Raw genomic sequence first — 62,362 nt, forward strand, 5'->3', positions numbered from 1 at the left:
ATGGGCAGATATTATATACTTGCATCGTTTGCAAGCGTAGTTATGTAACACTGTCTAGCCTTCGAAGGCATGCAAATGTGCACTCGTGGAGAAGAACATATCCTTGTCACTACTGCAATAAAGTGTTCGCGTTAGCTGAGTATCGCACCAGACATGAGATCTGGCACACTGGAGAAAGACGGTATCAGTGCATTTTCTGTCTGGAGACTTTTATGACTTACTACATACTAAAAAATCACCAGAAGTCTTTCCACGCAATTGACCATCGCCTCTCAGTAAACAAAAAGACAGCCAACGGAGGCTTAAAACCAAGTATGTACCCGTACAAACTTTATCGACTCCTACCTATGAAATGCAGGCGACTACCTTATAAGTCCTACCGAAATTCTTCCTATGAAAATGTTCAAACAAGCAGCCAGGTTAATGAAGCTCCTTCTACTAACTGTTTCATTCCGAGTTCTCTTAGCTCTGAGCTACCACCACTGAATTTTCAAAGTAATATAATAGCAAACAACAGAACGCTTCCCTTGGATACATCTTCGTGTAATGAAACAGCATCTTCCACAAATACTCAGAATTCTTCCTCTTGGGGAGTGAGTGTCTTAAATTCTGACCTGCGAAAAGACTTTTACACAGCTGAAAAAAGAGTTTCCGCTGCTGCAAATGACTCTGCTTCTCAGGAGTGTGATTCCTCAGTTCCATCTTTACCTAATGTGAATGAAAATTCAACCTCTGTCATCAGTTACAGCAGTTCTGCGCCCTCTGTTATAATGCACAGTAGCAGAATTTCATCAGTAATAATGCACGGTAAAACAGTAACTTCTTTAGAAAACAGTAAATCGGAATCTTCAAATAATCTACCTAGCCAGTCTGTAAGGGATGACTGTAAATACGGCTCAGATAATTATGGGAAGTGCATTACAAAATCAAAAACTATCAAGGAGAAAAAGAAAACACTGCTGTGCAACAGAGCAGAAGCAACTGAGGATACTCAGCACGTCACAGGATCTGGAGGTTCATCTAGCAAAACAACAACTACTGCACAAGAATCGAGTAAAACTGAAACATACATTGCAAAGCCTGCCTTACCTGGAACATCTACTGACAGCAATGTTGCGCCTCTTTGTCAAATAACAGTAAAAATTGGTAATGAGGCTATTGTAAAAAGACATATATTGGGATCTAAGCTGTTTTGTAAAAGGGGCAGAAAATCTAAACATGAGTCCAAACAGGACAATCTAATTGAGGAATCAGAAATGGAGATGAAGGAAAGAAGCCCGTCTAGGCTCTATAGCTCAGAATGCCTGGAACTGACAGAAATGTGTGATGACGTAAGCGACCAGGACTCGAGTGATAAACCCTGGAGACCCTATTATAATTACAAACCAAAAAAGAAATCCAAACAGCTGAGAAAGATGAAAAAGACCAAGTGGAGGAGAAAGCACGGAAGCAAGAACACCATTACGGAGAGCCACAACGCGAGCAGTCGGGAGTATGTGCTCAGGAATGCTCCTGAGGAAAAGGTGATGAGTCAAGAAGAGAACACAGAAATGCCCAATCTGCATTGCGAGCTCTGCGAAAGAGATCAGTCTTCCACTGCAGAAATTCAAGAACACGTACACTGGCATGTAGCTGCTTCAAAGCCTTACATTTGTGAATTATGCCAAAAACAATTTCAAAGTCCATCCACTTTAAAAATGCATATGAGGTGTCACACTGGGGAAAAGCCCCACACTTGTAAAACCTGTGGTAAATGTTTCTCAGTTCCTGGAAACCTACAGAAACATGAACGTATTCACCTGGGTGTCAAAGACTTTGTCTGCAAATACTGTAATAAGGCGTTCACTTTAAATGAAACACTCAAAATACATGAAAGAATTCATACTGGAGAAAAACGCTACCACTGTCAGTTCTGCTTTCAGAGCTTCTTGTACCTTTCTACCAAAAGGAATCATGAGCAAAGGCATGTACGTGAGCATAATGGAAAAGGGTACGCTTGTTTTCAGTGCCCTAAAATTTGCAAGACAGCAGCTGCTCTGGGAATGCACCAGAAAAAACATCTGTTCAAAAGTCCAGGTCCAAAAGATAGAAAAGAACAGTTTTGCAATGAAAGCACTAAACTTCTGGAAAATCCACATTTCCTTGGCTCAGAAGGAAGTGAAGTAAAAAATATACAAAATGTAACTCCAGAAGTTATACTTTGAGTGACAGTTGTGCAAAAGAGAAGAAAAATCCGAAACCATGTTGGAGAAAACAGAGATGCATTGAACGAGGAGAAGTCTCCATTCAAATGACTATCATTTACTAAGATCAAATTTATTCCAAATAACACAGAAAGGAAAAATTAGCATTTGCAATAATACAAACTTCATGTGAAAGACCCAAAATACTTTTGCCACAATAGACTTCTAACATGTAGAGAGAGAAACAGAAAAAAGGAAAAAAAAAAAGTGACCAACCAAAACCCTTCTACTAAGCATTACAGGAAACTACTCACTGAACTATTTTACAGTGCTGGTTTTGAGTCAGAGTCATTCTGGGTAAAGTAAATATGTAGGTTTACAGTGTACTCTGCAGAAGGAATTTTTGCTGCAGAAACCATATATTGCATTTTTTAACAAAAAGTAATGTGTCTATAAACAAAGTAATTGTAATCTAATGTATTCTAAAGTCAAGGTGGGAAATGTTTCATGAGCTTGGGTATGCTGAAGTACAGTTGAGTTCTGGCGTGCTTTTCTGTAACTCAACATTTACAAAACATATTTAGGGGCTTAAACCTCTTTTCCTTTCCATATTCTATTTTGCAGTTACCATAATAACCATTAAGTCTGAGTGCTTGTATGGAAAGTATTCCAGATTTATGATATCTCTGAGACATTTAATAAAGATTCAGTGTAACTCACACTAGCCAGTCTTCCAAACTGCATAAATCCCAATGTCAGTGGCCTGGTAGAGCTGTTCAGGTGCATTTGTCTAAAGAAAACTGTTCTCATGAAACAGCCCAGCTTAAAGAAATCCTGTATGTAAGTGTCCACCTCCTGGTGGGTCTGCAGCTCCTGTATTTTAGAAATACCATTCTCAGCAGCAGAAAAGGAGGTTTAGCCACAGTCTTCCTCCTTATTCTGGAATAATGTCTGGACAGAAGTGACACAGCAACTCCTCATAAATACTTTGATTTTGGGAGGAGTAGGTAAATACTCAGATTCTTGCTTTCATATATGTCCTTGAGGCAGCCCCTCTGTATAAACAGGGACAGGGCCAGTTTGGGGGGTTCCCTGCCATCCCCATGCCTTAAATACAACATCTAACCATCCATCCCTTCTCGGTGATCCCCGGCACAGCGGGGCTGCAGCTGAGATGCCTGGAAGGGGTTGCTGGAGGAAGAAGAGTCAGCCCTTCGGCCTCCCTCACCTGCCACACTGGAGGGTCGCGGTGAGCCTTGCGGCTTCACAGTTTGCGAAGAATCAGGAGAACAGGCTTCTGAAAGACGTCACCAAAATATTACAGTTGAAATTATTTCATGAAGATGTGATTCATTTTAAGAAATTTTTAAAAAGTCAAAGAGTGTTTGTGTACAGGTTGCAGTTTATATGGTAGGGCTCTGTTGTACTGTATCTGCATTTCCAATTAGTCATGTATGTTCATCTCTATGAAGTGTTAAAAAATTAAGTCAGGACAAAGGTTAGTGATCCTGAACTTCATTGTCTGTGCAAATATGGTACACAGTTTGTTTACTTTGTCCTCTTGAATATTTTAAAAGAAACTATAGCTTGGGTAGAATAAAACTACAATTGAAATGATAGTACAGTATTGATTGAAGTAATAATATAGTCCACTTATTTATTCTATCATTGGTGATTGCTATGAACCCCTTGAGAAATGTTGGTTTCATGGCAGCTTTGGTTCCATTTAAATAAAGATAACAGAAGAATAAACACAAGAAAGTACAATGATGTTTCAAAGGAAGTACACAAAGATATCTTCTAAGTGGACTTGTATGATGATAATTATAGACCAAAGCAAATAAGGTAGAATATTTATAAATATAAAGATAATTTTACAAATATTTTATATAACTGTATAATTCATAAGAAAAAATATCGATAGCTTGTGTTAGGCTGGGGGAGGGCTTTGTATATTTTGATAAAAACACGACTTTGTAACTCTGTATATTCTCTACAGTTTATAGCAAAGCAGTTTTAAGATGGCAATGTCATGTTTATAATTCAATTGTGGCACTTTTACTACAAGTAACATGTTGCAGTAATGAGTCAAGTATTAATGACCAAATTAGAATTAAAGTAAGTGTAAGAGAAGGTAAATACTATACGTTGTCAAAGACTGTAATTTGCTACATAATCACATCTGTATTTTTGTTTAGAAGAAAATATTAAATGCAGATGTTAAGGATTGATAAAGAGTCTAATTTTATTTTTAGAAAGAGTGATTATAACTCTGTTTTTCCTTAATTAAAATAACATCTTCCTATTTTTCTGTAAGTCTCTCAATTTTTTAAATTATGTTAATACTCATAATCTATACGATCCAGAGATACGTATCTTCTAATAGCTATTTTGTTAGAAGATTAAGCAATGCAGTTACCAAATGTTAAAGCAGGGAATTGAGAACACACCAGAGCTCAAGGGCAGTGATGGTACCTCCTGGCATCCTACCATTCAGTGTGAGCACAGCACTGAGGTGAACAAAACTGCCTGCTCTGGATCTTAAAGGACTGGGAAGATAGGTGAACTGCATTTAGTATTTTGCAACATCCTAAACGTGTTTGCACGAGGACCTGAAACTGACACTTCAAAAATCTTTTCAATTCTGATAGTAACCTTGTGAGTATAGATTGTGTATTTTACACACTGTACTCCAAATCTTTTGGGACTACTGTCAAGAAACATAGTTCAGAATGCAAATATAATTGCATAAGGAAATAGGAAGAAACATACAAAATAGATTACATATATTCAAAGTACTTCCCACTTCAGCTAGGTGTCACTAGCCTGTCACTTACATTAAAAATTAAATGTAAGCTAAATTATGCTGGTCATTTTGGGATGATCCTCACGAGAGATGTGTAACTAAACAAAACCATGAAAGTTTGCCACATAAATACATTTTTCTCTATTTCAAATGATAATTAAAAAGACAGGTGGCTCATCCCACGTCTGTGCATCTAAACAAGATATTAGTTAATCCTCATTTATGACATATCCAAAATTAGAACAAATACACTGAACGATACTGCTGTCTTCTGTGAAAGGAGCTAACATGACAGCTGAACTACGGGCAGAAGCATATGAAGTAAGCCACTAAAGGTCACCATCATTTTTATTTCTTCTAAACTTCCTTAATATAGCAACTATCACTGACAATTCAACATCTGGGCAGGCACAAAAGGCTATTGCAGAAGATCTCCTACTTACATCCTCATGGTTAAACAGGAAACCTTTCCCCTAAGTTTGAGAGTTAGCACACCAGTGTTTGTCTTAACTATATCCTTAGCTGAACAGACTTACCTGTCATGGAGATGCTCCTAAAATGTAACTTTAAGAGAGGCCGAAAATGAAAATAATGCAATTGAAACAGTATTCTGAATATAGCATGTTGGATTAAAACAAAATGGAGTGCCAGGGACATTGGCAAAACTATAAGTTGCATTGATAATGTCAATAGGAGGCCTGTGCTTTGGAGGAAGCTGATGCTAAGTTAAACAGTAAACTCCAACTGTAATCATACCTTTCGAGAGAGTAGGGAAGAACTAGTCACACAATCTAACCTCTGGATTGTTGCAACCCACAGTTTAAGCCTATGTCTTCATTCTCAGAGTGCCACCCTGTTTCTGAGACCGAAGCGCTGACACTGCCTGGTTTACCACTGCCTCAGTTCACCAGGGCAGCCGGGCTGGAGAGCCAGCTGCAGAAAATAGCAACCTCCACTTGGGCTGTAGAAGAATCTCTCATTTCTAACAGGTTAACATTCAGCTTATGCGAATTCGCGCCTTTGTGTGGATTTGGGGTTTGCATGCACACAAATACACCCATTACTGCTGTGATAAAGCAGCTTATTCCGCATCAACCCCTTTCCCGCCACCTTTAAACGTGTCCCTGTGCTCCCCAGCCATGATGTGGAGCATGGGATTGAGGAAAGAACTTCACCGCTGCCAAAGGGCTATAGGAAAAGCCACCAAGGAATGAGGCCTAGCAGTGCCTGACGATCAGATTACAAGGCTTGATGCTCTATCTTAATAATAATAGCAAGATTTTTGCAGGAGAAATAAAACAGTCAGAGCATCACAGCAGGGGATTTCAATTAGAAACAAATGACAGATGCTGACCTGACAGTTTCCAAGCTTCCCTTTGCTTTAATAGAAGGACAGACTGAAGAGGGCTTCCTAGGCCTCTACTGCTTCCTCAAACAGTTTTTTAGCCTGCTGCTTTAGGGTATGTCGGTCACTAAAGGCTGCCACCAGGCTCGGCCTACAGGGCCTGGATGCTGATGTGACACCTGAGTGTCACCGAACTGGCCAGGCCCCCGCTGCTGGCAGCTGGTGGGTCCTGGAGCTCAGACAGGACCCACCGCCCGCGTGGGACCGGGGCCAGCTCCACATGCAACATCCCGGAGTTCCACCTCAGGATCTGTGTCTTCAATAAATGTCGGTTTAAAATATGAGGCAATTCTTGCTGGAGGCGAGCTGCTCTATGAGCGGCTAAGGCCTTCAGCTGTCTGCGGGCTCCAGTGGGCGAAGCGTCGCCCGTTCCAGCCACAGCACGGGCTTTCTGGGCAGCACTGGAAGCCGAACCATTTCCTCCTCGTTTTATGGCATTTCTGCCATGGCCGAGCCGGCCAACGCGAACAAGAGACAGCAGGAGAAGATTCGACCAAAGCCGCCGCAGCTTCGCAGTGAAGCGGGCACCCGCGGACCGCAAATCAACGCGACCGGCTCCGTCACTCGTTTCTGCCGTTTAATGCGCTGACACGGTAATACAGGCACCTAACGCGCCCTGATCTCAGTGCCTCCGCCCCCGCGCGGGGCACACAAAGGCAGGGAGCGGTGAAGCTGCAGGAGCAGCCGGCACCACCGAGCACCGCGGGAGGCGGGAACACAACAGCAAGACCCCTCGGGCCGGGCCGGTCGGCAGGAGCTGCCCGGGCCGGTCCCCGCGCATAGCGAGGGCGGAGCCGCCGCGCAAAGGCCTGCTGGGAGGCGGGAGCCAGCGCGCATGCGCCCCACCGCCCCCCGCCGCTCTTCGGAGTCTGGTGCCCCCGAGGGCGGCGGCCAGCGGGGGCGGGGCGGCAGCGCGGGGCGGGGCGGCAGCGCGGGGCGGCTCGCGGGTGTGCGGCGGGGCCGCGCCGCTCCCTTCCCCCTGCGGCGCACCGCACTGCGCAGGCGGCGGCGCTGGCGCGATGGCGGCCGGGGACGGCGGCGACGAGGTGCGGGTGTTGCAGAACCTCCGCGGGAAGATCTGTAAGTGCGGCGCGGTGCCCGGCGCGGGCTGCGGCGGGTCGGGCAGGGCCAGGCCGGGCCGGGCGGGCGCCCGGGGCCGCCGCGCTCAGGTGGCCGTTCCCTCTCCCGCCCCGCGGCGGGACGGGCGGACGCTCGCGCGACGGCCGTTGGGGCCGCGGGGCGGGGGGCGCTGAGGGCCGGCTGCTCCTCGCGGCGTTGTCCCCGGGCCGGGCGGGAGGAGATGGAGCCTGCGGGGCCGGGGCCGCGCTGAGGCGGCGCCGGGAAGGGCTTGTGCGGCGGGCGCGGCCGGCACGTGCTGGCGGGGCCGGGAGGGCCGGGGTCGGCGCGGCCCCGGGGCCGGGCGGGAGGGCGGGATGCGGCGGGGCCGTTGGGGCCCCGGAGGCGCTGGGGAGCGCTCGGTGCTCCGAGGGCTTCCTTGAGGCGGCGGGCGGGCAAAAATGCCCCCCTCCCGTCCAGACCTCGGGTATCGGAGTCTGTTTGTCAAGCAGAAATTGCGAAATTATTGATGTGCAGGAAGTTGGTGGTAGAGTGCTGTTCTGGAAACGGTCATTAATGCTTCTGTTTCTTTGTGTAGCGTGTGTGCGAGTGAGAGGGAGGCAGAGAGAGGCTGGTGACTTTATTTTGGTGGTTAGGAAGTGCTGACTAAAAATACCTGTACACTCAGTAACGTGGGAAACCGAGGGATGAGGGGGGAGGGGGGGCCGGGAGGGCGGCGCGGCGTGGGGCCGGGGAGCGCCCCGCAGCACGGCAGAAACAGGATGTGCCGCGGCTTCCTCAGAGGTATCGAAACACATTCATACCATTCAGATGCAACCCGTTTATTTCCTTTCTCACGCAGCCGATCGACTTTTTTGAGAATGAAGCAAAACAAGTTGAATTGGGCATGGCGCTGGGACTGAGAACCGGTTGTGAAAACCTTTTGAAGGACTAGATTTGGTGGAGGAATGGAGTCGTGTTTACTTAGATATTGTAAGGCAGTATAGACTTGAATGTGTCTTCAGTAAATAGAAGACTAGGTCATGAAAACAGGAGGCTGCATAGAGTATAGCTGGAGCTGCAACTGTTCCAGCGTTAACAATAAAGAGTGATTGCCTGCTGAGTAGGCAAGGCTGAACACACACTTACTGAGATCTTGTGTTGGTAGCACTTACCACAGAAATAATACATACCAGCTTGCCTTTAAAGAGAAAAAGCTGTTAATTTTGAAACTAAGGCAGTTATGACTGAAGCTAACTTATTTGTTGACACAACTCTGCTTCCTAACTTATATCATAAAGTTTTTGTCAGTACTGGAGAGCACAACATTCAAAGAATTTTACATGTTGTGATACTTGAACCTGATAAAGCTCTTCCATTAAGCGTTAAAAGACAAAACCCAAAATGTCTTGAGGCTTACATCGAAACTAATCTTAGTGTCCCATTTATGTGTTCTGGATTGAGCCTGCAGTTGTATTGTAACTTGAGAATGTCTGTTTACCTGGCAAAAGTGATGGTAAACCAACAACTATGACCTGCTTCCTAGGAAATACATGAGAAGTTGGTTGCCGAAGATGGACCCTGTAAGAACTGTAGGAGCCCATTTGTAAAATGAGTGGAAGTAATAGCTGCAATAGGAGACGTGTCTTAAAACAGTGTCAAAACCTCTTCATAAACCAACTTGTTTATTCTAACAAAACAAACCCATTGTTTTTTTTTTTTTTAAAAAAAAGATGAGGTAGTTATACTGTGGAAACGTGTAAACCATCGGATCCCTAGATGCACTCTTGGCTTCTTTGCGCAGCACATACTGCTTTATTTTCACTTCTTGCTAGTATTTTACTAATGTGTTTTTTTAGGGGAAAACACTCTGAATGAACAGTAATAGCCAAATGTAATTATGTCATTCTTCTGGATCTGGAGGGTTTAGCAACAGCAGACCTCACTTCGGGAAGTTAATGTGCATAGTCTGTAAGAATTCCTTGTAACATGTTTCTTAGAAGTGGAATACATTTCTGCGTCTAAGCTTTGTTGGCATTTAAGCTGCTACAAGACTTAACACTGACTTATTTTATGTGTGTTGTGCGAGAGAGTGCGGTAGTTTTAATGAGGTAGTGTCAGTTCTGTGTAATTCTACAGTATAGAAAACACCATCTGTAGTAAGCTCTTATTTAGATTGTTGTTTTACAATACACAAATAGATGGTAAAATTTAAAGTTAGTGATGTTATACAAATCATCACTACAGGTTTAGCATTGGGGTATATACTTGAAGGTGGCTTAAGTTGCTGTTACATACCTAGCAGTGAAGAAACGGAGGAGGAAAACATGTGCAGTCCCTGGTACTCTGTTTTTTGGTTTACCAGTGTTTACAGCCAGTCTCCTGCCTCCTATTCTCAAGAGGCAAGGTGAATTGGTCTTACCAGCTTAAGATCCCATAATATTTTTTTGAAAATATGGCATTACACTTTAGCAGATTTCCACCAGAAACTCACTGAAGGCCTCTCTTTTCTTTATGACAACTCTTTTATATTGGTGGCTCTATTTTCTGTGTCATAGTAATGACAAAAGCACTTTACAATGGTACGTGAATATGATGTCGATTTAGGCATATCTCATAGTGTAGTGTTTTAAGCTGTATATCTAGCTTCTCTTTTCCCTTTATGACATACAGTAGTATGTTTTAAGGTGGTAAGTGATTTTATTTGTTTTGGTTTTTAGTGAGTTTCCTGAAACCTGTGTTGGTGGAGCACTTGGAAGATGTCTGTGTGGTCTCCTAGAGCTCCTTTGACAAAGTTCTTTTCCAGACTTGTTGCACTGAGTTGTTAGCACTGTGTGGTTATCTCAGATTGTGCCGTGCTCCTGGAGTGAATCTCATTGTTGCTATATGATATGTTCAGTCCTGTGAAGTGAATACTTAGGAGTTTTTGTGCCTTAATGTCTTCTAAATTTCTTCGTTTGCAGTCCCTGTTGGAGGGTGTACGCTGATTGCGTACTTTGACTGAACAGAGGATATAGCTAATAGCATTAATGTATCCCACTTCTGGCTTTTGCTCAGTTTCTGATAAACTGTTAACAATGAACAAGCTTTAACTTGATATTTTCATGTGGTATCTACATTTAATAAATGCTGTGCAGACAAAGGAGTTTGACAGAACCACTGAATTTGATAGGTTGCTCCACTGCTATTATTATTAGCTCTGTTATTACTAACTCATAAATTAAAATAATATGGAGAGTTTGAATTCGTTAAAAGTTGTACACCTGAATTCCTATTGCTCTAACACTTGAGTTTTTATTATCATTGCAGATTTTCGCTTTTGTTTGATCTAATCTTATCTTGAAGTGAGGTTTTACTAGGTATTTATATAGAGAACCTAAACAATATTTTCTAAATATTTAAAAGCCAAACTAATATGCATCATTGGCCAAAGGATGGTGTTTTCTTTTGTTTTTTAAATTACTGATGTTATTTTTTTGCTATTTTCCCAAAGTGGCTGAGTGGCAATAAAGTTAGTGAGTTTACAAGTCAGGTAACTAATTGCAATTGTGAACTTCTGTATTTTCAAAATAAAAAGGTTGATGTTTATTATTTCAGTGATGCATTTCATGGTTTCCCTATTGAATTAGGCTACTAACTGTGTAATTTGAAAATAATTTCTGGTCTATGTTAGTCTGGTGACCAAAACTGGTGAATTGATGTGGTTGATACAAAATAAATAAGTTATTCCTGCTGTTTCATCAGTTGCACATTTCACCATTTATAGGGCAAGTTTAAGTATCACACTATGTAGTTTTAAATGGCAGCCTCTGTGAAGAGTCTTGAAATGTAGTTCCACAGTTAGATCTAAAATGTGTTTAATTTTTCTCCCCAAAACAACTTCATTTAGTGCTTCTGACTAACCATTCATACTACCTCCACTTCCTAAACAAACTCTTGGAAAACACTGGTGTGTATTTCCTCAATATGCTTCTCTCACTTCTTAACTTTTTTCCTTTGCATCCTTTGAACAGTGAAATATGTGTGGTCTTCGGAATTCAGAATTGCATACTTGATGAATGCACTGAAAATCTAAACTTTTGAGCAGGTGTCTGGTGTTGTTCATACTTGATTTTTATGCAACCATTATAGCCTTAGGTTTTTGAGGGAAAAGTAAGGCAGTGTAATCAGTCAGAGACTTGTACATTTTTGTTGCTTAAGAAGCTGCTTAGAATTCTAAATTGGATCACTACATAGCTGAAGAGTCCCCCACAGTCACAGATATTAAGAGGTGTTTGGAAAGATATGAAATCTCGTGTACTTCACCTGACAAGTTCTCTGAGGTTATTTTTAACTCAGAACTGAGAATCATCCCCGCTTCCTCCCAAAAACTCAATAGATTTGTGTGTGCTTTAAAGCTAAACACTTGGGCTACACAATAAAGTTTTTAATCTCATTAGAAAATCAAAACTTGTATTTCTTCTATTCCCTTGGGTGTAAATTTTCTATTAATACTGAAAGTCTGCAGTATAATAGAAATAAAAATTGTGACTTATGTAGAAATATTTCATTTTTACTCTAAGAAAACACAAAGCTATAGTAATTGTGATTTACTTTCAAAGTACACTATACAGTGCCTTTACAGTGCCATTTAAATAATGTTATATCTTAAATACTTTAGCTTCACCATCCTATTTTTACCTATAGAGTATTAACTAAAAACCAAATTTTCTTATCAGGAACAACTGATGTATTCAGTTCTTGACAAACTACAGTATCAGAAGTCTCTGGGAACTACTAACCTCTTTATTTTTGTAATTTTTTTTTTGTATGTTTTATTAAAATAGATTTTTTTTAAAAGTAATGTTCCGTCTCAATCTGTCAACATTGTGTGGTGTTTAAAAATAATATGTAGACTTCCTCCTCTCCCACACCCAAACTGATGAAAAGCTCATAGACGCTTCTGAGAGCACAAGTTTTAACTGTGGAAGTTACTTAAGCATCTGTTCATTCTTTCCATCCATGTACGTTCCCAGACTCAGAAAATGCACGAAGTTCAGTCTCTGTCCCCGTTAAACTGTCACTGTTCAGACACAGTTGTGGTAGCCTTTCCAGCACCAGACATTACTTACTTAACTTCCAAGACTGTAATTATCTATTTAACCTGAAAAAAATGGAGGGGGGCTGGGGAAAAGAGAGAGAGAAAACAAAATTCTGATTTTACATCTTAACAGCTTAGACAATAAAGCTTATTCCACTCTCCTTCATAGATGCAGTTTTTTAAAAAAAGGAACATATGTATGACACTTCAAATACAGTTTCAAGCTGTGTTCTTTGAAAGTGGAGGTGTTATGTTATACAGACGTAATTAAAACTCAGTACTTTGATGTAGTTTTCGTCCTATTACTTTTTAATACCTTAGAAAAAGTTTAGATAATGTTGATTCCAAGTTTCTTTGGGAGGGGAATTTCCAGTAGTGGGTAATGATGAACGCTACTGTAAAAGGTCCTGGTTAAGACATAATGCAGAGTATAGTTCTGGTTTCCTGTGTTTAATATTATACAACAATTAAAGTGGAACAGGGACAGACAGTGGCTACTTACTGATTAGGAGCCTCTCGTGAGAGTATCAGAAAAGCTTGTCTTGTTTCTTTTAGCAGAATGAAAGGTGAAAAGTGTCTGTGGTCTTCAAAAACATCAAGGGGGGAAGGAAATATCCAGTGGGAAATAACTGTTTAAGCTAAAGGACAGTGTTGCTGTAAATAAATGTAGATATCTTTGGTGTTCAGATTTTGGAAGAGCTTTCCCATTTGAACATTGGGACTTGGGGTTTTTTAGCTGTAACTACTTAAAAGTAACCATTTTCTAATGGGCTGTCTGGTGTCCAGCCTGTGTTATTGCAGCGGCTTACACTCAATATGCAGCAAATCTTTGTGTTTCTGTGTTGGCAATCATCGTGTCTCATTAGAAACTTCCTTTTCTACTTGTTCTTATGCATGTTGCATCTAGTCAGTAGGTGATTTTCTGTTTTCTACTAGACTGGACAGTTAGAAAGAAATAGACAGTGCTTATAGCTGAACCTTTGAGAATATATCAGCCAACTTAAAATCAGCTGTTCATTGTGGGAAATGAAAGAAAGATTTGATCAGTAAGTTCTTATTAATCAGCTTCCTTTAGCCAAAACATTTGCGGAGAAAGTACGAAGTGAACAATAGCTCAACCAGATTATGTCTTGGTCTTATGACCTCGTGCTGTATCACCTCAGGCTGTGAGCTTCTCAGATTTAGCAAGCTGCTCGGGGTCAAGCCCAAGAGGAGCCCTCTCTAGGGAAAGTGCAGGTGCTGCAGGAAGCAGTGGCCATGAGTCAGCGCCGTCCTGCTCCTGTTGGCTCTCATTTCTGGTGGAGCAGGATGGAGCAATTCCTGCTCGCTGTTGGATCTTGTGAATTGAAAACAAATGTGGAAATGTGTGCTAACTGAATGGAAAAGTAAATTTTGGACATGCGTTAAAACTGTAAAATTCTTACGCCTAATACTTTGTGGGTTTCTCCCCCTCAATATTTACGGTCTTTTTTTTTTATTTATTTACAGATGACGCCAAACACTTAGTACCCAACAAAATGAGAGACTTTTTCTGTACCATAAACTTGGACCAAGAAGAAGTTTTCCGTACACAAGTAGTTGAAAAATCTTTAAGGTAAGCTTAATTTTTCAATGGAGATGATAGGCAGGACTGCCTCAGTTCAGATTAAAAACAAGATATGTATCAATGTGCATGTGGTTTTGCTTATACCTCTTTCAATTGAAAGCTGACTTGTGGCAACTACTCAGAAATGTTACAGCAAAGTGTAAATCATGAGAGTAGTTGAAATAGGACAAAATCAAGGCTGGTGAGTAGAACAGTGGTTTTAAAAATGAAGCTAAAACGTATTTCACTATTACTTTATTCTGTACCATCGGGCAGCGTAACATTCTTTTTCTTGCCAGGTTGTTTTCAAGGGAAAGCAATCTGCTTGGTAGTTGTTCTCCATGTTATTTCCTACTTCTGACATGTTGGTCTGTATTAGTGGAATTTTGCTTTTAGTGTCGGTCTTGTAAAACCTGTTTCTAGAATGAAGGAACTGGAACTTTTCCATGTATGAGTTTTGTGCACTGTTGCGTGTCCCCCTGAACAGGCCTCCTTCTCTCCTGAAATTCTTGTTTTGGGCACTATAAGCTGTACTGGCACAGCATGACTTGCTTTGCCTGCCTAAGCAGTGCTTAGTGGTAGATTGTGCTTCTGTCGTAGAGCCTTAAAACAATCGAACAAAAGAGTCATGATAACATAGATGCAGCAGTGTAGGTCCTTTTATGTCTCAAAGCTTTAAATTCACTAGTGACCCACAATGTAGCATTGTTGCAGCTGCATTGTTCAGTGACTGAGTGACAGTTTGTTACCTGGAGGAGGCATTAAACCACCTTCTTAAAACCCAGAAAGCCTGTTGAAACTTTTGAAAATTTTCCTGATTCTTCTTGTTTCCAGTGGTTTTATTATTAGTGTCTGATCTTTGAGCCATCTCTGGATGCTTCCAGGTAAAGAACAAGATACTTCTCATATGACAAATTTAAATAGGGAATTTTACATTTTCAAAACATCATTTTATAGCCTCCTTATGCTTTTGTATGAAAAGCAGACATGATATACATGCAATCAGGAAGAAATATATTGCTCATCCTCCTGATCTGTAACTGCTATAGTGAGATCCAGAAGACTTTTAGAATTTAACTGGCTGAAATTGAGATCAATTACCAAAACAAACTCTGCTGAATAATCCTTTAGAGAAGGATCTTGAACAGACTCTATTTGAATAATCCTTTAGAGAAGAATGTTGAACAGACTCTGTTAATAAAGCAGAAACTGAAAATTTCGCCTTCAAATAGACAGGAGTTTGATGAGTGAAGGGGAGCCCAACAGACTTTGCTGTCTGATATTTGACATGTTAATAATTGAAACCCTGAAAGTTGCTACTATATTTAGAAACACGACCTGTTATATTTAATGTTTACGCAGATGTTTTTATTATATTCAGTTTAAAAATGATTGAATTTGTCTACTTTTACCACCTGATAATAAGTATTAACTGCATAGTAAAACATTTGATAAAATACATCACCTTAGATAGATCAAAATTGTTTTAAATAGTACTGAAGTTTTATCTGAAACTTGTTTAAATGGAAACGATGCCATTAGTACTTTAGAGAGGAAAGGAAGAAAAGTATCACTGTAACAAAACAACAGTTGGGGGATGGGTCTTAAGTGACACACATGCACCTCCTTCCCCTCAAATTGAGAATTTTCAGGTGATATGAAGCTGAGAACATTTTATTAGGAGTTAAAAGTCAGTGTTCTGGATCACTCTTTGCCTGTAGGTGCCATTGTCTCCACTCACTACATAGGGAACTCCTTCATCCTCTGCATTATGGCTGTGTTAAATTAGATTCGAAGCATAAGTAGGGTTCTGTACAAACTGATGAGATGTAATGAAATAAGTCATCCTGTATAAGCAGCAACTGGAGTTGCATGCTTATACTTGATTACTAGCGTGTATGCAGTTAGGAAGGCTGGCACTTGTTCCAGAAACTTGATTATACCATCTTGCTGCTTATTACTGTGTTGAGCTAGAATACTGTACTAACCTAGAGGTACTGGAAGGGAGGATGAAAGCTCTGATCTCTTATTAGTCTGAAAACTTTATAATTTGCTTTTCAGTAAGGTGTAGCACAGGATAATTGTAGTCATAAATATAACTTAGAATTTAATTGTTTTCTTTTATTTGCTTGCTTTTTCTTATACATGTAATTCACAGTTTCTTTTTGTCACCATATTGAGTTGCAAATTTATACTAGCTGTAATCTAAATTGTATTCTATGAATATCAGCTAGTCAAATATCTGTGGAAGTAGTTAGCACTAGAATTAAAATGATCTTTGACTACAGTGACTGAAAACTAATGAAGAAATGTATTTTTTAAATGTGCAGATAGGTTTGAGCTTCCACTGGTACTGGGGTTATTGTTAGAGTGCAAATGTGAAACAAATGATTTTTTCAAAGTTATAAAGCCATGAATTAATACTGAAGTGAAAGAAGGGTATTTTGAATATGACTCAATAAATATTTTTTGGCATGATGTGGGTTTTCTGTGGCTTCTGAAGAAAGAAATTTTTTTCCCTTGGAAAGCTGAAAGAAAATCCACGGGCCTCCTCAGATATCTGTGGTCAAATGTAAAGAATTGGGTTGTGGAGGGGTTGCAGTATGTGTGTGTTGCGTTATTTTATTTGAACTAAATTAAGTTTATTTTTTTCAAACTGAACCTCATGTGAATGCAAGGTTATAGCAAAAATTAATTATTTGTTGCTGTAACCGTTGCTTTTATCAAATGATAGCTCTAGGTGCATTGGTCAGTGGACGTTGTAGAACTGCCAGTTAAATGTAACAAGGAAGGGAAGAACAAAGGAATATGTCACTCATTTAAATTTAATCTCCTGTATTACTGTAATCCAGTTCTTCCTGTATAACAGTCTGGTCTTCCTTTGAATTAGCACCATCTTCTAATTTTGTATCCACCACAGTCTTAAAGTTGTTTCATCAAAGTCACAAATGAAAGTACTAAACTGACTGAATCCCTGAGGAACAGGTTGAGTAAGTTCTACATTTTAATTTTTCCTCATTGGTATAACATATTTTACTCCTTCAGCCAGTTCTATATCCACTTAAGAATTTATTTACTGATCCTTTGTATTCTTCCCCTTAAATATTCTCTCTGTGCCTTATACTTTGCTGAAGAATAATCAACAACTGGTTTATAAGGCAGTAGTGTTAATCCAGGTAAAGAAATACTTATCAACATGAATAAAACAATGCATTACCTTCTATTTATGCTCATACTATTGACCTGTTTTTTCTTGCCAAATCTGGGATGTCATGTACTGTTGCGGTCAAAATAATGATTGTTAGTGGCTGAGTTCTTGTGAAGTTTGCTCTCTTTAGCCATTGGATGTGGCTGCTAAATAGGTTTTTGGGAGTCTCTGCTTATAGTCTCTGTCACAGACTAATTATCTGATTGTAAGTGGATACATAGAGTTACATAGATCCAGCAAGAATAGGTACTTAACACTTAGCGATCTGCAGTTGTTGATGTATATTGTCTGACTGATGCTGAGTTAGTAGCAGAATTTCCCTTGATACCAGTGCCCGGCTATTAATATCTCTTTGTTTGTACTGGTGCAGCTATTATTATATAGCTGTTAGGGCACCTATATAATGAAATTGACTCAAGTGTAAAATAAATCTTTGTTTCATCTTTTTTTGGTCTGAGTCATTGTGTCAATACAATTAAAACCTGCAGCCAAGGTAATAAGGAAATTGAGGCTGCTTAGGGCTGTACTTCTGCTAAAGGTAATGCTCATGAACTTATACCTTTAGTGATGGTGCTGACAAGAACAACCCAGCCCTTGAAATCAAAGCTGAATTGGTTGTCTGTGACAAAAAAAAAGTGAGAGGCTGAAAAACCACAATGAAATGTTTCAACTGAGAATTCTTAAATTATTTCGCACTGTACTCCAAAGGCTGATACTGATTTGTCTGCTTTGAAGCCTATAGTAAAAGATTTGTGTTTGAACAAAAGAAACATTTTTACTTGTGAAATTCCTCATAATTAATTCCTGCAGTTAAAGCTTTTGTTTCTAGAAATTGGTTCTTGACATTTGGAATGCTAGATTTTTCACCTGTGTGTTTCCCCACTTTTAAAGTTAGTTATCAGCTTTTATTTTTAAATTATTTAATGAATCATTGCTTCTTAAGCATTTGGTGGGTTTTATGTAATTATTTTGAAGGGAATAGAGTAGGGATGATATCCTGTTCTTCCTGATACCTTTTTGGGTAGGTATTTCTATGAACTGATTGTCCCAAACATAAGCTCATTTGTATTTGTCTAATAAAGGATTGTAGCAATACAGTGCCAGAAAGGTACTTTACTGGGAAACAAACAAAAAACTACAACTAACAACTTTGTTTCTGGGTTTGGTGTGTCATCACAGTACTTTCCTGTAGAAAGAAAGCAGAGGCTAAAATTAGTTTAATGAAGCTACGCACTTTTCTCTGGTGATGTTAATACATTGTAACTGAGAGTATTTGAAGTCTGGAAGAATCCAGTAGTTACAAAATAGCAGGGTTGGGTTTTTTTGTGGATACACTTGATTTTCAGAATTCACAGCTTGCAGTGACACAAATGACATTGTGATTTTTTTCAGTCTTTTGGAATACAGTGTTCTGACTGCTGGGTATGATTGCATCCATAAGTACTCACTAAGTTTAATGGACATATAAATACCTTGAGTTAAGATACTAACACACTGTGTGAAATGTGTCTGTCATAGAGGAACCCGGAGTCTTGTTATGTTGAGGGCTCTGCAAATGGCAGTTAAGGAGAATGAGCTGTAAACGTTATATTTGACTTTGTTAGGTGGAGAAATGTGGCCATTTCAGCATGCAGGAGAACCTGTGTATTTGAGATTAATGCTTCTCTTTTTCACTGCTCTGTTTTAGTTGTTAATGCTTATGGGTGTTTACAGGTCTGAATCTTTGAGCATCAAATTTGACACAGGAGTTAGAGCTAAACAAATGTCAGTTAATGAAGTAATTAATAATTTGTGTTTTAATGTAATTTAATCATGTACTGAATGAAAAAATGAGAAATATTAAACTTGAGTGTCTCAGGAAGTCATTTGTGATGGGTAGAGAACCAACCAAAATAATTTCCAGACAGAAGAGCAGAATTAAAATTGCTGAGGATACACCACCTTCTGCATGTACGCTCTGTTTTGTTTTTTTTTTTTCTTTTTTGAAAATACGTAAGGCATTTTCATGTAGTTTTAGCTTGCAGCGTTATTGTATGTTCTTGTAATGAAATGATGTGGAAAGTTTTGATGCCAGATAAGTATAGGTCTAAAAGCCAAGGTCTGTGACTGGAGTAAAAAATGTAGCATTTCAGTGTTTGTCTTCTGTATAAATTACGTAAAGTGTTTTTCTGTTTTAACTTTCAGTCTTTTTTTTTTCAGCCCTTATTTTGGGGAAGAGTTTTACTTTGAGATTCCAAGACCATTCCAGTGGTTGTCCTTCTACATGTATGATAAGAGTGTTTTACAGAAAGACCTGCGTATAGGTAAGTTCTGGGATACCATCTACATCTTGCATAACATTTGCCTATTTTCAGTATCATAGAATTGTTGAAGTGATGTATTTTTAAAAACAGTATATTGTGCATTTAAACTAAACATTCCTTTAAAGTTTTTAAAGGAGGATTTTGTTTCCTTGCTTTATTCTACTAAAATGTTTATTTTTTAGGCTAATAGGACATCTTATAGTCTTATAATTATTGTCTCAATACATTTTTCTAAAATTCTATTTGGTTTTTCTCCGCTTCCATTTCATTGGAATATTTAAATAATTGTTCCTACTTGTAGGTCTTTAGAGAATGAGTTGTGGAATAATTCCACAACAATTGCAATTGTGGAATAATTCTTAAAACGATTTATAGGTAACTTTTTGTCTCTCTCAGTGCAACCTGTAACTTTGTGACTTATACATTGCCACAAAATGCTTTTACAGGGAGTGGATTTTCCCCTCCTTGCCCCCCACTACATAATGGCTCTGTTGCAGCTGCTGTTTGGATATAGTTGCTATAGACTTCTAACAGTCTGCTGTGGAAGGAGGCTTCACATTACTTGAACTGAGGAAGGAAATAATTTGCACCAGGATGCCAGATAATTTGGTATAATAACAGCTTTCCAAATAGCAATCAGAAGAGTAAAAGGCATCTACCTTCCGTTTCCTATTTAAACATTCTTCAACACCATTACTGTTCTCTCATATCTTTATTGTATTATTTCCAGCCACAAGTCTGTTCTTTTTGCCTGATCTTAGTTTTAGTGATATCCAAGATAACACATCTTAATTAAGTTAATTGGGCTTTATATAAGCTGTTTTTCTGCTTCACTTATGCATCATGTTCCTTGTTTCCATAAGCTTTTCATATAGTATCATGAGCTTGAAAAAAAAAAATGTAAAAGAGAGTTTAAACAAAAGTCAAACTTAAAATCTGTTTAAATATTTGTCTTATTCAGATGAAAGTGGTATTTATTCTTCTCTCTCTCTCTCCCCTCTTTTCCCCCAGGAAAGGTGTCCATCAAAAAAGAAGATCTATGCAACTACACAGGAAAAGAGAACTGGTTTATGCTTCAACCTGTTGATTCTAATTCAGAGGTTCAGGTAACTATTAAATTACACATTTACATTTAAAAAATTAAATATAGATGAGTGTGTATACTGATAGAAGTTTATATTGAGCTGTGGCAGGTAGAAGTTAGCATCTCTCTAATTCTTGTGAGACAGTTGTGTCTTTCAGCTTGATTAGAGAATAATGCATATTCGGCATTTCTAAGCTGGCTGTATTGTTCCCCATTATTCTTAAAACTGGCAGAAGACTTGAAGCAACAGTTTGGGAAATGACTTAACAGTATTTTGATACCGAAAATATTTGGTGCAAAAGAGCTATGTACTTGAGACAGGTGAATAATTTAGGAAACTACTAGATAATATTGTGGTTTTTAGTCAGTTTTGGTGAAATTATGACTGATTATGTTGCATGAAATGGTTAAAGTCTCCAAAACTGGAGGTACTTGTTCTGTGCCCATTTATTGTATTTTGAAATCCTTTCTGCATTCAGTATCAAATAACTTGCACTTCAGAGTTGTATTTTGGTCTGTGGTTCAGGTTCTTCTGACAGGATTGTCCTAGTAATACGTAAAAATGAGATGGCTCTAGAAGTTTTAGCTGTTCTCTTTTTGGTTTGAAGAAGAAAACAGAAGAGTATTCTTGAGTATCTTTTAGCCTTGTTGCTGTGACAGGCAAATTTGAAAAAAATATTAAAATCTAATAACTTGGCTAAGGGCAGAAGTCTTGGACTTGGGAGTGTTTGTATTTTTCTAGTAACTCGGAAGCCCTTCTGGTTAGGGAGAATCTTGTGTACTTTTACAAGAGGTGAATGTGCACAGAATTCTCAAAAGAACCCCAAACATGTTATTTTCCAGGATTAATCGTATCTGAGCGGTAAGCTTAGCATGCAGCTGTTAGGTATCTAGGAGGGCATGTGATTGCTTTACATGAAAACCCATTTTTGAAACATCCAAACACCACTTTCTCTTATCTTGGAAATTGGTCCTGGTTCACTTAGAATGGACTATAATAGAATAGTCAGCTGGAAATGACCTACAGATCAGCTGGTCCAACTGCAAGTTGTCTCACTGTTCTTCCAATTCTTCCATCTAATCAGTCTGACTGTTCTAGAAAGTCTTTTTCGAATATAAAATGAAATGCAGTTTCTGCTTTGACTTAAATATTGTTATGCTTGCTATAATTTTTTCTCAGTCATAATGTGTTGAATTAAATATTTTTGTCATAATACTATGAGTAAGTATGAAAATTCAATTATAATATTCCATTAATAAAATTTAGTAATTTATTATGTATTTGAAATAAAAATAAATAATTTTCCATCGCTTTCTAGCTCACAGTGGGATGTAAGCTCTATTTGATACTTTTCTGTGGCTGGGATGTGTAGAGCCCTATCCTGCCTCACACTTCTAGTAAAGGATGACCTTTTCTACTAAGGTGTGCGTTCTTTGCGATAGTCTTTCCTTGAGTTAGGGCATTTGGGTAGGTTTCTCCTCTGTCCTGCTTCCTTTTTCCAAGAAATTTGTAAGAGCAGTCTATGGAATGTGGGCACAGTATATGAGCACCTGTAGGCATAAAAATTTTAAATACAGCTCCTAGCCCAGGTTCCACTTAAGAGCTGTAGAAAACTTGTATTTATTATAGATACTTGTACTATCTTATAATGTAGAAAAGATCAAAATATATAAACAGTGAGAAAAAAATATATAAACAGGGATAAAAAACCTCTTAAAATACAGAGTTAAAATGCAGTAGTAATAGTAAAAACAAAAGTGTTGAATTAAATTCCTTTTGTAGTTATGAAGTTTAAGTTGGTGATTTGGACACTCTGGTTTCGACTCCTTTATTATGTGAATGTTGGCCACATAATCAACAGCTCCATCTTTCTCTAGTCACTATCTGAAAACTGATTGTGAAGTGTAAATGGTACCTACCTGTCTTTGAACAACTCTGAGATCTACAGATTAAGAGTATGTGTGCTGCTTATTTATTGTATAAGAATGCCTGATTTCTCTTTGTTTTTTGATCTAAAACCAACACATTTAAAACCTGGTTGCATATTATGTTGGAAGTTCTGATCTAGATCTGCAGACCAGCCACTTCAGGAAGTCATCATGCTGCTCTCAACAAACAAAACAATGAAAACATACTCAAAACTCTCCATACATGTAAGGGAAATATTTACTTTGAACCATGTTACTGTAGCCATCATGGTGCTGAGTTTTGGATAAACTACATCTATAGATGGTCCTCAAGAACAGTAAAGTTTCTATTTTACTCCTGGTGGTCAGTGTAGAACAGATGATTTTTGTTTAATTTTTTTTTAAAGCAAAAGGAAGATGTTCAGGGCATTCACAAGATCTGCGTACTAAAACTAGTTAAGGCAGCTATTACAGTAAGTACTACTAATGCTGTCTTTTTCTTTGTCATTCAAAAACTTTGCCCTTTGCCTTGTAAGGCTGTTGGCATGCTTCTTGCTATCCTGTTTTTATCCTGTGAATCTATTTTTGTAATTGAGTTTCTCTGCTTGACAAATATTTTCTTAATGTACCCGTGTTTCAATGCATGTAGTAACAGCTTGCAAAACACTTGGCAAGCATCCCAAAAGAGTTACATTTAAAACTTCACTATAAAAGAAACTTCACTTCTTTTCCCATGTGACACAGAGAAACACAGCCCTTGCCCCAGGGGATTTACAATAAAAACATTTCAGTTTTATGTGAAAACATAAGTACTTTAGAAAACATGTGCAAGGTCAGCTAGGGGTTTTACTTCCATGTTAGTATTGTACAGCAGAACTATACTTATATTATATCTTGCTTTGTTTGCTGTACTTTTAAGTTACCTTCCAGGTCACAACCCTAAGAATCATAATTGTGGACAGACCATTGTCATCTGATGATCCATTTAGCAAATAGACAAATTGCAAGAATACTAAGGAGAGTATGGTTGAGAGGAAAGACTGTGTTACTGTGTGATTATCTTAGATGTGAAAGCCATGGCGAATAGCCAGGCACTGAAGGGAGTAGCAGTATTGTTCAGGCAGTAGATGCTTGGAGCAAGGTTGTAGTACCAAAGTTTGATCATGCCATGAAAGTTGCATATTGGAGTTTTTGGAGCCTTTTTATTGAAAGGGTGGAGTGGTCTTGCCGTTGCCGAGTTCTGAAGTTGATTGATGCTGTGCCGTCATTTATGGATTCTTTTTCTTAATACATCCTACAGTCTCAGAAACAGAAAAAGAGGAAGCCAGGTTTAGCAATTAATGCCAACTTTTCCTCTCCTTTGGTTGTGTTTGCTATTCCATGAGTGCACCAGCAGACTTCATGAGACAGTTGGAAGCTGCACTGGGATGCATAATAAATTTCTAAATGATCTTGAGTCTGCCGGGATGGACACTATTTCACAGCAGGATGTTCAGTGTTACTGGTTATAGCTACTGCACACTATTCTAATTTTCTAAATATGTCTGACTGCCCTCAGAGTCCAAGGTCATTTTAGAACTTTTTCCTGAAATGCTGACAAGCTCACTGTTTGTTTGTTCAAGGCTTCATCCTGTGCTTAGGACAAAAAAGGCTGAGAGGGACTCTTGTCCTTGGTACTTCCTCAAGCTGGAAGAAATATTTTTTGCATGTGTTAGATCTGTGGAGACTTCACCAATTCATGTGGTGTCTACAGTTGGGGATAATGCTTCTCTTTATCATTGTCTCTCCAAGTTCGAATGCATTCATTACATTCCACTTGCAGGATATGTGCTTTAGAATACATATTTGCTTAAAGTGGATATATTGGAATTACCTTAAATAGCTTCTAACTGTAAACTATATTATTGTTCTAATTACTACTTTTAAAATAAAGGCTTTTAATACTATTTATGTTTCTCTCTTGTTTTTTTTTCAGGGAAAAGTTCACCTTGAATTAAAACTGAATGAACTGATAACAGATAATGGATCTGTGTGCCAGCAACTAGTAGTACAGTAAGAAGATACATTAATCCTTGAATATTTAGTTGTTTCTTAGATCACAATAGAATTTGTCTCTCTTAATACTGAATGTCTGCACATGCTGGTACCAACAACATTTTACTGTTTGTATGACTTGTATGACTTGGAGCCTACCTTGCTGAGGGAATAGGTGTATGCTTAGGAAGCTCCTGCACAAGTTTTTCACAACTGCTCATCTCTGTTGCTCCCAAAGCACTCACTTTTTTTTAGGACTCAGCATGGCTGTCTGGTATCATTAGTTCAGTGTCTTGTAATTCCAATTGACTTGGGCCTGGTGAGAAAGCCAGGAATACCTGAAACTGCTGTTACTGACAGAATTGAGCAGCTGGCAGTTGTTGGGAACAGTGTGAAACTTCTTCAGCAGCAATATTTTGGTTTGTGAAAATCCACTTTTAGTTTTGCTTCAGAATTACTGTCTCATGGTTAGCCATGATAAGGAGTTTTTCTAGAAAACAAAGTACAGGAATTGCCATTGTGGAGCAGCATAACTGCCATATTTCAGTAAAATTTCTTAGCGACAACTTTGGGAGTTTTCACTGTGAAACTTAATTTTGACTCTGAAGTGTAAAGACATTACAGCATGTCAAAGAGCTTCATAGAAACAGTAAGATTTTGGTATATGTTATTTCATAAAGACAAATGTCAGCAGTATTAAAGAAAAAGCACAGAATGAGACATTGGAAGATACTAACCAGTGTATATTCTTGCAATCTTTCTCTTAGAGCTGTATTTGATAATGATCCAGTGTGCTGGCTTTGGGACTCTGAATGTACAGCTTACAGATGGTAGTCACAGCAGACTAAAATTCCACATGTACTGGTCATTTCTGCTGCTTTTTATTCATTATTAAGCAATACATTCAAGGCTTGAAATTGATAAGCAGCTAATGCAAATACAACTGTACAGAAATGTTTTGACACTCATAAAAAGTTTGATAATGGCATACTGGAAGAAACCAGTCTTTCTAGAAACTAACTAATCCTGTCCTATATTTTGGAAGAAATCTGTCAGCCTTCCATGTTATTTGCTCCTGGGAGACTGTTTCCCCTCATTAAACAGACCAGTGGAAACCAATGACCTGCAGAGGCTTAGTGATTGGCAGCGTTCTCTTGTGACTCTTCCTTATGTTCGCAGTATGAGTAAGGTTCAGGAGGACAAGCCAGTCTTACCTCAGTTTTTTATTTTTAGTGATTCAGAAAGAAATAAAGGCTCCTCTGCACTTGTCTTCTGACAGATTGTGGGATAGGCCAGGTGAAGAAAAGTGTACAAACTAGGGGATTATAAAGACTAAAGGAAGATTAAGAATTAAAAACTCAAAACATAGTAAGATTCTTTAATTTTGCTTTCCAGTATTGTTCATTAACTTATATATTTATTCAGAGAGTGAGGCGATGGTTTTTGGCTTTTTAAATTTTTTTTAATCTTCTCTGAGAATTTAGCGAGAAAGAATGGGTTGTATTGCAAAACCGTGAGGGGAGGAAATGGTGTGTGGTTTTCCATTTGGCTCACTGACTTCATGTTCTCATCAGCTCCAGGGAGCACGGGGGACCATTACAGTATATCGATTTTGCTAATGTAATTTTCATTATGAAGTTTAAATTACATTCTTTTTGTCTTAATCAACTATCTAAACCAAGACTAGTAGTTTAGTTGTAGCAAGACGTAGCAAAATAATCTCTTTGCTTTTCTGTTGCTTGGTATGGAAAGGGAAGGTAGTTCTGTGAAAGAACTGAACCAGTGAAACTAGTGGTGCTTCCATGGCTCTTGTAGGCTGATAGTTCAGATAAGATATGGAAACTTGCAGTACATTAATGTATATTTGTAACTTCAAGAGAATTTAGAATGTGTTTCTCTTTGTACAGTGGGTGGCAGCTTGGTTGGTTGGGAGTCCTGCTGCTCTTACTTATGTATTCCACTTGTAGCACAAGGCAGAATTAAAATGGCTTTTCCACCGTGGACAGTTCACCACCAAAAGCTGTCTGGAGCTTTCTGACTTTATATTTTTATTCCCAACTTAACTTTCTGATATATGTTGGGGTTTTTAAATTTATTTTTTTATATATATCCATGGATTTCAGTCTAAGTTAATCTTTTTATTACGATTTTTAAAATATTTTTGTTTTTTTGATGATGAAGAAAAGTTAATTTAGAAAGTTCCTGTTGCAGATTGCAGTTTTGAGTCGGAAGTGGGTTACTCACTGAGCACTCTCTTAGGATCTCTTTATGATGGAGAAAAACGATCAAAAGGAAGTCAGGGTTCTTTAGTGGTTGCTGCATTCACCCACTCACTGGCATGTGGGAGAGGATTGTGCGTTAAACACTGCAGTATTACATCAGTACTTTTGTCTTCGTCTGAGATTATGAAATGCACTAGAGTTCCTTAAACTAAAAATATTTAGTAGTATTTTACCACACATGCTGATAGCCTTGAAAAAATGGCTGTATAAGTAGTATATTGTACATAAATGTATTTTTGGATGTACACATGAGAGCATGAGAAATAAGAAATCTCTCACTGGATATAGCAGTATAGAAATGGATGTGAGGGAATTTTTGGGACCCATTTGATCATAAAGCATGAAGAATTTACAGAAGATATGTTAGAATCTTTAATGGAAAATTTCAACTCTTTAAAAGTCTGCTTATTTTGTAAATTTCTGAGGATAATCAGTCAGTGATGCACTTACTGCTGTTTTGTTAGTCACCAGGTGCTGAGAAGTCGTTGTATTAGTAACTCCTTTAACAAAGCTGAAAGATAGGGAGCAGCAGAGCTGTGATTGAGTAAAAGAAGGCAAAGAGTGGGTGTATATGTATATTTCTGTCTCTGCCTCTTCTTGACCTGTCCAAAAACTGAAAAAGTATTGGCCACAGAAAAAAAAGTGGAAAAAAAATTTCTTGAAATACAGACGATACTACTTCCCTTTCAGAGCCATGTTTTACTTCATGTCCAAATTAACAATCTCTCAGCATAATGAGATAGGGAAGCTTTTAAACCTTCACCTGTTACATTTTTGTGTAGGATAAGAGAATTCTAGACACTTGGGCTGGCTTTTGTGCATTGATAAGTTTCTGATGGATTTCCACCATGTATTCCCTGAGAACCTAGAAGTTCTGCAAAGATGTAAAGTAGTAGCTGTAACTGCCACAACACAAGAGGAAAGATCGTGTTAAATGCCAGTGATTAAAGGGCTGTGATTCTAAGCATTATCTGGAGTCCCCCCTTGCTTTTTATGTGGCTGAACCGAAGTGATAGGAGTAGACCTGACTAGGATACAGATTCTAAGTATTTTGATTCTGTAGACATAGTTATAGAAACATTTTTTGCTGTTCTGCTAGATGGGTTTTATGATGTGATTTGATTTAAAAACTGAAGATCATTCCAGTAGGAAGCAGTTAAAGATCTGGACAAGAGAGAGCTGCCGATGATGTCAGCCTCTGACAGCTCGTGTGGGAGGGACAAAGGCTTTGTTTCTCATGCTAGTATGTATAGTAAACCCAACTTTTCCAAGCAAGAAGTTGCTGGGAAACAAACATGTGATTTTTAGAAAGATAAGTGTTGCTCCATATACTGAAGGATTGGTCAGTTGTCATGTAATGAAACTAGGAATGCGATTCCTCATGTTTGTTTATTTTTGTACTCTATCCCCCACCCAACTCCTTCTGGTTTTTGTTTTTAATTTAGTTCCTTATTAGGGTTCTATTCTCCAACTTTCTATAAGGGATGTAAGCTTGTGGAAGATTAAATATTCATTTATCACAAACTACATGTGTATCAGTGAAAATGTGGATAACGGGCAAAAAATCCTTCTTAAAAACTGGAAGTCTCCTTCTTTTGCTCAAGTTGACAAAAAGTGGTACAAGATACACCACAACTGACTGATCTGGTCTCACTTGGTGTGGAGGTGCAGGGCTGGGAGAGGAGGGAAGAAAAAATAATGGTGAGTTTTCTTAAGGTGGGATTTTCCAAAGCCAGCTGAGTCTTTCAGGTTGTATAAGCATTCTAAAGACATTATATTGAAATACATATTTCCCTGGAGGAAGTAAAATTAAGGTTTGTAATTGCTTGTCTTATATCAATGAAGCTCTTATACTTTATTTCTTTTTAAATACAAGCATACAGTTAATTTTTCTTTGAATGACTCTCTTAGAGACCACTTACAGTGGGCTAGGCCCTGATTTTATACGTAATTTTTGTATTAATTGGAAACTTGCTGTTAAATTTCATGTAGATACACCCGGAAACCATTTTTGAACTAATTTTTTTTTTTGTCTCCAATTCCAGTTATTTCCTTTTCTAATGTGTGAATGAGGAGGTGAAAAAGATAATGCAGTAGGTTAACTGCTGGCGCAGTGCTGGCTCTTGTGTTTTTGTCTAAAACCGCTATGGCATGTATAGTATCACATTTTAAAAATACACGTTTGCAGTGTTCCTTTCGGAGAGTCTGTAAAAACAAGTTTGTGTGACCATTGTTTGCCTATTTGCTGTTGCTGAAACGGATGATACTTGAACGGTTTCTTGCCAAAGTAGGTCATTGGATGGTAGGACTTGCCTTCTCTGTGTTTAGCATGACTTCAACTCTGAAAGAAGCAGTTTTATGTATTTACCATGCAAATACTCAAAAGCCCAGAAGCAGCTTATTACAGCTAGGTTTTGTCCTTTTTGGCACTTTACTTAACAAATCATACACTATACTAACATTGACCTGTGTAGTTGGTTACTGTCCTGTTTATACTTCATCTGCTCCCATGAAGTCACTCTAAGGAATGTAACAGTTTTTATGAAGTTCACAAATCCTTATGGCTGGAGTTATTTAGTTTCTGCAGTTGGAGGACTTCAGTTAGTTTGAATGGTGGAGGTAGTCCCTCCATCAGTGAAGAGGTTTATTGCGGGCTGTGTCTTTTTAAGGACTTATTTCCATCTGATGAGCTGAATACATGCCAGTTGTATCTGAAAGGCTCGTATTTCCTGTATGAAACTCCTCTTGCAGAACAAACTACTGAGATGTGAAGCAAGAATTAATGTGAACTGAAAGATCTCTTATACTGTACCATAACTGATCAGTAGTTTGAGAAAAGAACAAAAGTCCTTCTGTTAGCTATTGCTTAGGCTTTACGTAAAGATGTAGTAATTAAAAATATGAAAGACTTTTAAATTCCTGTCTGCTTCTTTAAACTCTATGCATATTTATACCTTTTCAATGAAAATTGCTTGTGCCAGCCTAGATAGATGAAATCATTTATCGAAGCTGAGATATTTACCATATGGTAGAAATATATTTATTGTGGTTGTCAGGATAGGAGTGTATATTTAGTGTTATTTTCATTTTTGATTGGTCAAAATGTGTGTTTGTCGTTGGGTTTTTTGGTGTTGCGTTTGGGTTTTTTTCGTGTTATAGAAGGTTGCAGTTGTAGCACTTACATGATTCTTTGGGGAAGGGCAGCATTCTGTGAGGTTTGCTAGCTGGTGAAATCCTTGAGGCTGCACTTTTCAGTGCACTTTTCCATTTCTGTTAAGTCTACTCTAATTGAACAACTTCAAACATCTCAAAAAAAATTTAAACGTGTTTACTGGAGGCTGTTTGTTTACTTGCTTAAAACAATCTGCAGTAATTCAGTCCCTAGGAAGTAACAATCCAGTTTGATAGTGCTGAGCTGATTTTCATGGCTTCCCGCCTGGAATGGCTGCTTGCCTTGCGCTGCCTTTGGAGCTTGTGACATCTTCTGTGTGAACAGGTTAATTCAGGTTGCCAAACTGACTGAAAACGGGCTCGAAACCTAAATAACCTTCTGCAAGATTAATAAACAGAACCACCATAGGTGATAGATGCAAGGCAGGAGTGTGTTTCAGCGCGGTTCTGTTGGCTTAGCGGTACTGTCAGATAATGTCTAAAGCAGACTCCAGGCAGTAACTGGAGAGTTCAGGGGTGGTCATGACAGGCCAGCTTAGAGTGAGGGATGGAAGGGTGAGATAAATTTGGAACAAAATCTTGAGCCTGATTGGTCTGAAAATGAAAGATTTGGAAATATTAGGAGCTGATGATCGGGGGCACTGAGGTGTTGTTTGTTTTGTGAGGTGTTGGAACAGCGTAGGCTGTCTAACCTAGGTAGGACCTTGCTTGCGGGCAGTGAAACTGAGGCTTGGGCAGGAGATGAAAAGGAAATGGTAGAACTGCCTACGCAGGGAGACTGACTGGAGCGTGAAATCAGCCTGAAGTGACAGTTCTGTATGATGAATCTGGAGATTCTAGTTCTGCAGCGAGGCTGTGTAGTTGTCAACAAAATGTTTTCAACTTACAGGAAATTGTGAACAAGCTGTCCTTTAGTTTGTGCATGTTGTGGTCAAGCTCTGAGAAGACAGGGAGGCTAGAACAAGCCGTTTCTGTAATCAAAAGTAGGGCATGGTGATGGTTTTTGTTGATATGTTAATACATGTTTTCCCATGAGATCATTGTGTCAAGTATGCTGGTCATTCATACAGGGATCAGGGAAGGAGTGAGAAACTTCATACACAGGGAAAGAAACTGCAGGGCATGTCTGTTTGCTGGAGAAACCCTGGAGCTTGCTGAACAAGACAAAGGCTGTAGGAAGAGAACTTGTGATGTTCTTGTAAAAATAGTTGAATTCTATCCAGATAAGTTGGACTTGATCCATCTGCTATGAATTTTCTGTGAGATTCAAGTTGAGACTAACTTACAGGTACACTCAGCACTCACACCTGCAACCAAAAATCTCTGGGAGCTACAGAGACAGGATGTTAAGTGCTACACAGTGCCTGATAGTCCGAAAGGATCAAGTTCTAGGTGCCCCAAATCAGATACCCCAAATGACTGAGAAGTCTAGACAATTTAATTTTGTTGCCACTCTTCTGTGTCACGTGTGTGTTGGAGGAGGAATCTATTAATGCTTATGAAACAACTGGATGTTTCAAGAACCCATTTAAAATAGTGGGTTTGAAATCACTGTAGGGTACATTGTGATTCAAAAATTATTGAAACGCTGAAGGCCACATGCTTGAAAGCTGGAAGAAGAATAACAAATGATTGTGCAGTGGTTCAGCACTCAGTGTTCCCTGAACTGACTAAGACAAAGGGACTTCTGGAGGGGGAAAATACCATCTGGTTTATAATTGTGCATACTCCAGAGAGGGTGGGGTTGTGAGGCAGCACGGGAGTGTTAGTGTCTGCTGTTTACCCACTTGTCAATGTTTGAGTTGGCAAATCTTATTATCCTTTTAACAGTGTTTTTTCTACAGTACAAGAACACGTTCACTTAACAGCATGCAACTACTGTTGCTGCTATGTAACTTTAACTTGATCTGCACAACTTAATATTCCACGTTGAAGTATTAGAATGTTTACTCGATTATTAATATGAATGTAGAGCAGAAAAGTATTTTTTTCTTCTTAAGTTGCATATAATAGGTTTTGGATTTCATTCGAACTGGCTAAATTACAGCAACCAAAACTTGCTTGTATTAACTCAGTTAAATTCCTGAAGTACATTATTTAAAAAGTGAGAACAGGAATGTATCATTCAGATATCACTTGGGTCTTGTTTATAAAACTATAATCTGCTGAATATTTCCGGACTTAATATGTACTACACTTTGCATGGCTACATTAGAGCATCATTTTGCTAGAAAGCCTGGTTTCTGCTGTAAATTTACAAACTGTTTTGCTTTACTTTTGTTATTCCAGCTGCCCCGTATGTGGGCAGCATCTGAAGGTTAGTCAGCTTGCTGACCCAGTTCTGCTTTAGTAGTGTTGCTGCTGTGGTGGTTTGAAAATATTGCAAGCCTTCAGAAAAGGTCCAGCAAATGCGTCTCTGTCCCCAGGAGCATTACTTGCTAACCAGCTCGTCCTTTTTGCATTGGGAGTGGTGCACAGTGTGCCTATGTACCTGTTAAACACAACCTTAAAAATACTGTATGAATTATGGAAGAAAACAGTATTTTTAAAAGGTCTGTTTAGCCCTGATCATGCACTATTGTCAAAAGAGTTTGAAAATAAAACACTATTTCAAAGAAAAAGTGATTTTTCTCTTTGTGGCTGAATAGTATGGATAGAGCTTAGAAATACTAGGACTATATACCAGTAGTTTTGAATTATTAATTTTAAATAACTTTTCAGGATATGACTTCGCATTTCTTACCTTACTTAGATTGTAGTTCAGCTGAAATAAAATATTTGAGTCCATTTTAATGCCTTCCAAATGTAGTTGCTGCTATTTAGATGAGATCAAATAGCTTTTTGTGGGCCTTGAGAAATCAAATTTTAAAGTTAATGAAGTCTTCAGTTTTCCCTAACATAGTTCATTTTGCTTAGGATTTTTCCATGCATGTGTGATACTGGAATGCTTTTATTGAAGCAATTCGAATAATTTTGTTCTCACAGAGCCCCCTAAGTGTGACTGTACATTTGAGTATGACCTTGTATTACAGTTCAGAGATCTGTAGTTACCTTCTACTTCATGTACATACATTACATTGGGTTGAGATATATATCAATGTGTAATACAGCAGAACTTAATAAAATATTTTTAAAAAGAAAGGATTGCTTGGGTTTATTTTTTTTAAGTGTTAGACATTGCTTCACTGATCTATTGATTGCCTTTTCCTTGTAGCATAAAGGAGTGCCATGGGTTGCCTCTTATAAATGGACAGAATTGTGACCCTTACGCAACAGTCTCTCTTGTGGGCCCTTCCAGGTAACATTTTGGTTTAAAATTATTTAATCTAAAGTGCTGTGATCTTAGACATGGAAAAGAAGGTCACGGTTTGAGCAAAATCTTTAAAATATAGAAAAATCTTAAAATATTTTCTGCATACATCGCATCTCCCGTTGTTGCTGTACTGTCATCTTCCCTACTGTACTCTGAAGATGGTGAAAGTGGTTGGTCTGTCTGAATTGCCTGCACTGGTCAGTAACCACTTGTCACTCAGTTCTTTTTTTCTTCTCAGGTTTTGTACCAAACTCTTATCTGCACTGTACTTGCTATGGGTTCTTCTCAAACTCCTGTATGGGATGATACAGTCAATTGCTCACTTGCCTTCCTCTGTTTCCTGTTTTTCTTAGTGTGAGAGTTTCTTTGTGGCAAATATCTAGCAATTGGGAGGAGGCAAGAGTAGAGGCTCTGGTGAGACCTTTCTGATGCCAGCACCTTCAGAATGCTACGTTCAAAGTCCCCATGGTTTAAATGTCTCCTGGTTTTTGGATCAGTAATCCTGAATAACTGTTGGGGTTTTCCATTGAAGAAAAATCCCATATCACATGCATTCACTATCTGCAAGTCCTGCACCAGTAACATCTAAAGTAAGCTAGGTTTCAGGTTTTAATTTTTTTGCAACATTAAACCTTAGTCAGTCTACTTTCTCCAGTACTGAAGAATTGCTGCTGTGAGCAAAGAGGCAGAACGGCTTGTAGTAAACTTGTGTTTTTTTAAAGACTTTGGAAGGATTGTCCATGAGTAAGCGCTGAGTGAATGGGGCTTTTTTTTTCTCCTTGGTAATACATGATCACATTTTTTAAGGTTTGAGCTGGTAGGGTGTTTGTTTGTTTTGTTTTGTGTGTTTGGTGGTTGGTTTTTTTTGGGTTTTTTTTTTGGGAGGGGCTTGATTAGTTGGGGGTTTTTAGGAGGAATAGAGAGATTTAAGCATTATACCTAGGAAGCATGGCTTTGATAGCCAAAGAAGGTAAATTGACATGTATTTCCCTTTTTAGTCCTGTGATACAGATGGAACCAGGTGAATGGTGGTCCCACAAAATATTTACCCCTTGGTATAGGAATATATGTGTGCAAATCTGACGGATGTTCCTCGTTAAGATTTTCCAATCCCATGTGTGTGTGACTTGTGTACCGTGACTGAAATATTTATATGGCCAATGCATGAAAACAGTTAGTTGATGTTTAGGACAGTTTTTCTTCTCTGTCATCTGTTTTTCCCCCTCATTTTGTTATTTGTTTCTTTCAGAAAGAATCTTTATACTATCTGCTCTTTACTAACTGTATAAGACTGTATTCTTTTATAAAATGTGTAAAACTAAAAACAAAACACAAGGGACTGAGGAGTAACTGTTTTGTTTGACCGTATGCTGCTTCGTATCTAGCATTAGCAGCAGTTCCTTCCAAAGAAAAGGTTCAGTTACTTGGTGTAACCCTCTGTCTGTAGAGAAGTCGTGGGTATTTCCCTGATCAAGGAGGGTGGGAAAAAGGAAATCGGTGGTTGAACAAGATGAGGAAAACTGTGCTTGTAACCTGCAAGCAGTGGGAAGGAGACTGCCTGCAGACTTCAGTTTGAAGTGCTTTGAAGTCAGTAATATCTTTTACTTGATATATGTAATTTATACCTGTTTGTGAAATTAAATAGAAACTTTGAGCTGGACAGATGTACAGTTAGTAGGTACAGCACTTGAAATTTTAACTTTTCAAACTATATTGTGAAGATGAACTCATTTGATATTTTCTTCATTGATCAAAGTGATTTCTAAAATGACGAAAAATGTTTTAACTTAAATGCATGGGTCCTTCTTGACAATAGAATGTCTTTATAATTGTGTGTTTAAGTTGTCTATGGTAAAAATTTTACCACATTGGAACAGGAATGACCAAAAGAAGACCAAAGTAAAGAAGAAAACAAGCAATCCGCAGTTTAACGAAACATTTTATTTTGAGGTAACTTTTTGTGTGGTATTCTGCCTGTTTATCTGTTTTATGCAACCCTTCAAGTATTTTTAAGCAAGCTGCATAGCAGTACCTAACACAGGAAGGTCTCTTCAAGCAAATTGAAGAGCTTTTACTAGTCTCTCAAATGGAAGAGAATCACATACTTAATTTTATGAGGACTGCCAGACAATAGCATTCACCTTCAATTGCTATGTGAAAAAGAACTTCCTCACAAGCATGTATGTGAAGGTAATTTGTTATCTTGAATCACTTTATAGTGCATCTGTTGCCATCAGGAGTTCTGAGAGAAAATTAATGTATCCCGTGGAATTCAATTTAAATATTTTCAAGAACAATGAGCTAAAAAAATCCCAATTTATTTCTTTAATAAAACGAAGTAGCAATTATACCCAATAAAGCCTAATTTTATTATTTTATGTTTAAAAAACTTTTTCATTATTTAGGACTTTATTTCAGTTCTACATGAGTTACCCTACAGTAACCAAATTATGAGTTTCAATTTTCATCCGATTTGTCTCCATAAGAAAAACCATGTTTGCACGTAAGCATACTATACTGTTCAGCTGAGGGTTGGACTTAGTACAACTATTACATGTGCCTCAAATGGATTATAATTTAATGTGTTTATATAGTTCCTGGTCCTGCTGTGGGACTTACGAGAAAAGTTGTTCCATTCTGATGTATAGAGTATCAGCTTGAAGCGTGTTTCAGTTGACTTGCTCAAGATCCTGAGTGTAGTTTCTTAGGAAGTATATTAGGATAAAAATGTGATCCAAGCCACTCCAATAACTTTATGACTTCAGATTTATTGGAGTTAAACTGAGAATGCAATCAGTCAAAAAAATGGGGAAAATTAAAATAAGAGGTTGTAATTGTGATAAAACTCAGTCAAGAAGAGCGGGCTTCTTATTTGTTTCCTTAAGCACCTCAGAACTAACTAATACTTTCTTTGGGCTCATACTGAAAACGAATAAATTATTTCCAGTTTCATGTCATACTTCCTTTTTTATTTTCCTAATAGATCTGTACTATAATTTCCTTAAATATCAGTTAGCCTCATCAGGCTCCACCATGAACCCTTCTTGACCAATTTTTCACCTGCTCTCATGTTTGGTGAATTGAACTTTTCCCTTTTTAAAAGAAACAGTAACTATTTAGCAGTGTTAAAGAGGCAGGGTTTTCTTTGTTTTTTGATATTCATAATAAAATTGTAAAAAGTATTAATAGAAGGAATTACTTCCAGGTAACCAGGTCCAGCAGTTACACCAAAAAGTCCCAGTTTCAGGTAGAAGAAGAAGATATCGAGAAACTAGAAGTCAGGTAAGTTACATAGATTAGAAAGTAATTTATTTTATCATTATTAAATAATAATATTTTATCATCAAAACAATAAAGAAATGTTTTATTTTAGTGTAACTCCAGAGAATTGTAGGAAAGATCCTTCTAACATATAAAATTACTCAAACTTTTCAGTGCGTTTCTTACCAAAGATGAGATTATTTTTTTAAAAAAAATGTTTTAAAGTAAATAGTGGTAGGGCATTTTTGCAGCCTAAATTTGTTTCTTGTGCCTGTGAATAAAGAGGCATGAGGACGTCCTATCAATGTATAGTAGTTTGGGCAGAATACTGATTATAGGACTTGTACTGAAGGATAACCAGCACACCTGATGCCAGTCCATGGTTTCAAGCGTAGTTGGCTATTTTAATAAAAACAGAGGGAAAAGCCTCTTTTATGAAATTTTAATAGTTTTTGCATTGCTTCTTAGAGGGACGTTTGCGATGCATCTTTTCCTTGCAAATGCTAAGAATACTTCAAAGTACGTTCCCCTTTTCTGCTGTTACCTTTAGAGCAGGCCTGTCTGTACTTACACTGTGTAGTTTGAACAGTTGAGAGCCCTGTACTCCATCTGTTTAGTGCGCTCATGCACATACATGCACCAGATCTGCTGAGTGACAAAAGGTCTTTAAGGCTTCAGAAGTCTTCAATGCATCAGAAGAATTTAGTGGTTAGTTTTAATACCTATTATGTTATAGAACTAACTTGGTATGTGCATTTTCAACTCTTAGCTTCATGAATATCGTAATTAGAATTGTATATTTCATTATAGATGCAAATATATTTAGAAAAATAGTTATGCCCCAACAAATCCAGTATTAATTTCTTTTGTTCTTCTTAACAACTGCTGTCTGTCAGAAATGTCAGAGAGGTAAGAAGTCATAGAAAAAACCCAAGGTGCATGTCTGGAGTCTGTGATTCCTTTGGAGGTTGTAAGCATACAAGCTGCTGTTTGGAAAAACAAGCGCATGTGTTGGTGTGGCATTGCAGTGTGCCAAATTCTAGCAATTAGATAGGGATATGTAAATGTATTGGTTAAGAAGTTCACTTGAATTACCTGAGAAGAAGTGTGCACAGTTTTGGGGGTGGAGACTGCTCAGAATACATATACGTTGCCAGTATCACTTTGATTTACTGATGCAAGGTCTGCGAGTCTAACTTTCACTGTTTCTTTATCTGTTCCTTATGGGTTAATATGCCACCTGTTTGATTCTTCTTGATTTAATTAGAGTGGAGTGAGATTTCTAACATTTCTCTGCCTGCATGCATGTGGATTAGTGCTGTAAGGCAGTTATTGTTAATTAGATTTTTATTCCTCTCTGGGAGGAAAAAATAAGCAATGTTCTTATTTTCAGGGTTGACCTATGGAATAATGGAAATTTGGTACAAGATGTGTTTCTAGGAGAAATTAAAGTTCCTGTGAAGGTGTTAAGAAATGATTCCTTTCAAGCATGGTAAGAAATGGTTCAGAATTGAATTTGCTTCTATCTTGCAGATCTTCCCTTGAAAAGGATGTGTTTTGTTCTAACTATCCATTAAAATATGTCTTCTTGTTCTAGTCTGGGTAAAATGTCTTTCCAAAGAGTTTTGCTGCTGAATAAATCAACCTCGCCAGAGGGTGCGTTTTGCTCTCCTCTTCACCCGCTCCCATAGAATAGTTGGGCTGTTTGAGGGGAAGGTGTGGAGAGTGAAGAAGGGAAGACTGAGATAACAACCTTTCAATCAGCTTGCTGGATTTTGGTGACCTGTGTATGCTTTTCAGCTTAACCAGCAAACCAAGAGCTTCTCAGAATTGCATCATGTGAATTAAATTCTGAAGTCAGGCTTCCAGAATGACTGATGAACAGTCTATTTAAAAACAATCACTAAGTATGGCTTTTTTTCCTTCCTTCCTTGGGGAGGTTCAGAAAGTATCTTCTGGAACCAACCCAATGCCATTTCAGGGGAGCAGGCACAGCAGCTTAAAAGCTGGAAGGGTAAGGTATGAAGGGAACTCAAAGACCTCTGCCTAGCATAGCAGCAGCCTCCCTTCTGAAGTTCTTGCAGGCGGGAGGCAATCTCTAGCCCTGTCATTGTGCCAAATGCTTAGTCAAATTAATGAAATATGCATCTATTTTAGAATTGTCATGTTGCTTTCAGGTACTTACTTCAACCAAGAGAAAATGGAAACAAGTCTTCTAAAACTGATGATTTGGGATCACTTAGATTAAATATCTGTTATACTGAGGACTGTGTGCTTCCATCTGAATACTACACTTCTTTAAGAAACTTGCTGCTAAAATCGTCAGATGTTCAGGTACTTATTTTAAAATGTATTTTAAAATGAAAACTTAAAATTAATTATGCAATTCCATATGAGATGATGTGAATTACGCGTTTCTAGGGATTTCCCTTTTCTTTGCACGAATTACTTCCATCACAATGAGATGAGCAGCTTGCAGAGCATCTACTTCGGCTCTAAACTACCAAGATTTTCTTCCTATCTTAGGAGAACCAGCGAAGACAGTGAAATAACCTGTGCTGTATGACTGAAAGAGATAAAATACTTTCTTCTTGTTGGTTTCCCACTGGCTGCTGTTGCCCCCCTGGATTTAGTGTTTTTCTGGGGACGCTGATCCATTATTGGTCCTGAAGGGGCAGATAATCACCTTCACCAAAAATGGTCTGCTTCAGAATTGATTTTTAATTCCTCTTCTGAATTGCTTCTGTCTTCCCCAGTATGTTAATCAGTGTGACAGAACGTCTCATGTGGACATAGTGGCAAAGACAAAGTGTAGTAGATGATTAGCACAACATTGAAACCAGGATCAAATTATAGTAACCAAGCTTTATATTCCTAGGTCTTTTATAGCTTTTTTTCACTTAATTGTTGGTGAAATATTGGCAGAGGGGAATAAAGGTAAAGAGGAAGCAGATCATGACTAAAAGGTTTGCTAGCCTGTATTCAAATACTGCTTCACTGGAATTCAGGGAGAGCTGAGTATGTAGGTAGCAACAGTCAGCAGCTGTCTTTTTACTTAACTGAAATAATTTGATCAGTATTTGTATGGAAATTCCCAACTGTAGAACAGCGACAGAGTCTTTACAAGTGCGAGAACTGTATTTTAATGTACTCTGATCATAGTTTTAAAAGTCCTATAAAGATATATGACATAGTAAAGCAATTGCTTACTGCCTCTTACTTGGATTTGTGGCAAAGCCATACTCTGGCGCTTTAGGGAGAATGAGAAGGGTGAGGAGATGCTCAATTTCATTCTTGAATGTCAAGTGTAGTGTAGATAATACTAATTTTCAGTTAAGTATTTCTGTAGGAAGGAAACTTTTAATTGCCATGTTGAAACACTGTTAAGAAGCTATGTCTATAGTCATTTTAGATTTGATCTGTACTTTGCCAAATACAGGAAGAACAGTTAACTATTTCACTTATGATTTCATACTCTTTTTCACAGCCAATTTCTGCATCTGCTGCCTACATACTGAGTGAAGTTTGTCGAGACAAGTATGATGCTGTTCTGCCTCTTGTGCGGTTGTTGCTACACCACCATAAGCTCGTTCCATTTGTTGCTGCAGTGGCAGAACTAGATCTAAAGGACACTCAGTATGTATTTCATGTTTTATGATGTCATACCTTTTAGAATTATTCTTAAAGTTTCAAAGGGCTTCATGATACAACCTTGCTAGTTAACCATGTTGTATTTCTTTCTCGCATTATGTCATACTGGTTAAATACGTACATATTTTAATGCTAGTTTATTGAAGCCGGGAGTCAGAGTTAACGGTTGTGTGATTTTCGTGGAGCTAGTATACAGCTAAACATAAGGTGGCAGTCCAGAGTTGTGTCTAAGAGCATATGGTTTTATTTCAAAATGTCACAATTTAGCCATTCTTCAAATTTTACTGGTCATTAGGTTGGTACTTAACATTTTAAAAATTGCTCAGAATCTTATCCTGTTTCCTTTGGTATATGACTTAAATGTGGGGTGTGCTGCTTCTGCAAAGATGTAAGGACCTGTCCTGCATTCCTTGAAAGTAGCAAGCACAGGAGTGTTTGCAAGCAGCAGTGCATGGCCTGTGAATTTGCAGCTCTGCGGTTAGCAGAGAAATGAAGTGGACCTGAGTAGTGGCCACTGAGGTGCTGAGTCATGTCCTTGGAGATCTGGAAGGGATTTTGTCGCCACAGGAGGGTTCATTTCCAAATTTAAATAAAGTGAGACAGTTTAACTGTAGAAAGAGGTGACTCCCAGAAAGTTATTTTCTGAACTGCATTTTAGTACACACATTCTTTTCCATTATAATTGAACTGTAACAAAGATTAAACTAAACCTCTAAGACCAGAGAGATTTATTTAGCACAGCTGACTCTGTTTTCTTCAACAGCCGTAATGAATAAAAAGTGTAACCTTAGATTGAAGATGTTTTGGTTAAAGTGTCTGAGTTTATCAGTGCAGTGTAGCAGTATGCTGTTCATTGTAGCTCTAAGACTTTTTTCAACAGGAGTACTGAAGGATTGTATATCAATGAGGTACAAGTCTTCATTATTTTTGAAATTTCTTCAATTGTTCTTTCTCACATTCAGCAGTGGATTATAACTTCCTTTGTCTAAAATTTCTTAGGCTTTTCCTTATGGTTTTATTTATGTTCTTGGTTTTGGTAGTAGCTGTAATAATATTGTTGTGTATTCCCTTTTGTTTCTGAGTGCCACTGCAAGCTGGATATCTAGATTCTGAAATTCCGGACTGAAATATATGAAAAACATATTTTAAAAAAAATAGTAAGAAAAAGTATTAATCAGATTTTGTAACTGACCTTTTTGTTTTTATCCTGTTGAAATAAAATAAATTACTTTCTTACAGAGAAGCAAACACAGTCTTCAGAGGCAACACATTAGCAACGCGGTGTGTAGATGAAATGATGAAAATAGTGGGGAAGCACTACCTAAAGGTTACTTTGAAACCTGTTATTGATGAGGTAGGTTATCCTAGTGAATTTTGTTTCAGGACACTTAGCCCCCCTGGGGTATCCTGTCTCTTTGACAAGCATTCTGCTTACAGCTCCATATGTGGTAGTAATCACTCAGGTCAGGGAATGCTAGGGGAAAATTAAATTGATTAATAATTGGTTATGTTTAGTGGGAGGAGCTGCTTTTTATTAATTATGTTCCAGATGCTTTAAAACAAACAGTCAATGACAGTTTCTTCAGCCTCTAACACGTTGCAGAATTTACCCACAAAATGCTTTATATAACTGATCCACATAAAAAGGTACCCACAAAAGTGGGGATGATTACTGAATGCTATTATGGATAGTTAGAACCTATTTAGAGTTTCATCCCTAAATGTAGCAAATTATCTGCTTTTAAATAGGTGCATTTCCATGCCCTCTGTCTGAAAAACCGAACTGTGTGTTTGTTTCAGATATGTGAGTCTCCTAAACCCTGTGAAATAGATCCCATCAAATTAAGAGAAGGGGATAACGTAGAAATCAATATGGTGAGTTCCCGAATTTGTTTTTTCTAATGTCAATTTTCTCAAAATCTGATAGAAAACACTATAAAAAGCAGCTCTGTGTAATGGAAAATGAGTAACTTACTATAGCAGTGCAATTCTCTGATTCTAGAGCAAAAAACAGGAAAGGTTGTGTTTTCTTATCCCTGTTTGTGAAAACAAAAAAGGAAAAGTCCAATGGAAAATGGGAGGGGGAGGAAGAAACTGAACGGAGATGACAGTCTTCCTTACCAGTTTGTTGGGTGTTGTGGTTCCTGATGTTCTGTAGTCAGCATCTAGGTGATGAGGTATCTAATTAGGACGACTTGAACACTTTTCATTGAAGTTCTGCTTGCCACCTGCCTGTTACCAGAGGATGACATTTAAGGCAATAATTTCTGCAACAAACTAAATTGATATTCAGTGGGTGTGCATGGGAAGTGCTTCTTCCTTCGAACATGTCGTTATCAAATTGCAAGAATAGGTTTTGATAGATAGTTGCATGTTCCCAGACACTCCTTATATACTTCAGTGTAAGTGAATATAATTAAACTATCTTTTAACACTAGTAATCCCTTTTTTAAAATATGCATTGTACTAAAATACCTAATTGAATAGTCAGGCAGGGTTTTGAAAAGAACTGCAGTGTTATGTTTGTGTTCAGGAAAAAACCATAAAAATGCAAAAGATAATGGTCTGAAAAAATACCTTTCTTCATAATTGCAGGAAAATCTACGCTATTATGTAGACAAAGTATTCCGTGAAATTGTGCGGTCAAGTATAAGTTGTCCTACCCTAATGTGTGATGTTTTTTATTCTTTGAGGCATCTGGCTGCCAAAAGGTTTCCAAGTAAGTGTTTCCTAAAAACTTTTGAAAATTGTGTTTGGAGTGAAATATGTAACTTATGTAGCTTATGGGGACTATTAAAATTCTTGCCTTGTCCAAAGCTGTGCCCTGAACTTCTTACCTTGACAATCAGGCATTTGTTTTTTCTGTCAGTCTGTAACTTATAATAAAGCCTTGTGGTCAATGAGCAAGAGTTTTGTATTTTCTGATATGAAAATGTAGCTGGCCAGAAACATTGCAATACAGCAGCGAATAAGAACTCGCCAACAAAAGTATAATAGAAGAAGAGCACAAAGTAATACAAGAAGTGGTTTACTTGAAAAGAGACATAAAATTTGGAAGAGCTGATCTCTTCATTGCTTCTAAGGAAGCAAGATGTAAACTTGAAAATAAATTCGGTATGTGCACCTTAACTACATGAAGTGCAACTGTGTTAATAATGACTAGTACATTCAGAACTTCTATGAAGATAGCTTTACCAGAACCATAGATTTACTACTTACAGGTAGTTTTGGAGAGGATGGAAAATGTAAAATATTTAATGCATTTGTAATGTGGCCAGTATTAGAATTGTTTTATTCTTTCAGAATGGTTTTAATATAGCAATAGTGTGGTGGGCCTGAAATACCCTTTATCCTTCAGTCAATTAAAATCTGAACTGTCATATAATAAGCTACAAATGAGGAATGTACTTCTCATCATCTGGAGTCTTTCTCTGGTTCACTTTTGTCACTGGAAGTGATGCCATAAATTCCTGAAGCTAAGCCAGTCCTTTTGCAGTAGCCAACTTCCCCCGCAGATCACACTGAAATGGTCAGTGGAGTAAGAATGTGATCCCACTAGATTTCCTCGTGTAAAGGTGTAAATGGTATTACATGAGAAAATCCTCATTTACAGCATTAAAACCACTGTGGTTTTATGATGGATCTCAGAATTTGAGTTAAAAGTTGTTCATATGAGTTGACTGAATTTGTTGTGCAGCATTAATGTATTTGAATTGATCTGTTTTGGGCTTTATGGGTGAATAAACCCAACAGCCTTAGTGTTAAAAGGCAACTCCTACAGTATTTTCTCTCTGTGTTCAACATGCATACAGCTGTACTTAATTAACTCTATATGTAGATGCTTGCGATAATCTCATCATTCGTAGTAGTGGAGCTGTTGAGCCGGTTTTATAGAACAGAACTTCTTTTCAGAGAAATAAACCCTCTATTATAAGTAGAACATCTCTTACCATGGTCACCTTTCTCATTTCATGTACCATTTCTATTCTGTTTTAAAATATAAATGTCTCTTCTGATGTTATCTTCATAAGGATTTTTATGTTGACTGTCTTCATTATTTCCTGTTAAGTTTAGTGCATGTTACATTTCATGGTTTTTCTCTGCAGATGACCCTCATGTACAGTATTCTGCAGTGAGCAGCTTTGTGTTTCTTCGTTTCTTTGCTGTAGCCGTAGTCTCACCTCATACTTTTCATTTACGACCTCACCATCCAGTAAGTTTTGTGAAGCTTTGTTCTGTTTTATTCATAACTGTTGGATCTGTTTATCTGGGAAAGCATAAGTTACTTCAGTGGGTCTGTAGCTGGGAAACAAGGTTATTGAATGTCTCTACCTTGAGTTTTCAATATTATACCTCACCAGAGGAATTAAGACATTTGCAGTTCTTGAAGCGTTAAATTTTTCAGTCTTTATGAAGTGTTTTCAAATGATGAAGAAGAGCTATTGATATTAAAGACACTGTGCCTTTTTTGGGAATGTGCTGCTTTGTTAGAACAGCAGCATGACTGAGGGTTCTTTAAGGCATACGTCTAAACTGTGTTGGTTACTTTCAGTGTAGAAGTTAAATATCCAGATGTCACTTTAAAACCACAAATGGAAATCTGTTTTTTAGAGTTATCCAATAATTAGTCCGTGTATCTATTCTGGACTCAACTAGTTGCAGTGGGTTGCCAAATCTACCATTTTCAGTTTTCAAATTGTCAAGTAGATATGAATTTAAAGAACAAAAACCCAAACACAAAAACACACCATGACCAAATAAACTTAAAAGGTAGGAATATGGAGATAAGACAAAAATACTGTATTGTTTTCACATAAAATACAGAATAGGTATGAAATCTGCTGCTCTAGAAGTCATCTTTATTAGTTTATTTTATCTACTTAAGTGTGTTGTGCTCTTGAAAGAAAAAAATCAACGTATTCAAATTCATTCATTTGACATTATCCAGTTTATTAAGCAAAAAGTTTACAGGATTTTATTGCTCGAGGGTTAAACACTTTAAAGGGAACAGCAAGGCCCCTTTCTGTGGGTGTTTATAATCCTGTACTGAAATGCAAGCAGTGAGGTAGCAAATATATTGGTCAAAAGCCTTAAAGACCAAGTTTCAAGTTCGCTTCGTATTATGAAAATTTCTGCCATTTGTCCAGCAATTGTTCATTCTGTTTAGCGTTAAGTTTTGAATAGTTCAGAAGTATTAGATGTGCAGTAACAGTTACAAGGTTTGAGATGATTTGTAGGTAAAAATATTTTTCCAAGTACTACATTAAATTCTAGTGGTAGTGAGTAAAATACTGAACATGCTGCAGCATCTTCTAAAGTATACATATTCACAAAGCACAAGTGCTGATAGAGGACAATATTTTGCATATGCTTCTCTTTGGGATAAGAAGAAAAGGAATGAACATATGTCACATTTACCTCATTGTGTAATATTTTCATTTTTAAATCAAAGTTTTACTTGGAATTGTGAAAAAATGTGACTTCTGAATTTTGTTTATTTCAGGATGCTCAGACTTCTAGAACTTTAACTCTTATATCAAAGGCCATCCAGACTTTGGGGAGTTGGGGAAGTTTGACCAAAAGCAAACTTGTAAGACTACTAAAATTCTTTCTTATTTCATAGATAATGTTCTTTAAAAGTTTATTTATGTCAATATACCTTTTCTTTCAGTCAAGTTTCAAGGAGACGTTTATGTGTGAGTTTTTCAAAACATTTCAAGAAGAAAAATTTACTGAATCTGTGAAAAAGGTATCTTTCAACTAGATTTTTTTTTAAATCATTGGTGTATCTGGTCAGTCTGAATTTTTTTTTTTAATCAGACTTTATTAGATCTGCTGTTTAGGAAATTATTTAAAAAACCTTGTGTGGCCTATGGGCATCCTTTGTTACATTGTTCCAAGTCCCTGCAATATATTTTCATTTCATCTGTTGCATAACGTATTTGTTCTGTTACGGGAGAAACTGTGCATATATATTTTCAAAATAGCTTTTGGTTGTTCTTTGTTTCCGAATAGTGTATATTCCCTGTGTATTTTTCCTTAAGTTCTTAGATGATGTTTCCTCTACTGAAAGTAAAGAGCCCAGTGGCCTGAGTGAGCCAGTGCATCTAAAAGAAGGGTAAATACATCTTGAATCTATATAGTGCAAAACAGAATTGATTTTACTTTTTCTTCATTCATGCCAATGTCAGATTAATGCTCATGAAAATATTTTATATACTGTAGAAATCATTATGTTAGTAATTTGTGATAATTCTTTGTTAGTTTGCAGAATTAGTTTAAACCAACAGCTGTAAAATTTCGTAACTCATCTTTTAAATACTTCAGAAAAAAACTTTAAAGCAGCTTAAAACCTATTAAAGCCTGTCTGCATTCCCGTTGCAATTCAGTGTGTGCTCTGGGATTGTTTATTCAGGATCGTGAAGTGTATTTTAAAAAGAGCATGTTAATTTAATTTATAAATACTTTGCATGTGGTTTAAGCCCAAGCAGCTAAATGTTCTGCCTTTAATGTAGGAGAAAAATTGACCCTGTAATTGGAATACTTACCAGTAAACGATAGAATGCTTTTATAAAAGTTAAGGTACAAATCACTCCAAGAGATGAACTTTTTTTTTGGTGTTAATCAAGAATAGCTCATGAATTAAGTAAAAAACATTTATGGGGGAAAAAAAAATTGTATTTATCCAAGAAGCAGATTCATAGCAAGTAAAGATTCTTCTTTGAAACAATCATCCGAAGTTCAAACAAGGAAGGAGGGTACCTCTGATTAAGATACTAAAGAAAGGAGACAATTGTGCTGGATCAACATTTAGTTATAGCAATTGGGAAGCTAATCTGTATTATAAATGCATGGCTGTTGCTCAAAAAAAAAAGGTTGCTAATGAGTGTACTTAAAGTTTGTGTCCAACCATGCTATTGCGTCCCGTTCAGTGTCATTCCATTTATATTCAGTCTCTGATCAAGATACGGCCAAGTACATTCACATGTAGAAAGTGTCAGGAAAGAGAGAATCTTGCAGTTAGATATACGTTACTTGCTTTTAGGAAAATGTGGAGTTCTTCTAGATGTGATTATAAGTACCTACTCCAAATTTACTGCTACGAACAAAAGTCTGGATTGCATATTTTTTGAACTCCTTTCCTGTTTATGGAACCCTGGAATCACCATATTGGGAGTAGTCTTGAGGATCTCTTTTGAACAACCAGTAGATTTTTGTTGTTGTTGTTTTTATCTGCAATTAAGTAATTTTTAATGTTGCTACATGATGAACAATTATGTGTTGTCTCCAGAAATGGTTATGAAAGCTCTTCAGAAGACTAATGGTTGCATTTCATTTCATTCTGTCTTTACAGAGAAATGTACAAAAGAGCTCAGGGAAGGACTCGGATCGGTAAAAAGAATTTCAAGAAGCGATGGTTCTGTCTAACAAGTAGAGAACTCACCTACCACAAACAGCAAGGTAAATTATGTTAGTTTTACAATTATTTTTTTTTCTCAATATTTACTAAGTATTTGCATCTGATTTATTCTTTTTAAAATGCATAATTTTCTTTACCTAAAGTACATATGTTGTTGTAGTTACCTGATTACCAAATGCTTCTGTCTATGATTCATGCACATTTTCTCAGTAAGAAAAATGCACGTTTTGAGAACTTAACCTCAGTGCACTGATTCTGTAGGTTATAAATCAGGCTTCTTTTTAAAATGCTTCACTCATCTGTTTGCAATTTTTACAGATAAAGAACCTATTTTCACTATTCCAATCAAAAACATCCTTGCAGTAGAAAAACTTGATGAGAACTCCTTCAACAAGAAAAATGTGAGTCAAAAGATAGTTTATATGTAATTATCGATGTGTTCTTTAAATATAATATGGTAACTAGCTTATAGAGTTACTGAAACCCTATTACTAAACACCTCAGAAAAAATCTTTTTGGGTCAGGAATAAAAAGCTGTGTGCAGTATTTCCAAGTACTCTGAATGTGGAACTTAACCTGGAGATTTGGATCTGTGTACCTTTTCTGTCTGATTCTATGACTTCAGCCCCCTTTTCCAAATTTCTGGAATGAAGGTTAAAACTACTGTGACCTTATTACGAAGCACTTTTATATAAGGTGTTAGTATTATGTATTATGTTATGTTCTACTAGAAAAGTAGTATTACCAAATTTGTATTTGCCCCCTTTGAGAACTTCCTACGCTACCTTCGTCAGCCAAGACAGTTGTCTGTGCTCATGGCCTCATTCATAACACGTGGGTATTTCTATGGTTATTTTAATCCAAAATTCTGAGGCAGTGATAAAAGAAGGGCTATTAGTGAGGCTGAGGGTTGCTAAAGGAGAGACTTCTGGGGGTCTTCTGTTACTATTGGGAAATGAAGATGAGATCACACTTAAAGAAACGTGAATGAAAGGTACAGAAAATGCATCGTGTTCTGGTTCTTTTTTTGGATCAAGAAATTATGTAGGCAGAACACAGGGAGCTTTTTTTTTTCCCCTCCTAAATAGGGCTATGTAGTAAAACGAGAGAGGTGAAAAGTCTTCCTCTTTCCCTTGTTACACTTTCTGTCTTAATTTGGTTTTGTTGAATTGGCTGAGCTTTGAACTCTTATTTTGATGTATTCAAAGTTGCTCAATAACTGGAGTTTTTTTCCTGAGCAGAATAACGTTGTGTTCCTTCTACAGATGTTTCAAGTACTACATGGAGAAAAGCCGCTCTACATCCAGGCAAATAACTGTGTAGAAGCTAGTGAGTGGATAGAAGCTCTTTGCCGAGTAACGAGATGCAACCAGAAGAGGCTTAGTTTTTACCACCCTTCTGCTTTTCTGAATGGGAGCTGGCTTTGCTGCAAGGCTACGATAGAGAACACGGTGGGCTGTGCTCGTTGTACTGCGTAAGTTGCTTCTCAAATGAAAATACATATGTTTTGTTGGACAAATAATATATATGATTCACTCTTGAACTTGATAATCTGAAGGCAAGGCTTTGCTGTCTGCTTCAGCAAGTTGTGCTACTAAAAACATGCCCTACTAATAAGACCTGACTTGAATGGATTTTACCAAGTCTGTTACTTTGTCAGCCACCATGTGAAGTGAAGGTAATCAGTCCGGTCTGTAAACTGGAACTACTGAATGGTTAATTTCTTTCCACAGAGCATAACAGATTTAATAGTTCAAGTTAATTTAGATGCCAAGTTGAATCCAGAAACATGGCACACCTAGGTCACCTATATGAAATAATTTAAATACCTTGCTGCAGAGGGCTCAGCCTGGAAGTCTGTCTCTCGCTAATGACATTGTCTTGGTTTATACAGTCACTTTTTGATTTTAACCTCATGTATTTTAAAACACAGCGTACTAGGAAAATCAGCTAAATAATCTTAGATGTAGATTCTGACGAATCATTTGTTTTTTGTAGGCATGTCAGGAAAACAAATAACGTCTTATAATGCATTAATGCCTTTGTTAAATTGCTGATTTCTGAAAATGATATTTCTGGTCTTTTTAATTTTTTTTTTTCCTTAACTGGGTGCATTGCATAAATTACAGAATAAAGATCTCAGTCCTCTAAAATTCAGTGTAAGTCTTACAAGATAACTTTGTGAAAATATATATAATAGTTTTTATGTGTTATTCAGTTCATTCTTACATTAGGTTTGTCAACAGATTCCCATTACTAAATAATAGGTTGGTTTTGTCTTTTTTTTTAACTCTTCTGGTTTAGGAATGTATCTTGTCCTCTTCTTGTTATAAGTATGGTAGATTTTGACATTTTAAAAGAGGTTTTTAACTGACATTTAAGAACAATTAACCTTACTTTGATTTTTTTTTTGAAATATTTTTCTCTTGACATACTGAATACTAAATTCTGTTGGAAAAAGTGATTTTTAGGATCGCTGTATTCACTGCTCTCAAAAATGTGTGTGTGTGTGTGTTTCTACAGAGCACGTGCTGGTTTGTGTAGCAATTGTGAAGCTGTTTGTAAGCAATAGACATATTGAAAAGCTAAGTATATTAAAGCAGTCAGGTTTTACTTACTTTCAAACCTTTCAAGAATGACTTATATTGACCACCTGTCTATTTTTTCACCTTTTAGAGATGTTCCTGCTGATACTCAAATTGAGATTGATGGAGACAGAGAGACAGAAAGAATTTACTCACTTTTCACTATCAACATGTCTAAACTACAGAAGTTGGAAGGTACTTAAATAATAATTCAGAAGAAATATACTGATATTATTCAGGTCTAATTCTTTAGGCCCATTACATCATGTCTTAAGAATTTACCTTAAAGTAGTAAGAGACACAGATTATTTTTTTGTTGTCTTAGTCCTCTGGTGTCAGACATTCTTCAGTCATTTCTTGACAGCAGACATCAGGTATGCATGTTGTTCTAATTGAATTTGCATATATGGAATATCTTAACAGTCTAAACAGAGAGACTGCAGCTATAGCTGGTTGCTCTTCTGTCTTTGCTCTCCCTTTCCTGACTGTGGAGTAAATTCTGTTGAGCATGGTCGAGTTGCAGGAATGCATTAGACTTCTGTTACTGTGACCAGCAGAGAGCCACATGCTCAAGGTGCTGAACGCAACCAGCAGAGAATAAGCCACAGATCTGTAAATACATCCAGTTGATACTGTGTCTCCTGCTTTTGTCTTAATCCATTTTATGTTTCGCCTAGAGTAACTTTACGTTTCAGAATTTCAAAATCACTGTTTACGTAAGAGTTAGATCTGTTTGTTAATTATTTAAATTCTAATTGGGATAATTGTGGTAACTTTTGTAGAGGCTTGTGGAAGTATAGCAGTCTATCAAGGTCCACGGAAAGAACCAGATGATTATTCTAACTTCACCATTGAAGATTCTGTAGCAACTTTTCATACCCTTAAACAGATAATAGATACAGTAGAAAAGCTGAATGAATGGCATGAAAAGTATCAAATGAAGAGATCATCTAGTGCTAAATATGGCAGTGAGTAAGTATCTTATGCACTTTTGACATACATGAATGTGTATTTTTAAAAAAATAAATCGCAGAACAAGGCCAGGCTTGTTGAGGTATGATTACTTAAACTAAAGGTAGATTTAGGCAATGCAGAGACGTGGAGAAAATCAGATACATAATTTGTAGTAATGCAGTTTTTTACCAGTTGTTAAAAGAAGTTCCTCTGGTGTAGGATTAATCTGTGTTCCTGCTGAGATCCCCATAATCGGGTGCAACAACTCTGTCGTTTCCTTGCAACTTAACTTCTGAAGCACACACCAGATTTATCCCGAACTGTCTGCTGACCTTCTGATTATTTTTTTTTCCAAAATTTCAAATTTCAGTTAAGTAGTAATTAAAATATCAAGTTACATAAAACAGTAAAATTTACACTGCAGAAACATGTATTTCATGCAGTGTTTTTACTGTGTGTAATTTGCTTACAATGCTCAATGATAAATACTACTTCTGGTGAAGTTAAAAAATAAATCTGTCCTTTAAAGTACAGTGGTGTTCCAGAACAGGTTCTTTTTGTTCTCTTCAATCCTGGCTGATACCTGTGGAACACCACTAGCAAGTTTTCTGATTTCTTTTTTGCATCAGTAAGTCTTGATTGACCAGAAGAAAAAGAATGTCCAACCTCCAATTTGGTTTGCTTAGTTTAGTATTTGAACCGAGTTGTTAAGAGAAATTGACTTCAATTTAGAGGTTTTCCACAAATCGTGGAGTTTCACAAGTAGTGGTAGAAATTATGCAGAAAATAGGTTTGCTTAATAAATTAAAATTGTATAATGAGAACTATAGAAAGCAAATGTTAACCTTAAAAATATTTACTTTTATTTTCCAGAGAAAACCCAATTGTTGGAAAGGTTTCCTAACCGAAGCGAACAGGCACACTTGGATGGAAAAAGAAACTGGAAACGTTCTTGAGTGTTTGTTTTTGGTTTTGTTTTGTTTTGTTTTTAAAAATCCATTATATGCATTTTTACAAAGTATTTAAGAATGAACACAAAAGCTAGTTGCGTTGACAATCTATTTAATATTTAATAGCAAAATATTTACTTGGAAATCTGGTCTTAAGGTTTATTCTCATTTTGCTGAAGAACCTGAAGTTCCAGGTTCTTGAGGTAACAGGTGTGAATAAATCTAAATGTCGTTTTGCCATAGTTGTCTTATTGGAAGAACTTTCTAAACAAATAAGCTTTTTTTCATGGAAGAAAGTCCACATGGCATTTGGTTGGATTACATCTCTCAATACGTACACTGCAAACATAGGTTTACCATGAGTGCCTGCCCTGCTGATAACGGATCTTGAAATAGAAATCCCAAGATACTATGACATGGAAATGATCTAAAGCTTCACACTCAATTCATTTGACTTTTTTTCTTGTATTAGGTGTTGTCAGGACTTGATTTATCTGCACCTGAAGTCTTACAAAATCATGCAGTATGCTGCATATAATCTGGACAGCAGATACCAGTGTTAGTTATGTTTTTACTGAAGAAGAAATCAGGGAACTTGTGTTGTGCCTCTTGTTTACATTTGGTGTGAGTAATATATGGAGTGACATGACATTAGACCACTATGTATTTTCTTTAGGATATTTTTAAGGTACGTATTTTTTCTTAATCTAAAAAGAAGTGCAGGGTAGCAACATTCTTTTTAAATAAGTTTGCCTACAGATAGAAAAATTTAAATGTGAACAGGTTGTGGTTAAGTATTGATCAATTTATATCATCCATTGTATGATTTTTTTTCTTGTTATTTTTTAATAAAAAGTAATGGCTAGGTCCAGCTCACTTTTTGACTAGAAATCTAATAAATAATTTCTATTATAATCACTCAAAGCACTTTAGATATCTGGACTATCCCAGATTATTTTTAGATACTTTGTAGTATCTGCTTGTTATGATCAGTTGAATGATCAACATTGTTTTGTCTTTAAGCAATGCTTCAGTGAATATTTTTGTATCTTTAGTTATATGGATTCATATTTGCCACTTAACTCAATTTTAAACTGGCATTCTTGACTTTAAGATTAATTTTTGCTCATTTCATCTGAGAAGTTAGGTTTATACTGAAAGAACATATATGTATATAACCAAGAAGAAGCAAAGATATTACTGTGGTAACTTTGCTTCATCAGTATTAAATATAATGGTACTCCTTGGAATAATATTGTTAATAATAACTGTATGTGGTACTTTTATTTTTGGAGCATTTGCTGTGGGATCTTTTGTTGTTGTTATATTGGGTGTGTTTTGGGGTTTGATTTTTTTGTTGTTGTTGTTTTGTTTTTGTTTGTTTTTTTACAATCATGATTTGGCCAAATTAATTAGGAATGTAAATTAAAAATAGAAATCCATAATGCTTGAAACAGTCAGCTATTTAAATTGCTATACATTTATGATGCTGTTGTAGGGAGGTAGGGAGGCTTTCTGTAATAGAAGCAAGTTGGCAAGACAGGATTGAAATCTCTTTTTGAATGAATGAAAGTTGTTAGAGTAGCTATTTGGTTTAATACCAGACAAACTGTTTCAGAGTATCTGGGATTCAGTACTAGCATCTGCAGCGTTGCAATCACTTAATCACCTCAACTGTGTTTTGCCTTTTCCTTTTTTACACATTCGATGTATTCGAAGGGACTTCTATCTGCCAACAGTTGAAATGAGGGGGAGGAGAAGGGAATAATGCCAAGAAATGTGTTTTGCCGAGGTAACGTGGGTCAGATTAATTGCCATTAATAAAAAGCTGCCATTAAACAAAGTTGAATGTGGTTGAGTGTCCAAGTGAGGTTTTGCTGTATATGGATTCACCCTGTGGCAAACTGTCTGTTCCTAGGAAGCCAATTTCTGTTGTTTTCAAAGTCAAATTTATGAAAACTTAAATTGTATACTCTTGCAAAGTTTTTAAAAATATGCACTTTTTTGCTTTGGTACAGAAACATCTAGGAAAAAACAAAGGCCATTGAATATTTGTGACCATTAAGATTCCTTATTTTATAACATCTTAAAATGCAATAGATGTTCTAGAATTTAATTAGGTACAAGTAGGATGATTAATAATAAAAGTTGCCTTCATTTTGATTAGTCTAGAAAGATGATGTTATTCAGTACTTAGTTCTGTTAGGATTGTAAATTATCTTTACTTTTAACTTGTATTATGATTATGTATTGTTGAATGTATTTTTATTTAAATTTTATTTTCTTATCAGGACATTAAAATGTTTTGTAACATTGCTTGAGAGTAACTCACAAATAAATTACACCAAACTTGAGATATGCTCTGTGTTTATTGTGAGATGTGACTTTTAAAAATGTTAGCATTTGTATGAAGACTAAATTAATGGAAGTTAACATACAAGAGCTGGATATAAAGAGATAAGTCTAGCTGACAGGAGAAAACAAAGCACAAAAGTAAGTTGAGTGTTCTTGCGTAGTCATCTGCAGCATTGGTGCAGTCTAACTAAGATTGGTGTTTGGAGAGAGAAGTGATAGTTAATAATTTAGCATAACAAGACGCACAGAAGCCTTAGTAACTTGACAGTTTTTAAAATGTTTGCAACAACTAGTCTGATGTATTGAAGAATATTTCGTACTGTGTTATTTGTGTCATACAACTAATATTTTTCCTTGCTTACTGATTCGTCTTTCATTACCTGTCCTGTGTACCAGTATCAGCTGGTATATAATATGTCAGACCTATTTTAAATATATTGCATGTGGAAAAGATAATATTTTCTCAATCTTCTTTCTTTTTTATGTAATCTGTGCACGTTTTCTGCCACCTGCTGTCCCCTTCTGTGCTCGCGAGCATTTTCAATGAGATAATTTTGTACAAGCGTGTTTTAATGTCTTGAGATCTTTTATTTCTTTGTACAGACAGCTGACCTGTTGTCCTTTATTGCTGGTATGGAAGCTCCTATTAGCAGTTACAGTGCAAACCTTCCAGCCATTTTGGAATTAATTTTGATGAATTCTGAGGTAAGCTGTCTTAATGCCCACACTGGTATTTGTTTTGGTCACATTTGCAGAGATCAGAAAGCAGAGGGATTTAAAGATAAAATTTGATGTATGGAGGCATCTTTTTTTCTGTGATCATTAAAAAAACTGTGGTAAGAATTCTGTGATGTTTATAGCAGAGTGATCTATTCTTTTCACTGGTAATATGCTGCCTTCCCTAACCGTTCAGTTACACTGAGTTTTCTCTAAACCGTGACATAAAGAGGGCATTCCTATTTAAGATCTATATATAGACTATAAGTAGACTACAGACAGTTGAGTTATATATATTTATCTTCATATAGTCTGCCTGTAGACTATATGTAGTAAACAGGATAATAATATATGGAAGATTATGTGTTTATAAGACATTATTTTTAATTTCTGCTCATCTGTATTTTGAAGTTTGCAACATGTGATAAGGACTAATTCAGTATTGCCTTTAAAAGAGCATCCATATGGAATAAAAATTAGGCCAATAAGCAGCAGCTCCTAGAAAAAGATATGAGCAACTTCCAGTAGAATGGACAAATGCATACAGTTTACTTAAGGTTCTTACAAGTAGCTACAGAAGCATATTTAAGGCTTATGTGATTTATGCAAATTAAATAAACCAGGAATCCTGTAATAGCAGTGTTACTGTGCTCAGCTGTGATGAGGCTGCTGCTGGAATTCTTTGTTCCTGAGATTCAGCACTTTAGGCAGCTGTTTAAAAATAAAAATCAAGAGTTTGAAGGTAGAGCTGTAAGAACTGGGAATATAGACTAATTTAGCTAAATTACTTAGTTTAAGAAGTCACTTCATGTACCTAGGTCAGGGACAAAAATTTTATAATCAGTTGCTCAACAATCAGAATACGATTTAAAAAGATCCAGTGGCTGCAGTGTCCAGGAACTACATGTGGTTTGTAAAAATGTTTTTGTAAAAAATAAAAGCAATTAGACAAACTTGCTGAATTGCATTTAAAATATTATTTACATTAATTAAAGTTGATGGAAAATAACAAATTCAGCCACACATAAAACTTATTTAATACAGTGTTCCATGAAATCACCAAAAAGACGATATAAATCCTTGTTCTCATTTTAGAAGCATTATTTATATGGGTGGGGTTTTTTAAATCCAATCAGACAATTTAGTTTACTTTAAGGGATTGTGATTTTGTTCCCCACTTTCATCTTTTATTTTTGGCCACTCTACTGACAGAGGGGAAAAAAGCTGAGAGAATTGTAGAACAGACAAAGTACATCTACCATGTGACTTGAATTCAAGACTTAAAGGTAAAAATCTCTTACCTGGTCCCTTTGAAATAGCGTTGCAGTAGATTTTCATTCTGATTTTTCACAAATTGCAAATTATCCCCTGCTTTACTCCAGGTTGGTGTCTCAGTGACAGATTCCACCATGTCAAGAAGCAGAGAGAAATGTTGTTTTGAGGGACGTTGTGTGTATCTAACACCAGAAGGCTTCAGAGCCAGCCAGACGGGTGTCCATGCAGCGTTTGCTCCCAGACCAGCAGGCAGGCACCGTGCCCACTCAAGGGTTACTTCAGGAGCTGGCTGGGAGCTCCACGGGTTTAACACCGCCTGCTCAGCCTCCGCTTTTCCTGAACACCATGACGCGGTTGCTAGGTGATACAGCAACAAGCCTTGGTCAGACAGCAAAAAGCAGGTGACAAACATAAAATCAGTCACAGGGAAACAGCCCTATAAAAATCAAGTGTTCTACAATAATGCTCAGACCTGGCATTTATGTTGCATCTTTCATTCATAGACCTTGAAAGTACGCAATAAAGAGTGTTAAGTATATACAATGCAGTCTCATTTCCTCACTGGAGGCTGGCAAGGTGCTGTGTATTGCAGAGCAATGCGCATTTTAAGTCTAGGAGGAAGGAGTACTTCCCTGTAGTTTCTGTAACTAGAAAGTGTTTAAATGGTGCCAGATGCAGGCAAAATGCTTTGTCAAATATTTGGTCATTTTAATCAAGTCACAAACTGACACCCCAGAGGGTGACAGTGTAAGCTGAGGGATTTGTACAAGCTTTTTTTCCACATGGTAATGATGCAATACAGCTTATAATTCACCTCACAAGTTGTATTTAGTCCTGTACCTTTCCATCGCTCACCTTTTCTCCTAATCTGGCTGATATGCCCTAGTATAAATTAGACCAAATACATTACAGATTACCTGATTGATTTTTACAAGTATCCAAAAATTGACACAGAAAGAACCCTAGTCCTGGATAAGAGATCTTAAATAAAGCATCAAGATGTACAAATGCCAAAATACAAGGAGGAGTTCCAGTACTGCTGAAAAACTCCATAAAATATTTAACTTTTTTAAACACAAAACATACAATGATCTTTTTTAACAACCAGAATAATTCACCGAGCTTCCTCCCGAGTAGTTGGTTCAGATGTCTGTCGAGTCTTCCCTGTTACATGGTGTAACATCTACATGGGTTTGTTTTATTTTTTTCCCCTTTTTTAAAAAAATATTGATGTATATACTTGAACTGTACATGCATCTGTTCTGTCACTACCTTGGCCAAAATCTGAAAGTAGAAAGGTGGATCAAAGTCAAAAAAACATGTTGAGTGCCATGATAGACAGTATATAATGTCTGCAAGTGTGAATGAGGAGAGGATGAACCTATGCAATACCATCCAGTAGTTTAAACATGTGAGTAAAGGAGCTTCCATAAGGCAGGCTTCTATGTGGCCTTTCTTGCTGATATTTTTTGGGGGGCAGGGGGGTGGATTTTTGGATTGGAGGGCAGGATTTGCTAACAGTGGCTTATGGGGTCTATCCTGATACAGGATACAAATAGTGATGGGATGTTAAAACTATTTAGGCAAACCGTACTACCTCACAAATATATAGGAAGTTTTGAGATTTCAAAATAGGTGGGGGGGTGTGCCCCCTTATAATAGCAAAACAGCATAATTTGCTTTGCAGCTTTCAGTTCAGAATGCATTTCTGTTCTCAAACAGCTAACCTCAGTTAAAATACACATTCTTATTTCTTCACAGTTAATTAAAAAGAAATAAATAAATGGAATATGAGACAAGCTAACTTGAAGATCCACACTCTCCCGGGGGGAGCAATAATAGCTGAATTGCACTCCAGAGAGTAAAACATTTAGTGAACAAGAACCTAGTGTAGAATTTGATAAAGCAGTCTGTCTTTGTGTCACTGGCTTTAAATCTGTGCTTCAGAAGGAAAGATGGATAACTGCGTGTTGTATGAACAACGGAGAAGTTTCGGGGGTTTAGACTCAAAGCAGCTCAATGAAGTCAGGAGCTATTTAGTCTCTTGTGAGACAGGGTTTTGCCAGTAAAGCAGAAAGGTTCCCATGCAAAGGTCATTGACTTCTATACGTTCTGTGTCATGATGTGTTTGTTTCACTAAATGAGTGAGTAATGCACAGTGTATTTAAGAATCTGGATTCCTGGTGCTTCTTGGTCTTTGAACTCGTTCCTGGACTTAATACGTGCAGCAATATAGGGGAAATGGTGGGATGTACTTTTTTTAAACTCCATTTGCTTCTCTGGGTAGCAATATATTTCTGTGATTTCTTCACTCCAGTCTCCCAGCAGGATCCTCTCAGTGTAAAACTGGTATGTGATTTACTCCACAAATGCCGTGTGTTTCCCTAATGCCTGGTTTGGTTTCCTTTTATTATTTCTGGATGCCTGCTTCATGCTTCTCTTTCACAGAAACTGTACATATTAATATTGAAGTCTATTTTCCATTTTGGCAGTTGCATCAGGCAACTTCAGTAAAACCTTAAGAGCACCTACAGGTGGTTTTGTCACAGGTGGTAGCCAGTGTGCTGATCCAGACTAGTTCTGTGCTGTCTGCCTTTATTGCAGCCCCACTCTCTGCCCTTCCCCAGGTCTCGGCTATAACCACAACAGTATTATTAGTACTGGCCATTAATAGCCCTGTTTAACGTATTCCTACCGGTAAAATGGCATGGAGATGTGGATAATCTAGTTTAAGAAACAGTTTTGGTACAGAACTATGCTTAAATTCTTTTCTTTGGCAGATAAATTGACATAGTACTTAAGTGTTCTGATAGATGTTAGTCTATTGTCAGAACAAACAGTAAGTGTAATAATACAATCCAGCACGTGCATTAGTTGGCCAAGATACACACACACTTACATAACTGTTCTTTGCATTATCATAAAACTGACATTTCCATAACAGTTTTGTTATTAGTAAAAATAATCTTCGATTCTATGTTTCAGAGTAAGCAAGCTGTGGAAAAAAAATAACAAATATCTCAAAGTTGTAAGAGAAAAGAAGAAAGAAAAAAAAGAACAAAAATCAGGTCATTTCCAGACATCTCCGTTCTCAAAAGATTTGTGAAAATCTGTGCAAGGCATTGTACATGCTTCCAAACCACTCACTGTGCAATATTCAGTTTTAAAAGGTGCATGAAGAATGAAGATGTTCTTACAAGGTGTGAAGATGCATCTGTATATTCATTTCAAATGGGATTAGGAGTATGAAAATAAAACTGTTGTGGCAATTGTGTAAGTTGGGTGTCAAACACTCGGAGCTTTCAATGAGTATTATTTGATAGGGAGACGACAAGAATCCAGAATCAAGCCTTGATGAGTTACACTGCATCCGTATTGTGAAATTATTGCAGAAGTTTAATTGATTATAAATTGTATAGTATAAAACTATTCCAAATTGGGTTGCCTATTATTAGGTACATCCCCATTCACAGTTGCCAAGCAAGTTGTTTTTTCCCTGTTCTACAGCACACAATTGGCTGAGCAGCTGTAATTCTAGTGGAACAATCACTTGATGGAGTGAAAGGAGCTTACTTCAAGTTCCTGTATTTAGATAGTTTGGAACATTTTCAGTGAAGTCTGAACGAGATAAGCAAATGCAGTCTTCCCCTGCCCAATCTGAAAAAATATTTATTTACAGTTAAAGTACATAGAGAAAAGTCACTTAAAGAGCTGTCATATTTTGTGCCACTCTCCCATGTGTGACCTCCTCGATGTCATGTGTGTCTGCAGGGAACAGATGAACTCTGGAGTGCCAGGACAGTATTTCTCCAACATGGCTTGAAACTTTTTATACAGCTTTTTAGGTGATAAAATAGCCAAGAAAATAATTACTAGTTGGGAAACTATTATTTTATTTCTATAAAGCAACACAGACAGAGTTAAAGGTACCTGTATCATACTTGCTCTGCAACTTTCACTGCTAATAGAAGCTCTGGCACTGCACTGTAAAAACGCAAGTTTTATTTATAAGAGCAGGCAAGACAAATCACCAAATCAAAAGTTACGACCTTTCTACTTAGAAACAAATAGTTTTCAAAACATCTCGTTCATGCTGATACTGAAAACAGTGTTTCACATTGCTAATCTCTTCTCCCAGTCTTCTGGAATAAATTCAGAGCTGCATCTCATTTGAACTGATATGCTCAGCAAAGGAGCTGGTTGTGCCTGATGGCTTCTCACATGAGAAGGTGAGGAGAGAGTAAAGGAAGGGATCCTAATTGTTGTAATGAGTATGTTTGGTATTTTACCAACTTTTTTCTATCCATGGCAATCCAGAGCGGTTCCTACATATTTGAGCCACTTGTTTTGCTGCCCCCCTCTCAGTTGTGCTGGGAAAAACTGCTTGACGGCATCATGAAGCAATTAAGTTGAGGGAATGGTTACAGGTTAAAAATTGGTGTGTTTTGTATCTGCATTTGCAAAGTGTACAGCAAACATGCAACATTTTGATAGCACCCAAACATAATTATAATCTGTATCATGGTTTGGTCTCATGAGCTCTTAGAACTGAAGAGAATCGCATCCAGTTTCCATCTAATCCCTGCGAAGAAAAATTAGAGATGACAAGGCAATTTGTGTAAATTAAGAGTGACTACACCAGGCTTTTTTTAAATATCTATTTAGAGGCAGTTGACACTTGACGTAGCAGAAACTAAATTTCAAAGTTTTTTTACTTTAGTAACATATATTCAAAATTTAAACATCTTTGCGAAAGGTATACAAATACAATGTGTTATCAAAGGAAAATTATGTATTAATTTTCTTTTCAAGTTTTACAAAAAGCAGTTTTAATTTAAAACTTCTCTGGATTATGCCTAGTCCCAGTAATTCAGATTCCAAAGTGCCACAAGGGTTTTGTTTTGGTTTTTGGTTGGTATTTAGTGTGTGTGTGGTTTGAGGTGTTTTTAAGGGAGAAAAAAAATGAGTTACAAATAACTGAATTATCAAAGTTAATGACATTTTATGACTAGAAAGTAGTTACTTCAACTTTGTATCATTGATCTTTTCAAATTTTCCCTGATAGCTGTTGAGAGGCACATTGGTAAGATACATCCACAGTAAGGAAAACCAAGCAATTTTGCATCTAAATATTTTCATTGTAGTTTAATTATAACATTTCTTTCTGATTGGGAACTAGAGTAATCATGGGATTTTTGGTACATTTGCTACAGTCCATGTTACCATCACGCACTGCTGTATTAGCACAACGATAGTAGTAGCTTGAGTGTCCTACCAGCTACATATGGTGGATCCTCTCTGGCCAAACCAGAGGCCCAGTGACATCAAGGCAACAGTCGTTGCTTCCATGGCTGACTTCTGCGAGCCTGGGAATCGGACAGTGTGGATTGAGAGGAGTGTGAATCAGCCGAGGTAGGAGCAAAATATGTTATTCACGTGTTGTTTAATCGTGTTTTCAAGGAAAAGACAGGTCCTTCTGAATTGATAGTTGATTAATGTAGAAACAAGAGATCTTTAAGAACAATATAACTGAAGTGATTGAACTAATTCTTTTACTTTATTACCAAAGGCCAGATTTTTGTGGCCAAGGTGCACAACATGCAACCCCCTGCCAAAGTGTATAATTCATTCTGTTACCAGTCTTGGGAAACATGTTGGGAGTTGGAATTCCAGGAGGATGGGGTCGTCCTCTTCTCTCAGTGAGGGCAGCCCCGTCCGTTCAGGTGGAGCTGTGAGCCACAGCTGGAGAAAGTCACACTGCAATTCTCATAATGCA

The 62,362-nt window shown here is 37.2% G+C and overlaps 2 protein-coding genes across 10 annotated transcripts in view; both read left to right on the forward strand.

Moving 5' to 3' along the window:
* The window catches only part of ZBTB38 (zinc finger and BTB domain containing 38), a 9,806-nt gene extending 7,386 nt beyond the window's left edge, over positions 1-2,420 (forward strand). For all 7 annotated transcript variants that reach the window (XM_080349395.1, XM_080349400.1, XM_080349397.1 and 4 more), the window contains one exon: positions 1-2,420. This exon is cut by the window's left edge and continues 1,375 nt beyond it. In XM_080349395.1, the coding sequence (XP_080205521.1) occupies positions 1-2,204 (2,204 nt within the window). In that variant the 3' untranslated portion in view covers positions 2,205-2,420.
* Positions 2,421-7,337: 4,917 nt separating this feature from the next.
* Positions 7,338-54,593, forward strand: RASA2 (RAS p21 protein activator 2). Of its 3 annotated transcripts, XR_013922531.1 has the most exons (25): positions 7,338-7,474; positions 14,019-14,124; positions 19,523-19,626; positions 20,638-20,732; positions 24,594-24,670; positions 33,320-33,403; positions 35,296-35,368; positions 36,624-36,700; positions 38,073-38,171; positions 38,857-39,013; positions 40,167-40,315; positions 41,570-41,684; positions 42,131-42,205; positions 42,926-43,049; positions 44,437-44,543; positions 45,834-45,920; positions 46,002-46,079; positions 46,375-46,448; positions 47,685-47,791; positions 48,069-48,151; positions 49,016-49,224; positions 50,427-50,530; positions 51,118-51,307; positions 52,163-52,247; positions 52,712-52,735. XR_013922531.1 is itself a non-coding variant. In XM_080350056.1 (24 exons), the coding sequence occupies exons 1-24, from the start codon at positions 7,414-7,416 to the stop codon at positions 52,191-52,193; spliced, it is 2,466 nt and encodes an 821-aa protein (XP_080206182.1). In that variant the 5' UTR covers positions 7,399-7,413; the 3' UTR covers positions 52,194-54,593. The 3 variants fall into 3 exon arrangements, 2 of the variants coding, with proteins under 2 accessions (XP_080206181.1, XP_080206182.1); XM_080350056.1 differs by having other exon boundaries at positions 7,399-7,474; positions 52,163-54,593; XM_080350055.1 differs by lacking the exon at positions 45,834-45,920 and having other exon boundaries at positions 52,163-54,593.
* Positions 54,594-62,362: the final 7,769 nt, after the last annotated feature.

This window comes from Nesoenas mayeri (assembly GCF_963082525.1).
Source record: "Nesoenas mayeri genome assembly, chromosome: 9".
Classification (NCBI taxonomy): domain Eukaryota; kingdom Metazoa; phylum Chordata; class Aves; order Columbiformes; family Columbidae; genus Nesoenas; species Nesoenas mayeri.

Bases quoted from the DNA above. Each gene is read 5' to 3' on its own strand.
- RASA2 (XM_080350056.1), top strand. From the start codon at position 7,414: ATGGCGGCCGGGGACGGCGGCGACGAGGTGCGGGTGTTGCAGAACCTC. The intron at 14,125-19,522 runs GTAAGCTTAATT...TTTTTTTTTCAG, and splicing joins GTAGTTGAAAAATCTTTAAG to CCCTTATTTTGGGGAAGAGT. The intron at 46,080-46,374 runs GTATCTTTCAAC...TTTTTCCTTAAG, and splicing joins TTACTGAATCTGTGAAAAAG to TTCTTAGATGATGTTTCCTC.